This window comes from Xenopus tropicalis, chromosome 4, assembly GCF_000004195.4.
Source record: "Xenopus tropicalis strain Nigerian chromosome 4, UCB_Xtro_10.0, whole genome shotgun sequence".
Classification (NCBI taxonomy): domain Eukaryota; kingdom Metazoa; phylum Chordata; class Amphibia; order Anura; family Pipidae; genus Xenopus; species Xenopus tropicalis.
In genome coordinates, this window is record NC_030680.2 from 91,185,656 (window position 1) to 91,257,744 (window position 72,089).

The window sequence follows — 72,089 nt, forward strand, 5'->3', positions numbered from 1 at the left end:
ATTCCCCTCTATGTACTTGTACAGCGTAATCATGTCCCCTCGCAAGCACCTCTTTTCCAGAGAAAACAACCCCAACCTCGACAGTCTAACCTCATAGCTTAAATCTTCCATCCCCTTTACCAGTTTAGTTGCAGTCTCTGTACTCTCTCCAGCTCATTAATATCCTTCTTAAGGACTGGGGCCCAAAACTGCACTGAATACTCAAGGTGAGGCCTTACCAGGGACCTATAAAAAGGCAAAATTATGTTTTCATCCCTTGAGTCAATGCCTTTTTTATACAAGACAGCACTTTATTTGCTTTAGTAGCCACAGAATGACACTGCCTGGAATTAGACAACTTGTTATCTACAAAAACCCCAGATCCTTCTCATTTAAGGATACCCCAACAAACTACCATTCAGTAGATAGTTTGCGTTTATATTACTTCTACCAAAGTGCATAACTTTACACTTATCAACATTTAACCTAATTTTCCAGTTTGCTGCCCAGTTTTCCAATTTTGTCAAATCGCTCTGCAAAGCGGCAGCATCCTGCATGGAACTTCAGCAAAAATAGAAACAGTACTCTCTATGCCCACCTTCAGGTCATTAATAAACAAGTTAAAAAGCAAAGGACCAAGGATTACATTTTTGCCTAACTAACTATATTAGAAATATTTTTTTATTTTGTGCAGTCTATCCATTTTACAGTTTCATTTTTACAATGAATGAGAGATAGGAATGGATATGGATTTCCAGAATTAAGCTATAGTAATTTTAGCAGCAGGAGAAATAAAAATTTGTATTTTTTTTTTTATTCAATAATTCTGTTTGAACATCTTTTCTCAAGTTTAATTGTTATTTAATTGTTACTGAGTAAATTACATGATATATTCTGGCCCATATGTGCTGTACTTTTAGGCAAGTCCACCAAATATGTAGCATGGTGCCAAATTAACCACATTGCCTGAAGCAATCTTTACTAAGTTGAGGGTTTATTTTATGTAAGTGATACAGGACTATATACCAGCACATAAGAACCTTGTAGGAAGTTTCTTTAAGTGAAATATTTCTGGATCAGTGGGCCATAGATTCCCAAATTTGGGACCAGATTTCATCTATGATATTAAAATTTAGGTCTTTGTTTCATGCCATAGAGCAGGGCAAAGGATTCTTGTTGTTTGCTCAGAGGAACTGTTTGTATAAGTTAAACATCTTATATGATAAACCCAGGAGAAAACGGGGGTTACCCAGAATTGTAGCCGCTGGAAGGGTGGATTAAATGAATTAAGCCGAGTATTTATATTTGTCCCAAATTGATATTGAATGGGCCAGGTAAGGGTCTGTAATGTTCTGAGTGACAGAGATGCTATTGTCGTTTCTTGTGGGTTCTGCTGAAATTTCAGTCTCTAGTATAAATAATATTGGGGACAGGGGGCAGCCTCGTCTAGTGCCTCTTTCAATATTATAAGGGTCTGACACGTATGAGCGCCATTTGGGTATTGTTTAGGAAATCGATAAAGATTTTTTAATGTTATTATAAAAGAAGGTCCAAAGCCCCATTTCTCCAATATATGATATAGATAGTCCCAGGAAATAGAATCAAACACTTTACGTATGTTGGTGGACAAAAACACATACAGTTATATAAAAATAGTAGCAAAACCAAGATGATAATTTCTTACACTTTATTATATATAAAATATATGAAAAACACAACAAAGCTATGGAGGGGAAGGGGATATATTAGTTGTGAGGTGGGAAAGGGTAGTGGAGTCCTCTGGCTATTACCTTTATTTACATATAAACACAGTGAGGAAAGGATAGGGGGAAGGAGAGTGGTTTCAATCTTCTTCTCCATCAAGGCTGTCTCGGATGTTGTAATCCCAAAGAACTCTGTGAACCAGTCTGCAGCCAATGCCGGATTTTCAATTATGGTGCCCAGAGGCCGACGTAATTACCCAACCACCCTCAGGATCACGCACATGCACAATCATTTAGCTCACATACGGAGCACTGGGAACAGGAAGTGCTGATGTTTTCTATGTGTCCTCTCCCTAGTGATCTGCACATGTGCAAAGTTTAAGTGTGGCTGGGCAGCATGCCGTCCCAAAATTTGTGCCACCCTAGGTCCGGGCCATTGTGGCCTAACCACAAAACCAGGCCTGCGTGCAGCAGTCTTTAATTTTCATCCTCTCTCCTTAGAATAAGGTGATTCCTAAAAAAAAACAAAAACCCACAATACACACTAACTTTGTACTGATGAACTTAAAGGAGTGGTTCACATTTAAGTTAACTGTTATTATGTTATAGAATGTCCTATTCCTAGCAACTTTGCAATTGGTCTTCCTTAATTATTTTTTACAGTTTTCAATTTATTTTCCTTAAACTTCTATATCTTTCCAGTTTTCAAATGGGGTCACTGACCCCAACAGCCAAATCCTAGTGCTCTGTGAACCTAAAATATTATTATTGTTACTTTTTATTGCTTGTGTTTCTATTCAGCCCCTTTCCTATTCATATTTCAGTATCCTATTAAAACAACTGCCTGGTTTCTCAGGCAAATAAGACCCTAGCAAACAGATAGCTGCTGAAATTCCAAATTGGAGAGTTGCTGAACAAAAAGCTAAATAACTGAAAAAAAAACCACAAAAAATAAAAAATGAAAATCATTTGCAAATTATCTCAGAATATTGTTAATTTAAAGGCGAATTGTTTCAATTTTTTCACGCAGTTTCACAATTTTTTTGGCAAACCATAACAGCACAGATTTGTTCATTACTACCTTTTATCCCGGGGGCGGCCCTTAATTCCTAAAAAGCCAGTTTGCTATTTAGGAGTACCCAATAGCACATCCTACTAAAAAGTATATTTTTATGAAAATAGTTTATTTAGTTGAAGCAGGGTTTTATATATGAGCTTGTTTATACAATATATTGTTATAGAGACTTTCATTGTTAAGTTTTCCTTAAAATAACAATCGTTTTAAATATTCTCTACAAGTACATCAACCACTTTCATTTTCATCTTTTTTGCACAACAATTCACCTGGGACTATTGTACACAAAGGAAATCTATGTTGAGAATGAGAATAAATGGGTTCTATCAGTGTATTTCCCATACAGATCCATAAACATGGTCAGATTCCTGCGGCAGGTTGAGTACCAGCAGTACAATGTGGATAATAAGTGGGTGACAGACAGGTGCAAGTGCAGATCGGGGTATTGTAAACTATTTTAATGTAAATTTCTAACAGTGGCTTCTCAGAGATTGGGTGAAAGGGAGTGGGGGGGGGGCAGGTGGCAGATCGCAATGCATTCTGAGAACTTAGGAACAAAGTTGGCATCACTGCATATGATTATTTACTAGGGTTTACTGCACAGTTGCAGATTTGCAAGTCAGCTATCGCAGTAGCCTTGTGAAGCAAACCGAGCAGGCTAAATATGATTTCAGCCCTTCACACAGGTTTAGGCAATTCCTGTAGAACTAGTGATGCTTAAAGGAAAACTATACCACCAGAATGAATACTTAACCAACAGATAGTTTATATAATGTTAACTGACCTATTAAAGAATCTCGCCAAACTGGATTGTATATATCAGTAAATATTGCCCTTTTATATCCTTTTCCTTAACCCACCATTTAGTGATGGGCTGGGTGCTCCCTCAGAGATCACATGGCCAGAAATAATGCAGCTCTAACTGTAACAGGAAGTAGTGTGGAAGCAAAAGGCAGAACTCTGTCCATTAATTGGCTGATGGGGCCTAGCATGTATGTGTGCCTTGGCTTGTTTGTGTGCACTGTGAATCCTATGATCCCAGGGGGCGGCCCTTAATTCTTAAAATGGCAGTTTTCTATTTAGGATTACCCAATAGCACATACTACTAAAAAAGTATATTTTTATGAAAATGGTTTATTTAGATGAATCAGGGTTTTACATATGAGCTTGTTTATGCAATATATTTTTATAAGGACCTACATTGTTTGGGGGTATAGTTTTCCTTTTTAGGGGAAACCAGTGGCATTATAAAAATTTGCTAAAAACTCTGTATGCTAAATAATTTTTATTTTTTTGAGATACACTTTGTTTCCTAGTTTTCTAGAACCAAACATTTTTTCCTATTGCAAACAACAAAACCATGCTGCTTGTCATTAGTGTATTGCAAATCTGAAAATGTGAAATTCGTCAGCAACTCACAGCATGAGTTAGGAAAAATGTTAGGATGTGCAATTCACAAATAAGTAGCTAAATATGAAAACAACTGTAAGAAAAAGAAAACAGAAGCTATTTCTTAAATACATTTATTAAACATTAACTAAAGATTAGTCAATATTTTATAATGATGACAGTTCCACTTTAAATATGGGTTACATGAATGCTAAAACGCTAACATTTTGGATACTGCAGATATGGAGCACCATATACAACAAATGGTTAAAACATGTAAAATATTATGTAAAAGTTACAACAGCATTAGTTTATTGACACATTGAGAATATTCTGAATCTTTGTCAATCTGATGAAATGATTAAGTGTTTTAGAAACAGAAAGCTCCACCTTTTGGCCTCACAATTCTGCCCTTCCCCTTTGATTAATGAGCTGGCAACATGTCATTGATAAGGAATTAAGCTTGATTGGACTCTGCCTCTGTCTCCATAGGCCAGGATGATAATGTGGGATTGATTACACTGGATTTGGATGAAAACACACTATAGCCAAATTAGACCAGCCCAGCACTTTCTGTCATTTCTGTGTTTGCCACAGCCTTTACCTAGGCAGCAGTTAAAGAATAAAAAATTCTCTATAGTAAAAATTCACTGTGTTTTTCAGGTGGGTGTTTTTGTTTTAGTTTTGCTGGAGTAATTTGGAGTTCCCAGTTTAAGATTGTACTCTGATCCTTTGCTTCTGAGTACAGATGAGTCTCTTACTGTAAAACACACCTTGCTATGTTTGCATACTGCCGATACCCCAATTCCTCACTACCAAGTCTGGATTTGTGGAGAGGCTGTTTGACATAGTTTTGTTTAAAGTGGAAGGCATTTTTGGTAGCGTTGTGCACAGAAAGTCTTAATGTCTTAATGTTAGCAAATTAATTATGGGTAAGTGCAGAAAACCTCTTGTTTTGGTTAAGGACAAGCAAATTATATCCCTTAAAGGAACAGTAACACCAAAAAATGAAAGAGCTTTAAACTAATAAAAATATAATGCACTGTTGCCCTGCACTGGTAAAACTGGTGTGTTTGCTACAGTAACACTACTATAATTTATATAATAAGCTGCTGTGTAGCCACGGGGGCAGCCATTCAAGCTGGAAAAAAGGAGAAAAGGCACAGGTTACATAGCAGATAACAGATAAGTTCTGTAGAATACAATAGTGTTTTATCTGTTATCTGCTATGTGCCTGTGCCTTTTCTCCTTTGAATGGCTGCCTCCATGGCTACATAGCAGCTAATTTATATAAATTATAGTAGACTTTCTGAAGTAAACACACAACTTTTACCAGTGCAGGGCAGCAGCACATTATATTTTAGTTACTTTTATACACTTTCATTTTTTGGTGTTACTGTTCCTTTAAGGCAGGAGTGTTCCGGACCCTACTGCCACCCTGAGGCGGTCCATGGAATGCACCCCCCACGCTTAGGTTTTTTGTGTCAGAGGTTGGTGAGGGGGGGGTCACAATTCCAATTAAAAAAATCAAAATTTTGTCTCTTGAAGTTACCAGGAGTGGCTTTTGTGCCTGGTAACTTCAGGGGCACTGACACATGAGGCAAATATTTCAACTTGCCTCATGGCAGCAGCACCCCTGCCTAAAAGTAACAACCAGGGAATGGGTATTTAAAGTTCTCATACAAGGGCACAATATAACTAGGGCTAAAGTGTTGTATTCTCTGTTTAGGTCTGTCACAATGAATATTATGGTCAGTTGCACATGATAAAGGTGAATATGGCTGTGGTATGAGTGCTCTATGAAGAAATTAATCTTGATCAGCTTATTACCTCCGGTAACGCCCTTTTTGGTCTTTGATGATCTTTGTTTTTATCATTCAACTGTTCTGTTATATCCTTTCTTAATTTCCTAATGATGAGAAAACTGGGGTGGGGGGCTATGACGCAGGGAATGATTAGTCACTGTGGGTGGGGTTATGAGTTTACTTTGAAGCTTTTTGCTGGATGCTTTGCATTATGAATATATATATATATATCAGAGTATTGGATCATGGGTCAATGCAATGCAATAGCATTGTGAGGGTGGACTAATTCTGCATGAATCATATTCATATTACCTTGCAGCCTGAATATTTTTAGTCAGATCAGAATTTACAAAAAAAAAGAAATACAAAAGTAATACATTTTTAGAGCTCTAAACAGGCAATCCTTGATGCTAAGGTAAGCACCCAAACACCCAATAAGGGCCAGTAAAATGCCTCCCTCCTCTTCATCTGCTCATTAGGAAAAAAAAATGTAATCAGAAATCTTAACAATAATCAACTCCTTTCTGCTTCTTGCTTCTTATTTTTGCTGCAATCTGTGTTTGTTTAATTAAGTGCTTAGCCTGCTGGGACAGTCTTATTTCCATAACAAACTCGGGAGTCTGTCTTAACGCAACTTACCTCATTCATTACTGGTAATTAGATATGGATTCCCCAACAACTTCATCCTTTTTGATGAATTGCCCCCCAGACACTCACTGTCACACTATTAGCATGTTTTCAATGTATTCGATAAATCATTTCCTTCTGGCTTTTTTGTAGGGGTAGAGAGTATATATTTTAAATAAAATATTAGCAGTCCATTTGTGTGATTTATGCCTTATCGATGGCCTGGGATCCCTCATCTCCATCTGAAGTGGTGAATTATTAACTTTTATTTCTGCTATTGAAATGTGATTTCATTTTAATTCTTGCTCCTTAGAGAAAAGGAATAGGAGATATTTCTTAAAGAAAAGGCTAGCTACATATCCTACTATGTAAGTGTTAGTTTATTACAAGTTGTCAATCTTTTCAAGAATGTAAGTTAGTTAGTTAAATGTGTTTTTGCTTTTTTTTTTGTAAACTTTGTTTTTATTGGTTTTTCACATGTTTCATTGGTGCATTTATTTCACATGTTACATGTATATCATTTTGATTGTCATAAAGAAAGGTTGGGGAGAAGAGAGAGAAGGAGGAAAAAGGAAGGGAAAAGGAAAGGATATAAGAAACAAAAAACATTTTAAAAGTTTGCGCTCTAGGTCTCTAAGCTGGTATTTGTCATCCCTTACTAGCATTTCAGTTTTACCTTCACTTATTTTTTACTTTTGTCCATTTTAGTTACAGGGGGTCCTACCCATTGCATTACGTTCGAGAGAGATTGTCCTTATTTAATATCCAGGTGTCCCATATCTTCAGGTATAGATCAGTTTCGTTGTCCAATTGATATTTGAGAGCTTCGTTGGCATGTATATATTCAATTTTGTCCAGGACTTTCTGTATGGATAGTAGGTTTGATTTCCATTGGGCTGCGATATGGATTCTAGTTGCCATGCATATGTGTTCTGTTAGGCGTTGCGCAGAATTGTTGAGGCCTTGTAATTTGTGTCCTAGGAGCATTGTCTTGGGGCATGGTAGGATGTCCGTATGGAACAGTTTAGAAAGGAAAGTGGCTACTTTTGTCCAGAGTTCTTGCACTGTTGGGCAGGTCCACCATATTTGCCACATAGTGCCTCGTGTGGCGCATTTCCTGAAGCAAAGTGGTGACGATGTGGGATAAATTCGGGAAAGTCGTTCAGGGACATAATATGTCCTATGGAATAGTTTGAGTGAGGTTTCCATTATAGTTACGTTGTAGCTACCTTTAAATATATTTTGGTAGTTTTTAAGCCATGTTTCTTGGGGTATTTCTGTTTTTAGGTCTTGTTCCCAGTCTAGCATATGTTGCAGTTTATTTTTTGTATGTATATGATTTAAGTGGTGGTATAGTAGAGATAGGTTGTTTCTCCATATTGGTGTCAGTCTTGAAGGCTTTGATGCTAGCCCATATTTGTACCTAAGTGTATTCCATAGTTGCAACATTTGGCGAGTTATTGGTGATATGTCCTTGAACATTTTAAGATCTTGTGTCGGATTCCAGATTAAGCTTGTTAGAGAGGTTGGGTATATTAGGGCAGATTCGATTTCGACCCAGAGTGGGGCTAGTGTTTCCCCATGCAGTGGGGCAATTTGGGCGCATCTTGCTGCCCTGTAGTATTGTTGTAGATTTGGAACTCCGAGTCCTCCTTTAGATTTGTGTAGGCACATTGTTCTTTTATTGATCCTTGGTCTTTTATTGTTCCAGATGAACATCATAACAGTTCTCTGAAAATTTTGTAGGTCTCTCTGTGAGATTGCTATGGGTAGGACCCTAAAATAGTACAGCAGTTTTGGTAAGGTCATCATTTTAAGAGTTAACCCTCCCCATCCAAGAAATTTGTTTTATATTCCAACCCTGCATTTCTAAACTTCTATATAGTTGGGGATAATTGCGTGTGTACATAGTGTCTAGGGTGGAGGTTAAACTTATGCCTAGGTATGGTAGGTATTTCTCCCTAATCTGGAACTCAAAATTGAGTTTAATAAGTTTTACCGTATTTTTGGGGATATTACATGGCATAAATTCGCTTTTGTCTTGATTCAATTTAAGCCCCGACACTTGGGAGAAGTCCTGTATCAGTTTCAGCAAGTTAGGGAGAGTAGTGAGTGGGTTTGTGATAGTGAGCAATAGGTCATCTGCAAACAAGGAGATTTTATGTTCTGTCCCCGCAATTTTTACACCTTTAATGTTTTGGTGTTGCCTAATCGCTATGGCCAGGGGCTCCATTGCCAGGGCAAAGAGTGCTGGGGACAATGGGCATCCCTGTCTTGTGCCTTTTTGTATTGCTATGTTTTTTTGTGTGGATGTGGGGAGTTTTAATGTGGCGGTGGGTGTAGAGTAGTATGTTTGTAGGATGTTTGTGAATCAGCCTTTTATTCCTATTGATTGTATGACAGTTTCTAGGTATTCCCAATTAAGGGAGTCGAAGGCTTTTTCTATATCTAATGTCAGGATTCCCATTTGCGTGCCTGTTTTTTTGGTTTGGTGAATGATATTTAGTATTTTCCTAATATTGTCTCCTGCTTGCCTAAAGGGTATAAATCCTACCTGGTCTTTGTGTGTGTTTTTGCTTTTAACTTGTGCAGGCCTGGAACAAACTGACACTGGATGGAGAACATCCTTGCTTTCTTCCACTGCCCCATGACATCTCTCCTCTGAGCCTCTGCATTGCTTGGTCTGGAGAAAAAGCAGAAGAATAATATTAGCTATTACACCCAAAGATTTATCAGAGTAAAAGCCACATGGCCCTAGCCCCACTTAAAATTTCAAAATGATGAAAAAAATATCTCTGCTCTTTTGAAAAATGGATGCAGGATTCTGCTGGAGAAACATTATTAGTGGATGCATTTTGTAAAATACATGTTTTTCCAGTGACAGAATCCCTTTAAGCAATAATGCTATGACAGGAGACGAGGAAAAAAAAACTTTGCTTCTCCTAAAGGTATGACAATTTATGAATTTAAAAAAAATCCAAGTGCTATTTGGAAAATCTTAGACGCAGAATTTTGTAGTGCTGTGTGCACAGGATGATCCAAATTCTAAAAAACACTGGATGCTTCTTCTTCTGCTTTGTGTAACCTAGATGACTGCTTGGAGCTAGGATTCCTTTACTTGTTAACCATTTTATAGTTTAAGTACGGTAAGTCCTGAAAAAAATGGGCATGAAAGATATTCATCAGAATGTTGGTCTTGATAATTCTGGGAGCTGGGTCTGCAGCTGTAATAACTCTGGTTACTTTACAACTCATGTGCTAACATTTTTGGTCTGAAACAATAAAAGCAATGGGACATGTGTTTTTCTCTCTGTTTATAACTATGTAAGTAACAAAATAGCAGAGATTGCCCTAACTTGCATTTGAGATGAAGTAAATTACAGGGTTCATGATACACAAAGAGGGAATGGTTATCACAGAGTGCAGAGTTTTCTAATTACTTGCATCCAGGATTTTAAAAGCAATTTTATTATAATATTGACTCTAACTAAATATACCCCATAGTAAACTGTTACTCCTTAGTAAACTGTCCTAAAAACTGTGTTTTCAGGAAATAAAGTTCTATAGAATGGTTTGTTATCCTTTATAAAGGAAACAATTACTGGTGTCTTCTTGCCCCATTGTCTCCTTGAGAAAACCAGAGAGATAAACAACATTTACAAAAGATTACACTAAACAGGAACACCATGGGCTTTGGACCCCAATTCATTCACTTTAAATATGTCTATAACATCAACTTACCTGTTGTGAGCTGTTTAACAATGAACTCCCATCCCTATCTAATAATGATAGACTTTCACTTTTGCCACTGTGATTTATCTAGGACTCAGTTACCTACATAAATGTGGGATTTAATATATGAAATATCACATGAACTTGTTCTCTCTAGCATTTGGTAGTATATAATCAAATATTTGCAAGGCACTACAAATGTGTACAAACAAATGTGCACCACAGAATGATAATTTCAGTGATCTGTAAGCTGCATCTCACTTAAGGAATAAGCGTGTCCAACTTTATTCTAGTTGTATTTACAATGTGTGTATTGAAAAAGGAACTGTTTGGCCTATTTTGAAAAAAATGTCTGAAGCTTCAATGCCATCTATGCCATATAATGCCTTTTCTGTCACTACTGGGTTCCTTTCTCTGAAAACCTGAAATCTAATAGGAATTTTGCCCCCCTTTTCTAATGAGTGCACTGCTCCTTGTGCATCCCTAGCTAACCACTTCCTTGAAGTTCCCTAATGTCCAGGGGACTGCATGCAAAGGCACAGCCAATACCTTACTTTATAGAGGAGTCTATTCTGTTTCTCTCATTTGGCATATGAGGCTTCTTAAAGTGGTACTGACAGAAAAGTTTCCAAATATGAATGTACATATAAAGTTATCTACAAGACATGTTGACCATTTTTCACTGATAGCTTTCCTTCTTAACCAGTTATAGCTTCTAAAACTAATCCTGACAGACAACTGTTGCACAAATATGGCACCTGTCCTCATTTAGGAATATGGGGGATCAAATAGGTGATATAAAAGCATCACAAAGTACGTTTATGGCAAAATTATAAAGCTCATGCAAAAACAATGTCATAATATGTTTAAAAACAGTGTTAATTTAAGGCGTCAGTATCTCTTTAAGCTTACCCTTATGAGGGCTTGAAATTCTCCAAGCACATAGTGAAGCAGGGCTGGTAATGCACACCCAGTACCCATGTTTGTGCATATCGTCATTCTGTTGGCGCATTTTGCGGTTTGCATAATTTATGCGTAATTTGGGTTTTTTACCTATTTAATTCTATAATTGAATTTGCATTGAGCAATTGGGCTTGCATTAAATGGATCTTCATGGAGAGGGCAGTAAGGTTGTGGTTTCAGATTCTGTTAATCTATTTAAGAGGGGTTTGGATTACTTCTTGGACAAGAGTACTATCCAAGGCTATTGTGACCTTAAGATCTACATTTAGTTTAGTATAGGTATTGGTCTAACTATATGTGAGTTTATAGATAGGTCTGTATATGTATATATCTGCACTGGGGTCATTTGGAAGGACAACATGGTGGACTTTTGTCTTTCTACAACCCAAATTTACTGAACATTACAAAAATTCAAAGGATAATCGTTCACTATTACAAACCTAATATAGTATGCTGCCTTGGGGTAATTTTTGAACTGGGGTAGTTTATTTTATTCAGATGACAGGATGGTGCCACAAGTCAACACACCGGAGGGAGGGGAAGTTTATTCCAAGGGTAATGTCCAACAGGAAGATTAGTCACCTGTGGTAGAAGAGATTTATTGTGGCTACGGATGGCTGGAATAATTTTGTGCGGTGAAAAAATTTGCTGCGATGCAGTAAAATCTGCTGCGTGTCGCTTTCCATGAGACGTGCGTCGGCTTTTTTTTCCAAAGGGATGACACACACATTAAAAAAGACTACGCATGCGTCAAAAGCTGATGCCTGAGTCAAAGGAAGCGTTGCGCTGCAAAATTTACTATTGTGTGCGAATCATTTCGCCCAACCCTAATTGTGGACAATTAATCTCCCCGTGGGACATTACACTAAAGGCTTACCCCCATATGTAATAAAATGCACTAAGTTTGCCTGGTAGCAGTAACCTATAGCAACCAATAAGATGTTTGCTTGTAAACAGGTGACCAGTAAATTCTACCTGCTGATTGGTTTCTATGGGATACTGCTCCTGGGCAAACAGTGCCTTTTATTCCATTAGTGTGGGCAAGAAGATCACCCTAATCCCAGATACAGGTCCCTTAGATCCTCACCTTTTTTGCACACCTACAACTATTGCAGTCTCAAAAAAATTTGATTGTTCAGAAAATGTTATATGCTTAAACATACTTTATAGTACCCAATGCACTGTGCAGACAGCTTTAAAATGCATGCACCACAGAATATGTCTCCACAAACAACGGTAAAGAAATAAGAAATAAGAGGCAGAAATGGAGATAGATAATTCCCCAGTATCTTTTAATTAAACACCATTGATGTGACAGGTTTGTTATATATAAAACATCATAGATGGAAATAGTAATTATGTCCAAAAATTGGGGATTAAACTGACAAACGTTCAAAATATATTTTGCTATGTTCACTGTTCAGATGAACTGAAAAGACACATTTATAAATTTGGAAATAAATCTCCATTTTATTTCAGTGTGGGTTCGGAATACAAATATTGCAATGCAACCTTTCAGGTAATTTTTTTTTTTTTTTTAGGTAAAGCTCCAATACTGCCACCCCTACCCTGCCTATATAAATGGTGAGTTCATATGAAAATTAAAAAATAAAACCCACTATATTGTGTGTGCATGTATACATTTATAAACTTATATAAAAATCTATATTGATAAGTAAGCACTGCTGCCAGGACAGAGAATACAGGAACTAGAGACAAGCATGAAATAGGAGGGATGGGCTTTTCCCTATTCCTTTTCTTTCCCCTTGGGCCTCAGTCCTACTAACTGAATCAGCAGCACCTTCCTTGAAACTGGAGATTCCAACATGTAAGTTTCTGTGCCAATTGAGGTGTAAATTACCATTGAAACAGACAGAAAATGTAATGAAGGAACTGTGACGACAAGAGACGGGAAGCACAGCAGCATCGATCAGTCTACAGAAATGTTTGTAAACTAGTAATAATGGCGCCACACTCTACAATCCCAAGGCACCCCAGATCCTGACCTCCAAATGTAATTTCTATAGATCTGCACCTGAGTGGTGTATAACTCAGGTACCATAACACTTAGGCTGAAACTGCTGTGTAACCTAACACCATGGTCTCTGGCCTACTAATGCAAAGTATATAGATCTGTTTGGCCTGCAGATTATGTTTCCTCTTCTCCCTCCCTCTTGCTCTGTCAAGGAAAATTGCAAAATAATGCAGCTTCCCTGACTTCATTACCGCTGGGTTTAACAAAACCAGCACTTCTTTGCACATCACTCCTCCTTCTCCTTTTATTTTCTTTTGCCCTCCAGCTTGACAATAACCTTTAACCTCTCCCAAACCATATTGACAGGGTCAGGGGCCATCACACACATGCCCAAACCAATCAATTGAAATTGGGTTTCCATATCTAGTCTGTGATCAGGGAGCAATTTAACTCTGGCCATGAGCGTGTGTTTGTTTAAAATAATGTTTGCCCATCAGTGATAACAAGAAAATTGATGTGGGTTAAACAGCTTGTTGGCTTTCACTTTACTTTCAACAGCAGCCTCCAGCAAGGTGAACTACTGAAGGCCAAAGCCACAACACTGCATCACAACTGTAGTAACAGAAAAGATTTTCCAAATGCTAACAGGTCATGGCACCCCCTTGTTTGGGTTTGACATTGCTTTGTCTTGATTATCCTTGTATATATGTTTGTATATATTATTTACATAGTGTAACTAGTGCCTGCAGTGATGTATATTAGAACAATACATTAATGGCAAAGTCACACATTGCAAAGTGTCTGCTTCTCTCCGCCTCTGTTTTGTAGGCAGGTGGAGAGAATCAGCATCCACACCTCTGTATAGCTTTACTGACAGGCACAGCTTCGGCCTGAATATAGTTACATGGAGCGTAGTAGAGATTGGGTACAACTGCATGCTAATGTATTTTTCAGGTCATCTCTGCTCTGTGTAGATGTAATCAGGGCGACAACTTTGTGCTGTGTTTGTGTCCCCAGTGGCGATTCATGTTAGCTGGAGGAGAGGAAACATGGGATGTTTTGTCACACACTGTAGTTAAGATAAATTACGTGCAACAAAATGTCTCATCAGTCATTGCACTAAGGGCTCTGGCACACGGGGAGATTAGTCGCCCGCGACAAATCTCCCTTGTCACGGGCGACTAATCTCCCCGAACTACCATCCCACCGGCGAACATGTAAGTCGCCGGTGGGATGGTACACGCTGCGATTTGCCGAAATCGCGCCGCCACGTGTGCCATCCCACCGGCGACTTACATGTTTGCTGGTGGGATGGCAACTGATGGCAACTCGGGGAGATTAGTCGCCTGCCAACAGGGAGATTTGTCGCGGGAGACTAATCTCCCCGTGTGCCAGAGCCCTAAAGGTTTCATTCTATAGTCCTGTAAAAAGTCACAAACTGCATTTGATCCCTGTTTATCTTTCTGTGTAAGAATACAACCCATTGTATTCTACAGAGCTTATCTGTTATCTGATCTGCAAACTTGTGCCTTTTTACCTTATTGAGCTTAAATGGCTGCCACATGGCTACAGTACAGTGTATTCATATAAACTATAGTAGTGTTTCTAAAGCAAACACAAATTACTAAGTTACATCAGGGTCTCAGCATCCTATAGAAACCAACTACCATATATTAATATATGGCTAAAATCCTTAGTTGAGAAATTGGCTTTCCCAAGATCATTTAAGCCCAAGGTTCCCAAACTGTGGCTCCCCTAGAAGTTAATGTTGGGCTCAGGCTAAATGCCAACCAAGGTGAGTGCTTATTGGTTATCCTTGCAGTTGGAACTAGACTGAGGTGACTGACACAACATTCTTGTTTATCGGTAACCCTATGTTATAAGGTAAGAACCAAATGCTGGTCCTCTAACAGGGAACAAAATCTGTAAAGTCTGTAACATGCAGATTTAAGCATTTTGTTTTTGCCAATGGAGGCCTCTATTTCGCAATATAAGGATTTATACCTTCTTTTGAGGGTACTACTTCACTAGCTAGCTAGGTTCTGAAATAGGTGGGAAGGTGAAGAAAGTGATATTTGTTCAGAATGTGTATACTATTGTCTTTATGCTGACATAAAGGAAAAACAGAATGCAATTTCTTATTTACAAACCACATGCTAAATTAATTCCAAATGCAATATATAGTAAATGATACTAAACAGATAACCTGACTTGCATGTTGGCTCCTTAGCGCTATAAGTTGAAGCAGCCAACAGATGGCAGCAAAAGCTTGGCTGAATTTGTTTATCCAATAGCCACTTTATTGCTGCTGCAGCAGCTGAACACCTACTGTGTTGTAGAATCATGAGCAAAGTCTCCTCATACTCCATTTTTCAGTTAAAAGTTAAATCCTGTTTGGAAATTTAATCTCAGCTTTCAAGCATTTTTTGGTGATAAAATAAATTATTTTAAATGCAGTGTTTGGCTAAAACACCTTACTTTATAGTCAGATATAAAAGTAGCTAAATTTCCTCATTTTTGCAGATTGGGATTCTGACCAACTTTAAATTGTTTGCTATATCTACACTTTGTAAGGCCCCAGAGCTAACCAATTTCCAAAGCCCTCCTTACCATCATGTATGTTTTTTTGCCAGCATCAAAGAAACAGTGATAGTGTCTTTGCACCAAAGCTATACATTTACATCATGGTAGAGCATGGCCTCGTATAAACTACAATGAAACCTTCATTTTACATCCCTGCATTTTTTCCCTTCACATTTTACATCATATACAATATACCGATTTACAATGTATCTCAGTGGGTGCTTTTTCCAGATTTTACATCATATTTCCAGCATATTTACACCAATGGTTTTGCCTAGTTTTGTTTTTGTTATTTTTAGTGAAACTAAGCTATTACAATACTAACTATATTGTTCTAGTGTTAATAATGAATTTCCTGGATTTTGTACTAATTTTTGCTGGTCCCCTGAAAAACATAAATTGGGGCAGGGGTCTAGTCTATGCTATGTGTAGTACCAAATATAAGCCCCACCCTCTGATATAATAAGTCTTGCCTACCAACACTTTTTCCATCTACTGAACAATTTAATGCCTAGGTAGAATAGATTTACCAAAGTATGTGGCCTGTAGCAACCCTAAACAAAAATAGAGCATACAAAATTTCTCACTGTGGGGTAGCACACATGCCTCCCCTGCACCTGACTCTGTGACATTACCAAGTCAGGGGCCAGCATACAGGAGTATAGTAAGTACAGAATCACTCTGCATGGATGAAGAGCAGTCCTTCCGTCAGTTACAGAATGCAGTACATAGCTATGTGCACCTACGTAAATTACTCTCAGCCGAGACTGTTCTTTCTTCATCCGCTGTTGTCCTGCAGCTGAAAGGCTGATAGAGGACGGAGTGTATGTGGCTGCTTTCAAACAGCCCCACTAGCTGCTAATGTTTAATAATAAAACGCGGCAGTCCTCCTGCTTTACTTAAACTAAGGGGAATAAACATTTGGGGAAGGATAAACAAAAAAAACTGAAAAAGCTCCAGTATTATAAATGTTTCCAAACCACCTTCTGGTGGATCGAGTAACAATGCTGTCCAACCCAATTTCAACACGGGTCTATGGAATATTACAGCAGCCCCTCTGGCATTTGCCAAAATCCACACCTTGTTAGTCTGGGTCTGATCCTAGGGTCAAAAAATAGCCGGCTTGTACCCAACCCCACCAGCTGCCATTCTTTATATACCTGTCCTGCTTTATCAGGGGTGCTGCTGCCATGAAGCGAGTTGAGAAGCTTGCCTCAGATGGCAGCGCCAGACAAGTTACCAGGGGCAGCAAAAAGCCACCCTTGGTGACATAAAGAGACGAAATTCCAATTTTTAAATTGGAATTTTGGCTCTTCTAGTGCAGAGAACGCTATTGCACTCTCTGAAATAGTGATGCAGCCCCCTCTGATGCGAAAAACCTACGTGGGGGGTGCGAGGGGGTGGCATCAGATGGGGGTGCGAGGGGGTGGCCAGGACCCCTGAGGTGGCGCTGCGCCTTATGTAGCCAAAGTGCACTGATAGAAAATTGCTAATCATTATATCATATGAAACCATAAGAGGTATGGCCCTACTCACTTCCTTTCATCCTCTACCCTCCCATATTTACTGATAAAGTTATGTAGACAGTGTTTAGGGATGCTACCTTTTTTGGAAAAATACAGGCCTTCCTGTATATGGCAACCCTAGGAGTGGTCAGTGAGCAATGACTGAAGTGGTAAAGAACTGAATTAGAAGACTATCTTGCACTAGGTATGCCCAGCTGTACAGTTTATTCATTAAGATGCAAATTCGCATTTGAACAGGAAAGTAGTTTTAGATTCTGTATCAGATATAAAAGATAAAAGACTGGGGACAGCAGACTAAATCACAAGGTTAATTTAAAAAACATTGTGTAAATGTGAAATGCTGCTACTACCCATAGAAACCAACTACTCATTCTACTGAGGTAAAATAATAAAAGCAAACTTCTGACTGCAATGGGTTACTGTAGTCGTGCTAATTTGCCCTGTATTTTATTTAATATGCTTGTCCTTTGTATATATAGTACCGACACTTTTACACAGCTGTTTGCAGATATTGTTCATCATTCACTTCAGTCACAGGCCCTGGGGTGTTTCCAGACTAAAGGTGGCCATACACGGACCGATTTTTTACTTACAAACGACCGATTCCAGAACGATCCGATGGAATCGTTAAGTTATCGTATAGTTGGTGGTGTACGAACGATCGTCGGCCCACTAAACGAGCCGACATTATCGTCCCCAAAATCGATCGGCCAGGTTTAAAAATTTTGGTAGTTTAACGATAAAATCTGCCAGTTGGTGTGAGTGTCAGACATTTGTCTTTCAACGATTGTTCTCTGCGCATGTCACGATTGCCAGCAGCGGAAGTCAACGACATTCGATCGTACGTAGATGTACGATCGTACGTATTTTACGATAATGATGCGACGAAATCTTTCCCGAATTATCGTTGCCCGTGGATGGCATATCGTATGGGAACTCGATCGCCATACGATCGTTTGTCGATATAATCGTTCATCGCACAACGAGCGAAATCGCCTCGTGTATGGCCACCTTAAGGTCCTGTCACATTCATACATAAATGAGCCTCAGAATGAATACACGACTGCTAATTGGATGGTGAGGTGGAGTTGCATGTGCAAAGACACTGTGTGATAAGCAGGAAAAGGTAATGGGGTGGGGAGATTTTGCGTTAAGCAACTGAGAGCTCTTCTTGACTGTGGTCAACAGAGCAAGTAAAAAATGTGTGGCACATCAAAAATCCAGCTATCTGTATGTAACAGAAATGTCCCTCAGCTTTACATGATTTGGTGACCTTAACATGTGCAGGTTATGCAGTAGCTCGGATGTGATCTGTGACAACTTTCATCCACTGAAGTGGCCAGTGAGCCGGACCGACTCCAGTAAATCCACTGTCTGAGATAAAAAAGGAGCAAACCCTCTTAACCTTGTTGGCACTTAAGAACTGCTAACAAGAAGATATTTTATAAAAAGCCCATAGACCATAAATGAAAAAGATAAATAATGCTTAAATAAACAACTTTATCTTCAATGTCAGTAAAAACACCCCTAAGTCAGATTAGATTTGGATCAAAAAAGCTTATTTAAACTTTGCAGAACACCTGCTATATAAGAGATGCTTCTTTTTATAGATATTCTTTTTATTTATTTTAGGTTGGGAAAAAAGACCTCATGAAAAAGTAAATAAGTAAATAGCAACAGGTTATTAAAAAGGAAGTCCAGACAATTTTCGCATAAAAAAAGAAAATGTACTTCTTACATTAGCAAGTGGTGTAATGAATTTTCCCCACTCACCGCTGATGCCAGTTACAAAAGGGGGGTAGGCAGGCAGAAAAGGTATGTGCCTAGTGCCCAAGCCCCTCCTCACCGTTGTGCCCCAGACACATGCCTCCTCTGCCTACCCCTAGTTCTGGCCCTGCATGCAAGGCAGAGAAATCGGGTCTTGGCTGGAGGACAGCTGATTTCTGCTACATTGTCTTCAAGAGTCAGAACCAGCAGTTTAGAAAGGGACAGGCAGTTCCTTTCAATAGCAATTACATTTCTACACACCTTTAAAACCACTGAAATTGTTTATTCATTTATTCTGGAAAGGTGATTTTTTACACTCCCATCACTAATAAAGGTTTACTTACTCTCTGGGAGACCATTTTGTGTACATATGGATACATGACAATAATGTACCGCGTGTTTAAAATTTCAACATGTTTTTCATTAACTACATCCGATTCTCAGCATAAAACTGCTTACGTATGGAATCACGTTTATAGAGGAAAGACACATTGTTGGAAGCCCTTTGCAAAATTATGGTTCTTACACAGGTTGTATCTTGTATGTCATTTGTGTTCTCCCATAGAGAAGAATGGGGTTTGTTAACTCTTGCGTTCTTTTGCGGTAGAATTCAAATATAAATGCTCTGTGGGCATAAGAGCCCTTATTACAATAATATTCAAGTGGAATATATTTTGCCTTTAACAAAACAAATAATGACGAATTGGAGGAGGCCCAAATGCTGCAAATTCTTAAAATTTTGCTGAAGCTGGCAACAAAAACATTCAAATTGCCATTAAAATGTTTATGAATGTGTTGTTCGATTATTTTCTGGCACAAACATTTTATTCTACTTGATGCCCAGTTTAAGGCGCCACTTTTGTGAACACAGAATCTAGCAAAATGTTGTTAATAACACCAAAAAACATACACCAAATTCCTTCTTGAATGACAAATTAACTTAATAATGCTTTTGTAAATGTGATGTTTTTTATGTCCAGATCCACCCTCATATTTCTTACTCCAGTTTCCGTTTACTCCCATAGTTCCATGCATTGTTTAACTGAACTACAGGAATATTTAAAATTAACACTTTTACTGCCAGAAAATTGTTCTAGCTCCAAGCCACACAGCCCAGCAGCATCACAAAATCCATCTATATTGTATTTTTTTAAGCAGAGACAACAGCAGCACGACCCCTAACTCTGACAGATGCTAAGGATGTGGGTCACTAACTCATACAAATTGACAAACTGCAGGTCAACATGTTAACCTACTAATTCATTTCCTGCTGTTTCCAATACATACCTAATAGGATCAATTTCCTATTAACCATTCCCGGTCCAAAGGGAACCACTTGCACATGACCAAGCCTTGATTTGCTGCCCTGATCAGATGGTAAAATGTCAATTTAAATTCCCCTCACACTCCATTTCTCGCTCATGCTTCTTCTAGCCAAGAACCCAGCTGTAGGTCTGTGCAGAAGCAAGTGAATAGGGGATGAGAGGGGATTGTTTACATTTTAAAGAAAGAAATAATTGGTACTCAGCCCAAACATAAGGACCCAGAGACAAACAGATGCTAAAAGAGTGGATAGATGTAGAAGTAAAATAGCTTTGTATTAACCTGAACATTCACTCCAAGGAAAGCTATGAAATACTTTGAATGCTTCCCAGTGATCAGAAGTATCATCTTAACATAAAACTTTATTTTTTTTGTTATCTACAAGGCAAATGTAACATTTTCAGAAATGAAAGTAATTGATCTCCTAGGAGAGTTCAAAAATCACATAAGCAATATATTTTATTTGCAGTCTTTGAGTGGTGGTGGGGGGGGGGGGGGGGGGGGCTGCTGTTCGTGGGGATTCCTCTTTATTTTTTTGTATGGTTATTTACAGGCTACAAAACCCTTTGGATCAAAAATAATCAATTATCAAAATTTGTTTGTGAGTGCTTGCAAGGACCACGACCCCCGCATCAATGTACACAACATGCATGGTTTCATAAGAATGGCACTTAAAAATTTCCACTAGTGAGTATTGGCACAAGATAGCATTAGTGATTAATAAAACACGTGTGGCAGGCTGAAACCCCAGCAACATACAGTATACTAGGCATGTTTAACTCATTCGTGTTGTCTCACTCTAACTGGGATTTTGGAAGGAATACAACTATTGTTGTTTGTGGAATCTGCTGGCACAGAATATGGTGTGTGTCATATAAGTATAGAAATTTAAAGGGGTAATTAAAAGATATATACACAATGTGCATATCCATTCATTTGCATTCATGAGTAAAGATGGCCATATACGCACTAAGTATGGACCGCGTGTGGGTTCCCAATTATCATCCTGACAATTTACGTACCATGGAGATTGGTTGTTTAGTTGATTGGACAGGTTAGAAAATTTCGGTCAGATAAGGATACAATCTGTGCATGTATCTGATGATATCCTTGGGGGACCAACAATGCATTTCCATTTCCTAAAAGTTGGTATAAAATGAAGCATACAGATAGGAACTCCTAATCACTGGGCCTTCCTTATGCAGGCTGCTTGTCACTCCACTGCCCAGCTGTTAACACTGTTCTAGCATCAATTATAAAATTGTGTCTTTAAAAAAGGCAAAGATGTCAGGAGCATTTTCTACATATTAACATTGATTCCTAGTAGGTATGTTTAGCTTCCCTCTGTGCAATATATTCACAGAACCCCCCTCAAGGCATTGCATGTTTACCAGTGCCAACTGAGGTGCCCACATTGCCCTTGCATTAAAGTCTGCAAACTGTCTTGGAATATCAGCATCATACTAAAAGCTAATTTTAAGGTGAGCATTTTGCTTAAAAATATTTTCTACTAGTAATTTTTGAATAGTGATTAGCATTTCCAGTGAATGAATATACTTAGCCCTGAATGTATGCAGCACAACATACACCCATAGAGATTTCATCTGACTTGACTAGCGGTCACTGGATCTTGCAAATAAATCTGTTGTCCGCAAAAGACCTGTGTGTAGCAGGCTAATGTGAACTGCAGGGGGTCTGATTTCCTTATTCACTAATAGCAAGCATGACAAAGCCACCAAGCTGCCCATACATGGGCAAACCTAAGCTTCCAATTCAGCCCCTTTAGACAGAATTGGCAGCTTATCTACTTGTGTTTGGGCCCTCCCCACATGCCTACCCAATAAGATATCAGACAGGTAAAGTAAAAAAAAAAAAAAAGTCTAATTGGGTCACATCAGTGCATTAATGCAATTCTTTCCTGATGGGCCTGCATTGCTGCCTGTTATGAGCGGATCATTGGCCCAGAAAGTAGGTGGAAATATCAGGCAAATATCCACTCGACAGGCAATCTCACCAAAGGAATGGATCCTTGCACATATGGCCAGTGTAACATCTGAACAACAAAATGAAGCTAAACTCTATAAAGATGTTTGATGTAAAACACCTTTTGTATAAAATAACTTCACAGTTTGATTTGTCCATACCTTACTAGGTGTAGTTCAACTTTTGGTTTGATGTAGACAATAATATTTTTGCAACTGACCGTTATTTCTTTTAAGGTTTGCATTATTTAACTTTTCATTCAAGAGCCTCTCAGCTTGGAATTTCAGTAATTATTTGGTTGATGGAGAATAACTTACCCTAACAACCAGGTAAAGGTTTGAATAAGATACTGGAATATGAATAGGAGAGGCCTGAATAGAAAGATAGATAATAAAAAGTAACAACAATAACAAAACTGCGGCCTCACAGAGTAATCATTTTCATCTGCCAGGGTCAATGACCCCCAGGTGAAAGCTAGAAAAAGGCAGAAAGGTGGCGGCAAATAACTAAAAAACGAAGACTGATTAAAAAGTTGCTACGACCATAACCTACTAAAAGTTGACTTTAATGTGAAGTATCCCTTTAAACATTCAGCAACATTTCTGTATACCTTCACTGCATAGAATTCCACTCATGCCGATTTCCTTATAACAGAAGGGCAGAAGTTGTATTTCCTAAATTTCAGAAATTTCCATACACAGAGGACATTTGCTTTCCTAAGAAAACTGCTTTTACTTACATGCACCTGTCATTTCATTGATCTGCTGTTAAATGGACCTTTAATACAGCACCAAGGTCTGAGTCAAAAACAGTATTTTATAAGATGCCCCTTGGCAAAATAAATAAGTGAAGTAATTGATAAAATGACAAAAGTATTACTCCTTGAATTAAGGCTAGGAATAGGCAGGCAGTGAAGGCTGGGGGTAGATGGTGCCCATGGCAGCACATGGAAAGTATTTCTGTCTTGGATCACTGTGGTTCTCAGTTTGATGTTCTCACATTGTGTGAGTTTCCTCCACTAGTCCAGTAACATACAGCTATATTTTATCTTCTGTTCAAAATGACTTGTGTGCATATGTATTAGTGATGCTGATTATACAAGCTGTAGAAATTTACAAGTGCTATTTAATAATTTTGGCTGAATTCCTTGACCAGTGTTTACTGCGCTTTAAAATTTGGCAGTTAAGTACCACCCCACTACAAGGCAACAGTACAATAAATCTGTTTTCCTACAAAATCAGCAGGAATGAATTTGTTGTGAACTTGCATTAGGTGTAAATATGTCAAGTATAAGAAAAGGAATGTCTACAGATGTGAAAGAAGGCTTTAGAGTACTGACTAGCCACAACTGGACAATGACAATTTGTCTATAAAACATATTTCTTATATGAGGAGCCACATGGCAGAAAAAGACTGTGAGAAGGGCCAAAAGGAACATCAGGGTTGTGGATATGAGGAGCCTGTAGGGAGTGTAATCTAATGCTAAAGACATCCAGTACCTTAACACTTGGGTCAATATTCTGACACTGCTCAGTATTATTGGATGTGCAGCACTCTCCAGCATTGAAGGAGTTAACTAATTGCCCCAAAGACCATTGTTCTGTACATTTTGGAAGGGTGATGTCAAAAAAGCCTTTTAGTAACAATAAAAGACAAGATCTGTGCGAGTCCTATGTGTTAACTGCTGTCCTGCTTTCATTTCTTTGTCATGTGATAAAATGAATAAATTAAGACGGTAACATTTTAGAACCATTAGATAAACAGAAACAAAAATTCCCTGAAAAAAAATAACCATTCAGTTCACCCCTCCCACCCACAAAATGAAGATATTACTTAATGGTTTGAGTCTATTCAATTTATACACAACATTGTAAACATATAATTTATAATACATGTGCTTCGCATTTCTTTTAGTTTTCTTCTTTTCCCTGCCTCTCTACACAGTTGAAAAATCACAAAAACAGCACATGAAGAAACAAGGAAGGGAAAAAAAGAATAAAACGCAGCTAGGTATTGTCCGCTCTGTCACTCTATTTCCTGGCCTCCTAGGCCTCAGTGTCCGGCTTCTCACGTGTACCCTGGGCAGCTGAAGTAGTGAAACGAATGGAGCAAGGAAAGGACATGTAAACAAAAGCAGACTGGTATTGAATGTTGGCTCCCCCTTAAACTCATTCATTTAACTCTGATAATCAGAAGATAAAGAAAATGTATACAAGTGTCTGTGTATATCAGTAAGGGAATGATTTAGTTCCCCCCATTAGTACTATCTGGATTTAACAGGACATTCTGAGCATCTGGAAGCCACAGGATGAGTTTAATCTTGCTTCAATTCTCCCTATCTGGGAAGTCAAGTCCAGGGAAGGTCTTTTGCTCCTAGCTTTCAAAGGGTTGGTATCTTTAGCTTCTTCCTTTCTCACAAGGCAGCCCCAATCTCTCAGTCTGTTTCCCAAACAGAGATGTTCTACGGACAGAGAAGGGCCACGAATCACATGTGAGGGAGCTGCCACGACATCAGAGCAATGTTTGTCCCTTTTCACATTTGTTTCACAAGTACACACGTCTCAAGTCGCCAGGTGATGTGATGGTATTACACTGTGGGCAGAGCTTCTTAGCTCCCTGAAATAAAACAAAAACATACAATAAATAAGTTTAATGGCAGTTCAGCAGTGAACAAGAATTGCATAAGAGTAACTGTAACTGTAAGGCTACTACAGAATCCAGAACACACAATGACAGATTTCATGGGATCTCATAAATACAAAGCAGACTAAGGATGCACCCAATACAGGATTCAGTCAAATCCCAACTGAACTCTTAGTGCCAGATTTATTATTAGCAGTACCTGAAGTTAGGGCAATACAGTGTAAAAAAAACAAAAAAACCCCCAGAGAAATCTAGTTCTGCTACACACTTAGGAGTCAGGTAAATTCAAATACCACAAAAAGTGCTAGGATTTGGGATATGGTGCATCCCATTTTATAACACTAACATTGTGAGTTCACAGCTCAACTGGAATGGCAGTTTTGAAAATGCAATTTATACACCCGGAATATTAAATTTCCTGACTAGACTGCTACAGGAAAAGCAGAACATGACCTAATTTGCAAAGTAAGGTGGCCATACACAGGCAGATTTAAACTTCAGACCAAGTGGGTAGCTTATCTGCCCATGTATGGACCTTCCCAGTCTTCTCCCTGGCCTAAATTGCTGCTGGGGTGAGGATCACATGGGCAAGTTGATGCGGTTCTCTCAATATGATTAAAAAAAATATATTCCCCCCCCACAACTGTTAAACAAACCATGGTTTACAAAAAAACATTTTCATGTGAAATATGGTTTAAAAGAAAAAAATTACAAAGGGGAAAATCCTAGTACCTTAAAGGGTGAACAATGAACCTTGCACAGACAGCCATGCTGTACTGTGTGTACTCTGGGTACCCAAGAAAACTGGTTGTGGCTCAGTGCCCCTAATGGCTGCCATTTTGCCGATACAATTGCAACTGCATAAAAGTGGCAGTACTCCCAGTGGTACCCATAGTCTTCTACTGTTTATAGCCTCAGCAAAGATCAGGGATCCCCAACCTCTCTTACCCATGAGGAGTTGGGGAGCAACACAAGCATGAAAAATGTTCATGAGGTTGCCAAATAAGGGCTGTGATTGACTATTTGGTAGCTTCTGTGTGGACTGGTAGCCTAAATGAGGCTCTGTTTGGCAGTACAACTGGTTTTTATGCAACCAACCCAGGAATTCAAAAATAAGAACCTGCTTTGAGGCCACTGGGAGCAACATCCAAGGGGTTGGGAAGCAACATGTTGCTCACGAGCCACTGGTTGTAGTTGATGATGGCAACTACAGTCAGAGAGGTCCTTTGGGAAGAGAAGCTGATCCATTTGACCTGTGATAATACCGGAGACCTCCTTAATCTCATCCATGAGGAAACTTGAGGAAGCGTCTGCTTTGGATGAAAAATAGACTGCCATGCTTTCCCTATAATGGTGACTAAAGATGCCAGAGACCCCTTTTCTAAAAAACAAAAAAAAAAAATCTCTTCCCAGAATCTGAGATACAGGAAGTTTACAACTCAATGTGGCATCAAACACAAAAGGAGGAAAGTGCTTACAAGGCTGCAAATGTGCAGTCTAGGATGACAGGAACCTTGTTTTCTGACTGAATGCACCAATACAACCTAAGTGAAGAAAGCAGATTTCTGCTCAGTCTGGACCAACACCAGCCAGATGCAATGACTCCATGTTTCCCTCATGAATTATAACACTGGTTTACAATAACTCGCACCTGCCTTATTATGTATATTTCTACTCATTTTACTTTTATTTGAGGGGGATTAGGGTGGGGCAAGCCCCTTTTCTTCCTCTTTCATCCACTTCCTTATAAAATACTTTCCTTGTGTGCGCTATTCTGTGCCTCCCCTCAACGCCTATTAAAATCTAAATTGTTTATTGCAGAGCGGAAAAAACCTTCAGAGCCTTCTGTTTTAGCTGATCTCACTATATGCATCCTCCTCACGCAGGAATATGATTCAGTGCAGCTCACACTAACCACACACATTAACTGCTCTATGGTTCTTTCAATAGTAATTGCAGTTATACATTCTTTAACCCTCACTCTACCTATATTATTATTATTATTATTTATTTATAAATATATATCTTTATGAGACACAAATAGTGCTTCAGTAGTACAGAAATCTCAGGAGAAACGGCTATGATAATTAGAAATGGATCCATTACAATCACATGAAGGTGCAGTCAAGCTGTTGTATGCAAATACTGTAAAACAAAACGAGAGGTAAAATTTAAGGGAAAGAATGGGTTGAGGGAGTAGAAGAGTTAGTGGAAGGGGTAAAGGCCAGACTTAACGAGATTACACACATCGACTTTGATCAAGACACAAAAGCACCAAGGCGTTCCAAGTCTTTTATTGCTGTCTTCAGGCTACATTTTAATGGTTACATTAGTAACAAGCTATTTCAGGCAGGGAGGACTTTAAACAGGGAGCGCTGCAAAAAAAGTCCCTTGGTTTAATAAATTGAAGGCTGAGGGGAGGGAGAGGAAGGCTTGTGGAACACATGAGTGGATGCTTATTAATTGTTTCCCAGCACAAGTGCCAAGTCCCTTAATGTGTGTATGTGTTTCTAATCCTTAGCTGGAACTCTCTCATTCCCCTGACCATAATACAGCTTGTTAACCTATAAACTGCCAGTTATTTATGTGGAGGAAAAATATATCACTTTATGGAGCAGAATATTGCATTTTGGAAAATGTATATAAAGTGAACAGAATGTTTGCTGCACACATTTCCGCCTGCACAGACTGGGCCCTAACTGAGTAACAAACCTTGTGCATTTATTCGGTGCTATTAACATAACAGCTGCACCAATAGCAAAAAAAAAAAAAAAAAAACGAAAAACCCTGCCTCGTTCAATTTGTATTGCAGGTAAGAAGTCCAAGAACATATGCTTGGTAGAGCTGTTTACAATGGTATCCAAAAAACCCAAATGCTTATGCCATCATTCATCTGAAAAGCTTTACCACATAAGGGGTATCCTACAGACAATACAATTACAAGCAATACATTTTAAAGCAATACTGACAGTTCATGGTACATTGGCGGATGAGGAAGTAAAGAGGAGCCCCAGCTCACTGCAGGCAGCATCACTTTTCTAGATTGCCATTCTAAAGTCCTCTGTGCTGAACAAAATCAATTTGACTAATTGCAATTGTCTGCACCATAATTTATTCATTTTAAGATGAACAACCCATTTAAATAATACACATTTATTTCTAGGATTATTACAATAATAAATGTTTGTGTGTTACTTCCTGCTCTAACACCCTGTTACCTAGCAAATAGTGCAAACCTTGCATATGTATATATAATGTACATTTCTTGGGTACTTGGCTATGAGAGGCACCTATCGTGGCATAGTGCATCTTTAGGACAACTGCTGATAGACTCTATTCTGTTGATAACCTATCATGCAAAACTAACTTTTATAAAGCATGATGAAGTGAATTGAACAAGTGAAATATTTCCATGGTTACAGTCCTGAAAATGCAAATCCACATCTAACCCCCCACTACCCCAACTTCCATCCCAGTTTCAAGTCAAGTACCAGCCAGCAGCTGAACAGCACAAAGTCTTACCAGAGTGCGTAGCCAGCATTCTTCACAGTGAACATGCCAGCACTGAATAGATGTCAGGGGCATTGTGTAGGAATCCTGGCAAAAAGAGAAGAAAATTAATTGTACAGTTAGCAGGACATGGCATTAACAGCTGGAACAACCTCTGAAAGAAAAGAAAATCATTTTAGCCTGGTGTTTGTTTAAATGCAAGCATATGCAAGACATTCTAAATTAGCTCAGGGTGAATAAACAGAATGCTCTAAGAGTTTTACTGCCTAAAATGCCTGTGTTACTGTCCAACTGACTGAAACATGGCTGTTTACCCTTATACCATGTGAAGCAAAAATTCATAACTAATTTAATGCAGGCATCAATCAGTTCAAAAAGTGAAAAGTACTTTACAAAATGAGCAAATAAAATGACAGTTCTCCAAATACATTCCTCTGAAAAAGTCTGGCACATAAACTAGTCATTCTGCATAAAATCTGGCCAAAAATAGACAAATGTTTACCACTGAATATCGTAAATAACATTTACCATAGGAGGGAGCCAGAACACTGAGGGAATGGTGAATTCAAACATGTGCCTACTGTGGCTCATATATCCACAAAGTTTGAGGCAATTATGTCACTGCCCCCTGGGACAAAATACTGATATCATTCAGCTTTGCTCCTCAATGACATCATATGCAAATCCATACTATTTCTCCAAACTTCAGCTTTTTGGCTCACACCTCTATTTTCCCACACTTAACAAAGGTGAAATTCTAAAACACATAGATGTGATCATGTAAGATAGATATTTTTATTATTTCAAGTTTATGTGCCTACACTTATTGAAAAATATAATAATATATCCACCCTTTCTAAATCACATTTTAGCTAACAGAGGAATTTATACAAAATCTGTAGTAATAAAAAGTGCAGAAAAGAACAAAATCATGAGGGCATCTATGAAAAACACCACAAGGTATAAGGTATTGCAAGTAGATCACACACACTTTGTGAGCTATATAAAAGGGACCCCACAATATGCTCAGGGTATAGTCACTGCTAAATAATTGTACACAGATAAACAAAGGGCTGTTTTAATTATCTTCCTTCTACTTTGCAAGCACAGGGTTACTGAAATGAGAATACTGCAATTCGCTTGCTGCTAGAGGTTGAACTGATTGATAGTGGCCATACATACTTCATACATTCAATACAATACAATACAATACGATTCCAAACTAAGTATACACAGGAAAGTTCCAAGTGTTCAACCTTCTACAGCATGTGCTAAGAGGATTGTTCACAATATTCCCTGCCAAACATAAAACATACAAACTGTATCAGGACACATCTTTATTGATTGCTTGAGTTGTTAACGCCACTCACCATGCAAATGAGGCATTTGTAGCGGTCCCCTCGGGAGAGCTGTCTTTCTAACTCACGGATACGTGCTTTTAGTGCTTCAAACGTTGTGACTGCAGATTCTTCTGTGATCCTAAGAATGAGGAAGCAATCAGCATTAAGGAAAAGGTTTTGAAACTCCAAACAGACAATATTGTTTTTTATTTTAAATACTTTTCTAAAATACACATATTTAAAAATTTTTCTTTTAGCAGAATAAATTCTAAATTCTAAATGTCAATAAGCAAGATCATTTGTGTATCAACTAAAAAGCATGTTCCCATGCTCCAAATAGGCTGATGTTTGGGACACTTTGACCAAGCAATTTATAGACATAAGTACAACACACGTGGACCATATGCGAAATCCCAAATATTACCAAAATGGCACATCTGGCACATAAAACAAAATATGGCTACATATAAAAGAGACTGGCACTTGATGGCAAATGCATACAACAGCACCTGAAATGTTACAAACACCTTTTTAATACATTGGTCTCAAATTTGTTTTTTTTTTTTTTATCCTCAGAGAAAATAAATGGAAACTGCACTTTTAACTGAAGTGAAGCCAACTTTTCAGTAAATGGCTTTTTCTAACCAGATGCCACTGTAGCCCTGTATTTTTTAGAGGGAAATTTAAATAGTTCGAATTTAATTTTACACAAAGTTTTCAGATAACAAAAGAGGTGTTAGTCATACTGATATACGGTTCCATTACACAGCAAGATGAAAAGTGCACAATTCATTTTGGCTTATGTGTGTTTAAGGGCCATGATGTTTTAGGAAGAACAGCAGCAGTCAATATACCTTTTCCCACTGTCACTTCTTCCCACTTAGAAGTAGTAGAAAAGCTCTAACCATGCCAAAGCTGGCAGCAAAAGATGGGCAACATCTGGTACAAATACCATGTGCATACAGCCCGAAAAAAGCAACCTTTTTTTTTTTTAGAATCAAATCACATAGTAGATTAGAGGAACGGAGCTTCCATTTGAAACAGCGTAGGTGGTTTTTCACAGTGAGGGCAGTGAGGTTGGGGAATGCCCTTCCTAGAGATGTGGTAATGGCAGATTCTGTTAATGCCTTTAAGAGGGGCCTGGATGAGTTCTTGAATAATCATAGTATCCAAGGCTATTATGATACGAAAATGTACAGTTAGTATTGATGTTGGTATATATGGTTTATGTATGGGAGTGTATAGATAGGTCAGTATAGGTTTGTGAACCCATTATAGATAATTGATCCAAAAAGAAAAAGCTATTTATATCTTCTCTCTTCACCATCAACCAAAAGGCTAAAGGCACACACAAACTACTCTACCATATTTGAACCCAAATCCACCTGCACTGTCAGGTGGAGGATTTCCAGTATAGTCAATAACAGGAGGCACAATCGGGGGCAGAGTATATGCCACATATGCTATGAGATTAAAATTCTCTTTTTATAACCTTTGTTTTATTCATATTTAGCCACTGATCATCTATTTGCCCGGTTTAATTTTCATCAGGTCTGCACACTAAAAACACAATGCAAAAATGCTGAGAAAAAAAAAAAATAATAAAATGAGCTACAAGAAATAATGTATTACTAATTTTAATTTAATGGTAAATAAGCCTGAAATTTTAAAATTAAACAACCCCCCCCCCTCCCCAGCAAATTATGAGTAAACATTTTAAGATACAAAACTGAATAAAAAGCCAGCAGAATGGAGATAGAAGGGAATAAAGTTTAGAGCCTGTCTGATACAACAGGCAATCAATAACCGGACTGTAGATCAGGGCGCTAGTTAGCTGGAAAATTAACGCACCGCTGACTGCGTCACGCTGCAGGGAGCCTGGACAAATCAATGGCAGAGGTATTGATTTAGTTATTATCACTTCATACGCTCCCAGACATTGTTAAATATACATTTATTAACAAGAGCAGGGAGCTGGGGAGCGGAGGGATGGCTTCTCAGATCAGGGGAGTAAGGTTCTTCTTGTGGCCTTCATCTGCAGCTAATCAAAAGCACAGCCAGGACCCCTAGATGGGAGAAAATGTTTTACATTGTCGCTTACTTTCACCCCCTGCTGCCTGGAAACTAGCCTTAAAATCCCATGCCCAGTGTTTGTCTGATTAGAACATATAGGTACAAATTGGGCGAGAGAGCTCCTGCTGGGAGAGGATCAGTACTAAATGTTACAGATGCAGAATTCCCGTTAACCCTGCATGTCTTGTATCTGAAGGTAATCTACAAATCTTCGGTTTCTGCTCAGTATTAGAAACAAGTGATCTGCAAGTTCATCAGCGGCATTACCACAATATAAGTAGTAGTAATAGACCATATTCTAAAGGTAAACAGTAGATGCGGACCCTAAAGAATTAGTGATACAGTGGAAATCCTTATCTGGAAACAGTTATCCAGAAAGTGATAAATTATGGCAATGCCATTTACCACAGAGCATTTTGTAAGCAGATAATTCTAATTTTTAAAAATGATTTCCATTTTCTCTGTAATAAAACAGTAGCTTGATCCTAACTAAGCTAGCATAAATCCATATTAGTGGCAAAACAATCCTAATGTTTAAATGGTCCTAAGTATTCTGTATAATAGATTCTATACTAGTATCATACATAACGACCTAATACCTTAACTGAGGTTGTAGATTTCTAGTTTAAAAAAATAGAACTTAAAGTGTAGAAATATTCTTTTCTTTTGGCCTTTTTTTATGATGAAGCCCTAGTGTTCCATAGCTCTTTTACGGAGTGTTGTTCGGTTAACCTCATTTTAGTAAGAGACCTATATTCTGTATAAAATCATTACACAAAAGTCCATTGAATGTGGTCTTATATAAATTTAATAGGGGACAAGTTAACCATAATTTAACAAGACCACATTCAATGGACTTTTGTCTAATGATTTTAGACAGATATGCAAGCTTGTACATAATCTGGTACCTCTTGGCAGAAAACAACAAATATATATTGCAGAATAAATTGAAATACAGAAGTGGATATATTATTGCTTTAAATATTTTCAAATTTAGCACACTTTAGGGGAAAATACACATTAATGAATTTTAGTTTAATACAAGAATGGCTTCCTGAAGGCTTTTTTCTTTAGCCTCATTACCTACTCGTTCAACCTGACAAGACAAAAGATATCTTCAACCTCTTTTTCCTTTAAATACATGGTCATTTGTCAAAAGTTTGCACAGACACCTCTTTGTTCCTCAAAATGAATTCAAGCTATTCCAGACCTGCTGTCCCTGTGGACTGTTAGCAATTCTGTTAATTAAATTATCTCTGATTTTGCAGGAACAGAATCTTAATTGACTCTAGATTGTGCTCAACAAAATAGTTTAGAGATTTTAAGTGGGAAAAAAGGTAGCAGTTGCACCGATGCATCTACTTATCACAGACCCCTTATTTCATGAGCTCATTATGTAGTAAAGGTGCATGAAAAGAGTCTGATCTGTCAAAAAATAAAATAAATGTGTACACATTTTTCTTGCTTTTTTCACAAACATCCCTCATTCTACAGACTGAAACAAGGCCATAATACTTGTAATTTCCCTACGCACCTTAGACTCATAGCACCATGCAACCCCACCTCCCACCGTTGTGAAGTGATGGATTCTGGGGCTTGAAGTCACTCTGCTTTCCATAGCGGGTGGTGCACATATTCTCTGGAAAGCAGCATCCCAGAATCCACCCAACAGAACAAGCAAGGAGTTGCATTGTAATGCCACCATTTCCAGTATTTCCAGTATTTCTGTGTAAATAAACAAACGTATTAATTTTTATACGTTCAGATAGAGTTTATACATCTTTCTTACATAAGCTTAGCTGAATAAGCTCGTGTAAAAAAAATAAAAAAAAATAAAAAGGGTATATTTTACATTTAATGCTGGCAAGGTGCTAGAGTGCAAATGGAAAATACTAAGGTCTGCACTAGAAAACAGAATAAGGACCCAGGAAAACCTACTTTTTTTATGCAACTGCAGAGAAGCTAATGCTCTCATTTGCCCTGAGAGAGTCAAACTACTGATCTCTTTTGAAACTTGATGCAATCGGAGCATAAAATTGCACAAATTACTATAAATCTTGGAACCTTTTATAGTGACAAAAATATCTAAAGTAGCGTCAAAGGTAATCGTAATAGGTAACTAATTAATTTACACTGATAATGTCTGTTGGTTCTGAGTTATCTACAGTTTAATCAAAATACTAATATAGAGTCTGCTTAGGTTACAGAAAACTCTTCTAAATACTAAATAGTAATGTCTCCACACATGCACACTAACAAAACTGGATCCCATCAACATAAGCAAGAGCTTAGACCTACCAAGCCTCAAGTATGAAGATACAATGTTGGCAGAGGGACAAATAGTGAAATAAGAGAAAGTAGTAGGCATAAACTAGAAGAGGAAGACAATGCGCAATATGGCAGCAAAAAAAATAAAATTTAACGAAGGTAGGTAGCATTCAAAGAACAATCAACAGCCAATGGAGAGCAGAAGAGAGAGGGCACCAACAGTTCAGAAGGGAAAGAGGGGTAAAGAATAAATACAAGCCTAGTGTGTAATGAAAATGCAATGTACAATGTTCCATTAAGAGGAATTTAAAGTACTTTTTGACATAAAACCTTTTTGGAAGGATCTAAGTTACAATATGAGGCAAAAAACAAATGTTTATTAGCTTTTGGTAGAGTATGTTAAAGTTTAACAGACAATGATAAATTACATCAGTCCCTGCCTCAGTGGAACTTAGAAGTCTACATTCCCTAACACACACACGCCAGAGAAAATGTAATCTGAAGTCAGTTAATGAGTATGTTTTTGGAACATTTAGCTTTGCCTTGTTACCTATTTGAAGATATACAGCTAGCTCAAACAATTATCTACACAAAATACATTTAACAGGTGTAAGTTGTGTTGACAGCTTTGGCGGGTAATGGTGGAAAATTAAGTGACAGACCAACAAGGTTAAATAAAGTTGCAATTACAGTTGAAGTAAAACCAATGGAAAGATGTTTTTTCCACAGTCAGCCCTTACATTACTGTTTGGAAAAAGATGTATAAAGTGTGCCATGTTCATGGTCTAGTCAGTTTTTTGGATGTTAATCACCAAGATTTTCAGTCATAATTGTACAACATACGCATTTTCATTTGGATAGCTCTTAAGAACATATGCCAAGAGATATATTTACAGGATTCCTACAAAGACTTTAAAATTTATAGCCAAGTGGGATGAAAATTACCAATGCAATTTATTTTGAAATAAATCATAATAAGTCCACTATATTTTAAAGGCAGGGGTTTTCTTATTTTTAGACATTTAGGAAATATACAAGGCTTTATTTAATGCATTCTAGAAACCTACAGGATGCTCTCAGTGTATTCCATTATCCAATTAATATCTAACTTTGCTGTCAAATTGTCAATATAGCTGTAATGTATTATTTTCTGTGCATCTGTTTTAGCTTATGACACCATTGTGTAATTTTCCATGTATTTCCTATAGCCTTAGGTACTAGTTTTAAATGCCAATTAGGACCAGATATTGGTATGAATTACTTATTCTCTTTTTAAGATGCTCCTTGATCTATTCAGGGTGTCTTAAAAAATGTTGAATCTTAAGCTACTACCTAAACAGCTACAGTTTCTTCTATGAATAGGCTAACAATTAGTCAGTTGGACTAATTTTTTTTTTTTTGGATCTCAAAGACGAAAAGCCACAATTGGGATGAAAAAAAATTAATTGGTAACCTGAAAGAACATTTTGCTACTTTTGAACTTTTCCCTCCTTAATTACCTTCAAACCCCTGTACATTTTGGGTGTCTAGAAAACAAATGATTTAGTTCCCCTGTGTCAACAGGCGGGCAGTGCACAATTTGGAATGGAAGGCAGGAAAGACTGTGGCACAGAGTGAAACTACACACAAGTGCCTTTAATAAAAGGGACTCTGCACACACACTTTTTTTTTTTATATTGATATTATGAGATTTTATATATATATATATATATATATATATATATATATATATATATATATTATATTTATTGTTAAACACACCTGTCACATACTTTTTTTTTCTAGGATGTTTGGTGTAGAGAACAGAATGTTTTATGGCAAAACACAAACTGCAGCTATAATCCATGAAGGATTCTTTTCTCAGCATCTATTCGCCCTGATTAATGATCTTGTCGTTCTGATTGATGACCCACCTCAGCAGATTAGAGTCTTTCGTTCCACCCACAGTTCTTTGCACCCTCCCTTCCCGCTTCGGGAGGTCCAACCCCACTGGGGCTGGAAATATTAGAGAATTATTAAATAAACATTCATACGTCATGTCTCTTCCTATCCCACTCCACACTCCAACAGCCGGTGTCCTGTTTGCTTTCATGCTGACACCAAACAGCTGGAGTGATTCATGGAGAGGCTGGCAAAGATGTTTTGTGTCATATATCATGCTGGGCAGAGAGCTCCCTGCCCTGACGGAGATAAAGTGATCAACCACAACTAGCTGGAATGAATTTATGACAACACAAAATTGAGGAAAACAAATGGTAAGTGACCTAGTAGGCCAGTCACCCCACACACTTTCCTTGGCCTGCAATCTTATACAGTTGAAGAAGCAAAATTGAACAGTGGAATTTAGAATCAAGATGCATGCTCCATAACACCATAAGACGTAAATGTAGGGGAAGCATTCAAGAGGTGCAGGTTAGAGAAAGCTCAGTACAGTACTAACAGAAATCTAAAAATAGCGAATGTAACCTTTAATTAGTTACCTTGCTGCTTAGTATTGAGAATACATGCTAAAAGATATCCAACAATTCACAGCTATCACTCTTTGTGAGGAACAATGGTTTAAAGGTATTGGCATGCATCTAAAACTAAAAAAAATGTATTTATTAGATATAATATCGTACATGATCACAGTGACGATTAAATAAAATAGACTGAGGAGCATACCAAAGCCTCTGGCTATTCACTAACGTTCATATTTAAGGGGGCCATTTACTAACATTTTTTTGCCCGCGAATTGGGTGTTTTTGTTTTTTATTGCGCTAAAATTTTGTTTGTTTGTGTGCCATTTATCATGCATTAAAACCATTAACAAGCGCAACTGTAAAAATATGCCATGTAAAAAGACAAAGGGACTTTTCTAAGCAAATTGTAACAATCTTAATTTCATTCATGGTTTTAGAGGTTTTTGTAGATTCCTGCAAAAAAATGTCTTCATTTTAATTTGTTTGTGTTTTTACAATAAAGATCTTTAATAAATTGCTAGATGTTCGTAGAGCTTTTATGTGTGGTTTCAAAAATTTTTAAAACCAAAATGTTGATAAATCTGCCCTATGCAAAGACCAGATGTGCTTCATACCTAATAGAGTCCTATACTACACTGACTGAGTCTCCTACAGTCTGGTCCATAAGCTGTAGACTGTCAAGCTGCAGTTAGTGAGGAGGAGCTGAAAAATTACATTGCTCTAATTATTCCTATACCAGTCAAGGAAATTCCACATGTCACAGGTGATAACCAACTGTACACATCTGCTTAAGTAAATACTTTGAATAACTTATGTAGGTAGACAACGAGCAATAAGCAACAGCAGAAATGTAACCAATGGAAAATTACAGTTCTGAAAAATGGAGATGTGCAGGGACCAGCCCACAAACTCTCTTCTTCTGCCAAGATCACAAGAGAAGAAGAAAAATGAAACCAATTTAGCTGCAGATTAAGAAACAGAAACTCAAGATGAATCAATTTAGTCTGCCGGGCTGGGTTACCATATATCAAAGCTTAGTGCTGAAGTGGTTAGGAGGCAGATATAGCACTCCTCCTTCCTCATACCATTTTCTTTTAAATACACATAAGGTGCAAGTGAAGTTATTAATTTGCCTAACAGATACACTCACACAAACTCACACCTGGGGCAAAATATCAAGGCAAGCATTAAACATTGAGGGAACAACTAATCATTACTTAAAAATCCAGTCTTCCAGGGAAAGCTTGGATAGTAAGTATCCCCTTTGAGATTGAGGGCTTAGTTGTTGTAAAATGAAATGGTCAGGACAAAAAAAAAAAAAAAAAAAAATTGGCAACAAGGGCAAAAGGAGTGCACATCTGAATAGAAATACACAGGCACTCATATGAGAAGGAAACAGAATTTGCACTGGCAATAATGTGTAAATGTTTCTTATATGTATATACAAAAGATATTATTTTTTTGGATCTAGTTACAGTTATTCTTTAATACTTTTGTATTACACAGCAGAATGCATATGACATTATACCACTACCAAACTGGATGATTGGTCCAGTTCATGTTTCAGTAAGTAATACATTCAGTGACGAATACTCTTGGAACACTAAAACAAAGTGGTGTTTTTAACAATTTTCACCAGCTACATATCAGGCAGGCAGGCTAGAAAATCCTGTTAAGCAAGGACCAAATTGAGCCATGGCCTTGACCTAGCCTCATTAGGATTACATAATCTACATTGGCCTGGTGCAAAATGCCTGGATCAGACTTATTGGTACCATCACCTAACTGGGCAAATAAGGCAAACATGCTTGTCTGGTAACCAGGATAAACAAGAGGATCTAAACGATTATGGACAGCGTTACTGCTTTATTGTGTACTGCAGGCAATTGTTGTTTATTATTATTATTATAATACTGTCTCTTTGCAAATAAATATAAAAATTAATACAATTTCTGTTTCATCTTGTCTATGTCATATCTATTCTGAGCATTCCTTATCCACTTCTGCCACCCCTTCCACCCTATGAAAGAGGCTGATGTTATGAACTTGACCTTGATGCAATGTACCCCTTCTCACAAACACGATCTGTTTACCAAATGGAAATCATCTTAAGAAGAGAGAGCTTACTCACTGCATTCTTTCTCAGACTACTTCCTTATTTTCAGACTTGAACTGTCACCATTCTCCATTAACTGTATTGTCTGTCTAGCCATTTGCTGTTTAACTACAAATCCCAGAGAGACTTACAAGCAGAGGCTATTGTTAGATGGCAACTTAATTACAATTTGTTTCAAATTATCTTCTTCAAAGTTATGCAAATGGAGGTCTAGGAGCCTGTAACCCATAACAGATTTTTATAGCCCCACCCCATCAGATTTTTTGTTTTTTTAAATAGCCCCCAGTTGGCCAGTGTATTCCTAAAACTTGTGTTTGTCACCATTCCAAAATGGTATGGCGAATGACTGACCCATTACATAAAAAATAGCTGGAAACTGCTGATAGAAGTATTTCTTTAAAGAACAATGGTATGGGATCCCTCATTCAAAAATCTGTTAACCAGAAAGCTCTGAATTATGGAAAGGCTGTCTCTCTCCGAGAATCCATTTTAAAGGGGTTGTTCACCTTTGAGTTAACTTTTAGTATAATGTAAAGAGTAATATTCTGAGACAATTTGCAATTGGTCTTCATTTTTTATTTGTAGTTTTTTTAATTATTTAACTTTTTGTTCAGCAGCTCTCCAATTTGGAGCTTTAGCAGCTGGTTGCTATGGTACAAATTATCTTAGTAACCAGGATTTAGTTTGAAAGAGACTGGTTTTAATGGTTTATTATAGGAGAGGACCAGGATAGAAAAATAAGCTTTGAAAACTGAGTAAAAAAAAAAAAAGTCAAATCATTTGTAAACTATAAGACATAAGTAATAAAGACCAATTGAAAAGTTGCTTTGAACTGCCCATTCTATAACATACTAAAAGTTAACTTAAAAGTGAACCACTCCTTTCAGAAAACAAAAATCTAAATAATTAATCCTAATGGGTTTTTTATGCTTAAATAATTTTTATCAGATTTAAGATACTGTTGTCCAAATTACGTAAATTAAGCATTCCAAATAATAGGTCCTATACGTGTACATTGCGGCACAGTTTACTACATGCAAACTTCATATGATGGAAAAAGACACACAGAAAATCAGTACTTACTTTTCGATGTCACTGTTTTTGCATGTTTTCTGCATTGTTTCTTGTTTACTGCTCTCTCCATTACTTGTTGATGGCATTTCTAAAATCAAAAGGTCAAGAATTTAAGTATATTTTACGTGCAATAATTTGCTGCTACCTCTGCACAAGATTTAAACTAGACTTAAGCAACATACATTTAGCACCTTGCAAAAATATTCACACCCCCAATTTTTTTTTAAATTTATTAAACAAATTTGATACTGACAGTTTGTTCTTTGAATACATATTTTTAAAAGAACTAAAATGTAGGTTTTTATTGTTATATTTTTATTAAAGAAGATCTAAACCCTAAAAATTAATATGGCTAGAAATGCCATATTTTATATTATAAACTGACTGCACTGGCTTAAAGTTTCAGTATCTCTATAGTTGTAATGATATAGGTTGTTACAGTGGTCACAGGAGCTCCCCATCTTGGATTCTGTCCCCACTTCCCCCTGGAACAGTGCACATGCTCAGTGTGCTCTGAGCAGCTGTTGAGAAGCGGAGCTTAGGGTCGTTGCAAGTTATCAAGTAGAAAATGAGGGTTGTCTGTCATATAAACTGATGCTACAGGGCTGATAATTCAATTCTGATGCAAATGCCCTGGTTTTAGATCTGTCATGTAATTTGAATGAATCAGATTTTTACTGTTACATTTATACTCTATTTATGCAGTATATTTTGAGTCAGTCCCTAAGCTCATGTAATTCACAGCGGCACAGAGCATGTGCAGGGAAGCAGCAGAAAAGAAGATGGGGAGCTACTGGGGCATCTTTGGAGGCACAGATCTTCCCTGCTAAAGGGCTGTAGCTGCCTTGGGCTGGTACATAAACCCAAAACATAATGTACAACATTTCTGCCCAACTTCGTTAGGCTTTAGTTCTCCTTTAATATAAAGCACTGCCTATACCAAAGACTTACATAATGTTTGGGACCTACTTTTTCACCCATACTTGAAGGAAGATTTGTTTGGGGTAAGTCAGATGATAATTTTACAACTCTGTGTTCCACTCAGAGCCCTGATATCAGTGTAAAACTGTTAGATACTCAACTTTTTCTCATCATTCCAGTGTTAAAAGATTAACTAACAACCAAGGTTCGTTTTTTTTAAGCAAATTAATTAGGTTCTTTTGCTTTATTGCAACCTGCAGTTTGCACCATCCAAGAAGATGAAATTAAAAAAAAAAAATCCAAACCTTTTCAGTTAATAAACATCTAATAACTCTAGAGGTTGCAGGGAATACAGGTTGCGGTTAACACTTAAGGGCAGTTGCACACAGGGAGATTAGTCGGCCTGTGACAAATCTTCGGAGTCGTGGACGACTAGTCTCCCGTAATGCCATCGCCTAGAATGTAAAACGCCGGTGGGATGGCATACGCGTTGCTGTGATGTCCCAAAGTCGCACAAAGTTGTCTTGAGAGGAAACTTCGGTCGATTTCTGGACATCACAGCGACGCCCCAATATGTAAGCTGTGGTTATTACTAGCGAATATCACTAGTGTTTATTAAAATGTTGTGGCTGTTGCTTTGTTACACCCGGTTAAGCACCTACCATCACTGGCCCATTTAGAGAATTCTGTTGTTATCCGGGTGCTTGGTGTTCCGCCACTAAGAAACATAAAAAGAAAAAAATATATATATATTTTTAAGAATATTTATGTATTTAAACAAAATGTAAATTACACAAAGCACTAATATTTAAGAACAAATGACTGCAGAAATCAGATGTAAAATTACATTCAAAATCTGGGATATACAACTCTACTACAGGTCAGGCCCTCATTTAGTCAGAAACTTTAACTTCTCTTACTTTAAAACTGCTCCCCGAAGAGCTTCTCTTTCTTTGGCTTCTCCAGGCTCCTCTCCTGTGCATGGAATAATGTCTGCTTCTGTATACCTAAAAATTACACTATTAAGGAAAATATTAAAAAGCTTTGTATCTGGGCCAGAGTCCTCATAGTCTTTTCCCTCTGTATATTAACATTACAATTACACCGTAAATCTGGGGCTACACATGATAATTCCTGTTAATTCCCATTAATTTATTCTGCAAATATTTTTGTTTCTCACACAGAGGCAAAATATTATTAAGTTTACAATGAAAATAAAAACTACATGAAATGGCATACCATTGGAGAGATCATAGATACTCAGAACTCAGATAAAAGGATACTGTGCCTTTCCGTATTCCAGAGTGTCATCCCCATCAACATCTAGATCAGCATCACTATCATGATTTTCTTTGCTGCCACACATTACAAACCCAGAACCTGTGTAAACACAATTAGGTTATGGGTCAAATCTGAATATAGCATATATTCTTTGAAAAGCCCTTCTAAGAAAGAATATCAGCTTATTAACTAAAAATCAGTGCATTCTTGCAAAAATGAGACCACTGGTCCCTATGACCAAATGCCTGTGCCAGAAGCCAAGATGAAATAGGTGACATTCAGTGTTCTGCCAGTGTTCTATATTTGGTGACAGTTTTACACTGTGTCCCTGTGGAGGATGACCCAATACAGTTGCCCTGATTTCCTGCTGCTGCCTCTGTTTCAGAGCCAGTGAAAACGTGGAGCAGCTGTTTAAATATTTGACATCTGAAAATGGTCAGCTCTGAATATGTCGCCAACTTATGTTTTTTCCCCAGAGAACAGCTATCAATTATAACAGATTTGGAGCCTTTTTCTGAATATATGGTAGTACTGCTAGGGTCACATCTGCTAGCTTACTTGCAATGAGTACAAGCAACCATTCCTATATCAATGTACATACAATTGAAAAAAATGCACAGAAACTGCCCTATGAAAACAGCAATTTTCTGATAAAAACAAACTAGTAGCCACAGATGTTTAAAAAAAAATTAAAAGCATTGAACATTTTTTGTCCCCAATTCAACAACCCTTATGCTGTAAGTAGCTTGCAGTGGTGATAAACACTCCACCAAATCATATGGAACATTGTGCTTAGCACACAACTAGAGTGTCAACTCACTTACATGCACAGTGCCCCAACACACCATGATCTTCAGCAGATGAGCGAGGACAAACTGCTCATCCTTGTCTTACAGGATGTGTATGTGTCAGAACTTAGACCTTTCCTTGTTCAACCGATTTGATTCTAGTGTAAAATTATGGGCAAATGGAGTAAAATTATGGGCAAATGGAGCAAGTATTGAAAAGCCAAGCAAGTAATCAAACACTGGCAGGCACAAATTCATTAAAGTAACAATATGCCCTTACACAATGTTGGTTTTCCATAAAAAAAATATATGGCATAAAACGGCTTATATGTAAAGCCCTGCTTTATCTTAATAAACTATTTTCATAAAATTACATTTTTAGTAGTATGTGCCATTGGGTAATCCTTAAAAGAAAAACTGTTAGAGATTCATTATTTCCTGTCAGGTGATCTCTCTGGGAGCACACAGCCCATTCACAAATCGGTGGCTCAATGGTGGCATGTAAAAGGTTCGGTAAAAGTTCGGTATGGTTTTTTTGAGATTTTAATATATATTTATATTATGTTAAGTGGTCTATCTGTTGCTCAAGTGTTCATTCTGGGAGTCAAGTTTTCCCTTAAAGGAGAAGGAAAGGCTAAGTCACTTGGGGGTGCCTAACATTTTGGCACCCCCAAGTGACTTAAATCGCTTACCTTGTACCCCGGGCTGGTGCCTGTTAGGAGAAAACAGCACCAGCAGCGAGCCTTCCTCCTTCCGTCTTCACGCTGCCGGCGAAATCCGTCGGCCGGCGCATGCGGCGTAGAGTGAAAGGCTGACTTCTATGTTTAAGTTCGGCTTTTTCACTCTACTGCGCATGCGCGAGCAGCGAATACGGAAGAGGAAGCGCTCACTGCTACCCCGGGCTGGTGCTGTTCGCTCCGTACAGGGGCACCAGCCCGGGGTAAAAAGTATGTGATTTAAGTCACTTGGGGGTGCCTAACATTTTGGCACCCCCAAGTGACTTAACCTTTCCTTCTCCTTTAAAGCTCATAGTGGTTGTGTTTATATTACTGCAAAAGAGGATTAAGATGTCTGCTCCACAAACAGATAAGACAGGTACAAATGATGGGGCAGCAAAACCAGAGTACAGAAGTTCTGTTTAAACATTTGCAGGAATGGAATGTATCACACAAATATATATATATATATTTCTGGTTAATTAATGCTGATACATCCTTAATAATACACTGGAAGTAAACACCCATCACATAAAATCGCTTTTAGACAGTCACAGCCATATAGTAGAAGATTTTTTTCCTCATGGCACACTATTTTCTAAAGAACTGGCTTCTTACTTAACAGAATTAATTCTAAGGTGTACATGGCAGAATACAGAAGGAGAGCAATAGGGAAAAAGATTAAGCAAAGAAAAAGAAAAAAAAACAACCAAAAAAACAGTTACAATCTCTCGTCCATTCTCATCACTCTCAGTCAAGTGCTCTGATAAGCAATTCCAGCACCAGTAGTGAATGGCACCTCAATAAACCTTCTGACAGTTTAGGAGACAAACTCTCCCATCAATCAAAGCACACCTTTCAAGATCACTTAGAGATCTGCTTCTCCACCTGCACTTTCGACTTGGTGGGACTGCTGCTTACCTTTGCAAATAAAGGCAAAACTATATGTTACCCTGAGATGTAGTGTTATCAGCACTGCAATGGAATAACCACGACATGTCTATGCTAAGTATTTACTAATATGCCCTGTTATATTAAGATGTCAGAGAAAATACTGCTGAATATAAAAGAAATCCATGTTCTTGTTTGTTTTATTGTGCCAACTCCTTTTTCATGTTTGTACAACAAATAAATGCAAAAAATGGCTGTCAGTTTGGCCACAAGATAAAATCTCACAACACATTATAAAACTAAAAAAACAAACAAAAAAAAAACCACACACAAACGTGCAGGTATAAATTTAATGTATTTTTTAAAATTAAATTAATTCAGAGCCCAAATAAATACTTTTTGCTGCCACTTGACCTCTGAAGGCAGGGGGAAATTAATTTATTTCTTTCCACTTCTCCACAGATTACCATACTTTAATATTGCAGAGAAAGCCGAGGAAAGGAAATATATGTCGTCTTCTGTAAATTATTTATTAGAAGCTGTCATGGATGAATTCCATGACACATAAAAAGCACAGGGTTGAAGGACAGGTGCCTTTACACATCACAGTGATTCCTAATATGCCTACTAAGTTTCATTTGGAGACACTAAGCCCTGCCTTACATGCTAGTACTAGTACAAAGCCATTACAGTTGCACTCACTTTAAAAAGAAACAAAAATGTATCAAAAGAAATGTTGAATCTCAAGTTACCCTTTTCACAGGGGATAGTAATGTAAAAAAAAAAAAAAAAAAAAAAAAAAAAAGCACTTTCAACCTCGTTGTGTACTCAGGTGTATTGAGTCTGTTATAGTACTACAAAAAATAAAAATAGCATTAGTAACTACTTTTAAACATTATCATACTTTGCTAATACAACATATCTGGACATAAGGAACATTATTTGTCATGTGCATGCAATATGATGGTAATGGTGGGTTTGTCTACTAAATTATGAGAGATATAAAAGCTGTTCCTTGTTCCAGGCTGTTTACTACTGAGAAAAGACTTAAAGAAACAGGCCTGTATATTGGCTTCACTTGACAAGCACTTCACATATCTGGGCCAATAACTAGTGCTGACAGGATGGGGATCAGAGGAATTTAGCAACTTAGGTAATCAAAACCAGTGCTACAGCAAAAAGAAAATATTCTAGCACCTGAAGCCGAAGCAGAACAGCTTGTGAACAGCTGGAAGCCATACTAAGGATCCCAAACACCACAAGCACACAGCAGGCCCCCTGGCTGCCTTCTTTAAATAATTAATGGCATGCCGAGGGCTTTCTGGTTTTAAGGGTAGAAGTGAAAATATGCAAGTGTTGAAATGTTAAATTTCATTAAGGGTGGAAAAGGCAGCTCTTTAACCCCAAACTAGATTTTTTATGACCCTGTCAGTAGAATGAAATTCACTGTTAATTTAATCAATTAATCAGCATATTGATTCAAAAACCAGAGCTGGCAGTTTGCCATATGTAGTGGTAGTGGCTGTCCTGCACCTGCAGTCAGCTTTATGACTTTGACAGAGTAAAGATATAGAACAGAATAAAGGAACATGGAGCATGATTTGGACTTGAATTTAATTTGCAGCTGCTGTCTAAAAAGACACTTACTAGAGTGAATTTCCAACAAACATTACTATTCTTCAGTGTTTAGGTTGATGGTACATAAAACACTTTTCCACTGGCTGAAATGTGCCCAAAATTGCCCCCAGCCAAATTCCAACTACTATGGTCAGCTTTAGTTTTTCAAAGACTGCTAAAAGTGATTAAAATGCTGATACAGTAATGATTAGCACTTATTCAGAGAAACCTGAATATCCTAGAACTAAGAATCAGTGGTGTTAAATTGATATGGTCTCATATTTATTTGAATAGGTGTATCTAAAAGCCCATCAGTCCAATAACTGCACTACTGCCATGGATGAGTAAAAATATTTTGTGCAATAGTGGCCAATGTGATGGCCAGTTTGCTTAAAGAAATAAGATCCTCCCTAAAAATGGATAAGTATTTAGAACCACACATTTTTGATACATAGAATAAAACTGATTAACATTAGTAATTTACCATGCATAGAGAAGGGGAAAATTATAATTACAAATTAAAATCAACCAGCTTTGTGTTTACAAAAAAAAAAATCTATTTTGATTTTTAAATCTAAAGGTTGCATAATGTTCTTATGAATATGGTTTGGAGGGAGGGGGGCCTAAAAAACAGATTAGCTAAAGTTAGATTTTTATATTTGAATCACTTAAGTGATAAATATCTGTCCTACAAGGAAAAAGGGATCAGGGTTTCCTTTTTAATACAAAAATGCTCAAGGAAAACCAAAAAATGTCTTTGTTGCAAAACATTTTTTAAAAAATCTTCTTATAAAATGGTCTGCCTGGTTAATTTGAAAGCAGGTCTGGTAACAGGGTTTACTTAGTCATTCGCTTCTGTGATTCGCAGTGCTGGAGAGATACTTTCGATTACACTGGGCAGTCCTTGGGGAAATTCGTTCCCTTGCAGCTCATGTACCGGGCCCGTCACTGCTGGCAGGTTTTATACAGATTTCCAGCGCTTTAATTAAAAGTCACATAGCTGCACGGCCAATCAGCTCAAAGAGGGTGGATAACAACCTGCCACACTTATTTGGAAGGCAAAAAACCAAGAAAAGAAAGCATTTAACAGCAAGCCATTGTACTAAAAAATTAAAATAACTGATTCCAGTTAACCAGTTAAAAACAAATATCCTTTCGCTTTCCAAGAGTCTGGATTCAATAAAAATGGGGGGGGAGGGTTGCCAAAATTTTAACCATATATATTCCACATGACGTAAAAACTATGATGGCAGCATTAGTCCATTTGCCATAAATTACATGATTCCTGGTTTCTCATTTTTCTATGCCACACAGCCTTTGCTAGCAATGCACATCGAGCAATGACCTGCAGCACAAAAAGAAAAAAAAAATTAGGACCCATTACAGGGAACCCAGGGCAAATCACCTTGTTACTGCCTCAGACAACAGTGGTTTAGGACATCAGTAAAAGTCAACCTTATAGTCCAATGTCTGGTCAGGGTTCCCTTAGGTTATATATAAAAAAAAAAAAAAAAAAAAAAAAAAAAGTTATAAACATGGACACATTGTCTCAAGTCACCCTGCTAAAAGACTAATTGGACTTCATGCTTGAAATCCACAAACTCAGTGACATATAATTAATATTTTACCACCCATTGATTTGAGCCCTCAAACTTTTTCTAGAGTTTTGAGAATGCTATTTGAAGGCAAACACTTCTTCTCCAGAATGTACTGCACCACACAGCATCTACACATGGGAGAAAATATCTTGTTTGCACATTGAATTTGTCTATTCATAAAAGCTTTAAAATTGATTAAAATGAAATGGTCACATAATATTAAGGTGCCACTGTGATCTTAAAAAATGGGCTACCTAAACACAAAAACAGTTTCATTGTATGTAAGTCCCTCCCTATTAAATACTTTAAAAAATCATTCATCCTCCTATAAGTTGGTAAAACACTAAAACGCTGAAAAATGATGGCCTGAAGAATGCCGTGTGCACCAATTGTCAAAATAGGGATGCAATTAAATAAAGTGTCTTAAAGTATATTGTAAGTGTCTGACAAGACCCTTGAAGTAGCCTGTACCAGGATGTATGTAGTGCATTCTTCTTTGCGCATAATTATTTGCTATGTTTCACAAAGTCTCTATATATGAATGAGAAACATTATTATTAACATTTATTTGGGAGAAAGTCTTGACAGTTTGTGGGAGCAGGTCAGTAGAGGAGCGTAACAAGCAGGTTGGATGGTACCTAGAAATTAGTTCAGAGATGTAGGGTGGGGCAGAGTTATGAACTGCTTAGAATGTGAGCATCATTAGTTTTAGTTTTATCCTGGATGGTAGGGGAAGCCAGTGCAGGGATTGGCAGAGCGGCACGGCAGAGGAGGAGCGGTAAGAGAGGTGTATGAGCCGGGCAGCAGTATTCATTATGGACTGGAGAGGGGACAGACTTTGGAGGGGAAGGCCAATTAATACGGAGTTACAGTAGTCCAGGCGAGATATTATAAGAAAGCGAATAAGGATTTTGGCAGCATCCTGGGTGATAAATGATCGTATTTTGGAAATATTTCTTAGGTGAAAGTGACATGATTTGATAAGTTACTGAATATGAGGAGTGAAGGACAGGGCAGAGTCAAGGATAACCCCAAGGCACCGGGCCTGGGAAGATGTGGTTTAACTTGATTCTTGCTTCTGAACTGCACTAAGCAGTGAAGCAAATCAGTGACCAGAATAAAGGGCATACACCAAATTTAATTTGGCCAGTGTAGCTACAACAGATAATTTAATCCAGTTTTACTCCACTACTTGTTGCTTATGACTTCCATGACATAATCTGGCCTTAAGTTTGTAGAATAGGAATAAAAACTGGAAACTTAGCATCTAAAGGCTCAATAACATTGATGAAAATGAAAATATGCAAATATTTGACAGAATTGTTTCCAAGGCTCCTTTCAAATCTGTACACTGCATTTTGTCTAAGAAATCAGACATGGTTTAAATTTCCTCTGTGGAGTAGTAATTGAGATGCTACATCAGCGTAAGCCAGAATAGCTGCAGAAATGCATCCATCAATAGGCTCTGACTGTTGGTAAATACTGAATGTGAAGGGACGAATTCTAGTGCTACTCCCGTATAGTGGTATACACACATTTTGTTATAGTGGAGCTGCAAATGTGCCAAATCACCTGTCAAATGGTATGCGACAAATTCACTTAGTACCATAAAATGGACAAGCACAACTTTTAATGGCGGACATTTAAAAAATTTTTTTTTTATATTAGACAACCTTTTTAAAATTAGTTCTTATCTCAGTAAAGAGGTTACCATTTTCTAAGTACATGCTGCTAGCGAAGACTGCTGGTCCCTTGTAGAATCTGACTGGACAGCTTCCTCAAGCTGGCGTTATCACTCCTTCTAACCACTCTTGGCAGGCAATCTAATTCCCCCTGAAAAGGTCACCGCCATTTTAACTGCCTTTCAATCACATTAAGCACACGGCTGCTCGTGCTCAGAGCCATGAGCCTGGAGCTTTCCTGGCTGAGGTGCAATCAATAGACTGACATACTGCTCTGTGTGTACTCATGCTGCATTCACCCTGAGCTGCTTCCGACAACTCTAATACTGAACTTGTAACTATTTACTGCATAATGTCATATTAAGAGAGGTTGCACCTCCTTATTCTATAGTTAAAAATCCACTAATCATGAGCATGCCGCATTACAATTAAAGCAGGTGATATGTTTGACACAAAACTACTACATCCAGGGCAAATTGATAGAATTGCTAAAATGTTTAGAATGAAAAACAAAAAAAAAAAGTAAAAATGTACTGAGAACATATCACAACTTGTCAGAAAGTAAACAATTAATGTAGGCTGCAAAACCATAGCAGCCAAATTTCTTATTTGTATTATGACAGCTACTTTTTTAGGAGTAGATCTTCTTGAAGAACTACAGCAAGACCTTCTCAACTGTATACTGTACACTGATCTGTGCTGTGTGTCTAGATCATTCAACAGTCTTAAAAGGAGAAGGAAAGTCATTTTGGCATTTTACTGCCAATAGATTCGCCACATTAGTGCCACCTAGAACACTATATTTATTCTGCAGAAAGTTTTACTATACCCGAGTAAAGAGCCCTAGAATCTACCTCTAATAGCAGCTGCCATTTTAGCTTGGTCTTGGTAGCTTCTTGCTGCAGTTATAGCTGTTGGAAGCTCAGATCACACATTCCTAAGGGTGGGGAAAGTGAGTTCTTATGCATTCTTATGGGAGGGGGGGGGGAGCAGGAGAAGGGAGGGGGAGAGGGAGAGAACTGAGCAGACTCAAGCACTAAACCTGAAGGAGCCCTAATACAGAAGAACATGTTCCCAAAATAGGAGACAAGAAATCCTGTTTCTTTAGATGGAGGACTCCATGAGTGCTTATGGCTGTATTTACATAGACCTTTCTGATAAAGCTTACTTAGTTTTTACTTTTTCTTCTCCTTTATGCTTGTAATACAACTGGCTTCAGATCAACATATCTTTTTTATCTTTTTATTCCTCAGTGTTTTAGAAGATGTAGACATAAGATGGCCTTTTTATAGTTTATTTTTGTACAATATAATGTGCAATTCATCACAACCTTAAAATTCTGTCAAGATTTTTATGGTGTTCTTTTTATTTCTAAATTACACTGTTTACATAGCAAATAATTCACTCTACCATTTAAAATGTTATTCTTGAACCAACAAATGTATTTTTTTTAGTTGTAATATTGGTGTGTAGGCAGCCATCTCAGTGCCTTGTGCCCGAGTCTGAGCTTTCAGAAGGAGCCAGCGCTACACATTGAAACTGCTTTCAGAGGAGTTCCAAGCTGGACTTGGATTTCTTACTATTGAGAGCTATTTTGATATCAACCTCTTTTAGCACTACAGGTGTCATGGGGCTGCTATCTTGCTGCCTTCCCATTGTTCTGCTGTTCAGCTGCTGGGGGGGAAAGGGAGGGAGTGATATTACTCCAACTTGCAGTACAGCAGTAAAGAGCGAGTGAAGCTTATCAGGGCACAAGTCACATGGCTGTGGCACACTTTGAGATTAAGAATATGGCTAGCCCAAACTATCTGTTTGCACTTTTGAAAAGCGGATTTCAATGTAGGATTCTGCTGGAGAAGCTCTATTAACTGATGTCCTTTAAGACCTATTTTATACTTTTAGTACTGAAACACCATAAAAACATCAATTATCTATATTGTTATTGTACCTGGCTTTAGTCCTCACATGTCTATTTCTTATAGAGAGACAGATTCAGTTATTTAGACTGACAACACAAAGCAAGCATTATATTATGTCCTAGAGACATTACCTTATGTCCCTTGCATTGCAGACATTAATAAGATAGTATTCTAAATTTTTTGTAACAATGCTGACCTCTTAAAGAACATAATTACAGGAGTATGAACCAGTTAACCTGACCCAGAGTGTGTTAAATTTATAGAATCCCAATCAAGGTAATATGCTAGGGTACATATGACTGAGGATTTAATAGAAGTAATGAACCTTTTAAAAATCAGTTAAATAAGGAGCCTTACAGACTTCCCAACAAAAAAATACTCTTTACAGTGCATGTATAAAGGCCCCCTTTAAATCTTATACAGGTTCTGAGATGATTTAGCAATCTGGGTGCCTTCCATGTTAAAAACAACTTGTGCAAATCTGAAATATTTATCTTTGGCATTAAAGGAACAGTAACACCAAAAGATTCAAGTGCATTTCCCATGCATTTAAATATAATTTGCCTTAACTGTCGACTAGTAAAAGATTTCTGTTTTCACAAACAGTACTGTAGTTTATATAAACTGCTATACAGTAAGTGGAGCAGCTATTTTTGCCCTTATAGTGGGCACACACAGACCAATAATATGTAAGTCACTCCACAAATATGACCAAATATTAGCACAAGCTGGTCCTACATCCATATGGACTGTACTGAAGTATCAGACTAGTGTCCTGAGCATTTCAGGGTTACCTGACACTATGTTGATTTAGGTTATTATCCAGTTTAGCTTGGCCAAATAAACTGCTTAAGTGTGGGCCACACACACAAACATCCGTTCAGTTTCATCTGGATCCAATTTAACTGGATTAAAAATCTGAGGCTGTGTACAACTTTTGCCTGTCATCAGCTTGACATTGATGTAGTCAGCCAACATGGGTTTTACAATTAACAAGTGTATTTTCTAAAGTTGTATTTTAAAGGTTGATGGTCATGCTCAGTTAAATGCTTTAGTTATCTGGATTATGTTTCTCTAAAACAAAATATATTATACAAGATTTACCATATGGACGCTATTAAGAAAAATTGGCTATTTCTGGAGGACATATGTTTTTTACTACAAAGTACATACCACGAAACCCCCCTTCCAAAAGTGTTGTGGCTCGTATCCTTTTCTGTCCACACCATTCATATTCCTCAAATCGGTTTCCATTCTCATTTTCAATATCTACAGAATCATCCTCATTCATGCAAGTTTCTCTCTGCAAAAGATAATAGCAACAATTTGAACAGTTTTCTTTAAAATTTGCAAAAAAAATGCATTAGGTGTCCCAAACTGTTTCTGATGCCCCTAACCAAAATTTTACAATAACTTACTCTTATTAAAAAAGTATGTAAATAAACTCTGTACTCTGTAACTGAATTAAATTAAAAAGGTCAGGTCAGTAAAAACGTAGGTGGTGGGTTGTGTGTACATGCACCCAAGACAAGTGCATGCCATTTAGTAAAAAAATGTCTTTGCAGTAAAATACTCTGGCCTACCCAGTGATGTCAGCAATGATATTCCTTCAGTGGGTAAGCAGCTTGATGAGTGCTGATACAGCTAAACTAGACTGGACATAGAGAAAAGCCAAGTGCAACCCATGCAACACTAAGCTGAACCCATCACAGTTGAAAGCAAACACAATAAATCCAACATTTCTGGATAAAAAAAAGCTGAAATACAGGATAGAAATAGCTAGAATATCAGCTCAAATTAATAACTTTAACAAAATATGGAATTTGATAATGTTCCTTAGAAAGGTAATTAGGTTCTGACAGATTTGAAAATATTTGGGTTAGTAAAAATTTAAGCATAACCTATGTGAAAAGCTTTGCTTTAAAGAAATAGTACAACATACTGCAGAAATGCCCCGTGAAAATCTACCCTTAAAATTGTTAAAGAGTTGAGGTGATAGACAGGGAAGTGACAGAAGTGCAGGGAGGCAAGAAGAGTCTCCCTCCTCCTATACCTTTGCAAGGCACAGTTCCACATGTCTACTCATCTCCTCCTCCGATCCAGAGAGCGGTTGACTGCAGAGTGGACATACCTGCCCGTCATCTTGCTTCCTTCGTTTCATTTTTCCAATCCGAGCTGCATGTAAAGTTAACAAACAAATGCAATAAATTAACCATTAATATATTTTTGAGTACTCTCAGAACCCAAGTAAACTTGTACTAAGAACAGGACAAGAACCATACATACTAAAACACACACAAAGGAAAAGTTATTCAAGTGCATAAGAATTGAAACAAGGGAAATTGGTGAACCATTTTAACATAAGGACTATTACACAAACACTAATATAGATAATGTTAATACTGAGATAATTGCGTCTTGTCCACAGATACAGCAACTTTTTTTTAATTCATTTTCATAGTCTCATGAGCGCTGTCCATTTATACAAATTCTTACTAAAGCGAATGGCACAAGGGTCAGTTTCTCCACTAGTATATATACACCAGGGAAAAAAAATGACTGGTTGCCTTCTGCTATGTGCATGCTGACAGGCACTGGATCAGCACATCGGAGCAAACACAGAGCAGATTCTGATGTGAAAATGTATACTTTTGCAACAAAAAGCCATTCGTGTGCACTGACAAACTAAACCCTGCGTGTTATGCCTAATGACATCAACACACCTATACCACGATATCAGACACAAAGACATTTCTATACATGTAAAAGTAGGGTCTGTAATATATATTTATTTGCAATTAATATGACAAGGAATTATATTAGGACCATTTTATTACAAAAATATAAAGAAATGTCATATTGCTTTTAATGGCAAAATTAACTTGCGCTGTAAATAAATCTACACTCTAGGGACTTTACTGCGCTGCCTTCAAGGAAGTCCACAAAAAAAAAAGAGCCTTTGGGTATCATAAATTAACCCTATCCAACTAGAGCAGCCAGATGAGTCTTATCTCTCTTGATTTGTTCTGAGGGGTATGGATGGACCACCTTACAGCCATGCTTTTTAAACTTCAGTAAGTATTTTCATAAACTGCAACAGTTTTACCATTTCTTATTTATGCTACAGAAGTGTATTTTGGAACTGGTTTACTTGGAAACCAAGAACTTAATCAGCTTCAATTTCCTCAAATAAAAATCTCAGAATCACTGGAAATAACATCCAATTTAAAATGTAATGTAGGATAAGTCTGCTGTTTACTGGCATGTCAAGAAAATATAGACAAATACATTTCATCCATCAGCTCAAGAAATATAGCAATGGGCTTAAAAGAAATACAAATAACAATCTACACAAAACAGCATTTGTGGGCTTTTCCTATCACAGCAAATATAAATAGTAGAGATGAACAAACCCCAAAGGCGCATCAGAATTAGGAAGCTGTCCTTTAGAAAAAGAGTTCAAGGAACAAGCAAGGCAAACTACAATATAGTTAATTAACAGTGATAGCTGCAATCATTTCTAATTAGCTCACTAATCTCTCTGTACTCCAACCATGTCATCAGATCAAACACTCCGCTTGAAAGGGAACAAGCTGAAATTGCAACAATCCCACCAGAAAGGTACCACTTGACTTAGCTGCCACAGTGTATAGGTCCATTTTATATTAAACTATGTCTATGATTTTATAAAAACCCTGATGCACAAAGGTTTAGGTGAGCAGTCATACTGTGAATTCTGAAGTATGACAAAAACATGCTCAAAACTCTAGCTCCTGTTACCTGTCTAAAGTTAGTAACTATAATGCTGACAAAAAGGTCAGGATTTGGGGTGCTTACATGAACAGATGAATAAATAAAAAAGATAAACGTAAACAAAAAAATCTTTTAAAGATATTTTATGTGGCTATGCTTGCGAGTGCAAATCAGCCAAAAATCTGCCTTTGGACAAAGACTGTATTTCTTAAAGGAAAAGTGAGAGATGAAATGTATTCAGTATACCAGGCACTTGTAAATTAATATGTATCTTTTTACAATGCTTCTATCTTGCATACTTTGGCAGCAGCTGTAACTTAAAGATTTTAATACAGGTTGGAGGATGTCACTTTGTCCGATTCCAACTTTCATATGCGATTTACACATTGCTATTTTCTGGCCAGCACATGCACAGATTTTACAATAAAGTTTTCTCCAGAAAAGCTGCATATGGTGATGTATGAGAGTGTAAGCATGCGCAAAAGATAGGAGGATCTTAAGAGCAGTGATGAACAAGAACGCAGGCAGCCAGCCATGCTCTCAGCAAGGAGAGGAAATTTAAAATGCCTACAGAAAACTGGATGAAGTGAAAAACTTATGTTTTGGAAGGGTCATCTTAAGATACCTGGGTGCTGTGTTGTAGTGATACACAATAATTAAAAAAAAAAAAAAAGTAAACAACACTCACAGGATTTTAAAAAGTAAAATTTATTGTCACATGATCACTTAGATGCTTCTCAACCCAGTGGACACCAATTAAATACCCCATAATCAAGCGCTACTTTGGCGCAAAAAAAAAAATTATTATTATTAACAGGTGTTTATAAAGTGCCACCATTTATTGGGAACAAAAAAAGTCAAGATTTTAGTCGTACTGTTCAAAACCTGGGATGATCTTATATGTCAGGGGTGCTCCTGCCATAAGGCAAGATTAGAAACTCAGGTCCTGGTAAACATAAGAGATGAAATTCCATTATTTTTTTCTTTTATAAGTAGAACATTGGAGGGGGCAACTGCAACTGATGTGGCCCCTCCTCACCACTATAAGATAGGATGAGGGAGGGGGGGGGGCAACATCTGGTAGGCCACCTTGGGCAGCAGCCAGGGCAGACTCAGCCCTTAATGCACAGTATGTCACATGACACCTACAAATTTTAAAAATGAATGGGTCACTTCTCACTGAGAGAACTGCAACTTATTCTTGGGAAAGGCACTGGGTGTGTTTTTGGTGAAAAACGCCACTGGTGTGCTACCTATGGTATTTAAAATAAATGTTGATAGCTGTTAATGATCAGAACCTTATATATTACAACCTCTAGTGGAACGGGAACTACTACTTGGTATAATCATGTAAAGAGAATATGCAATGCATGAACAGATTAATGTTTAAACCATTTGGCAGGAAAGCATAAACATGCAATCTGTTTTGCAGCAAAGAGGGTACTAACAAAAAAAATAAAAGTTAGTTGTGCATTTGATTTAGTCAGAAACCTCTCGCCCTGTGAAAACAGACTCCTGACAAAACTGACCATAGTGCTTGGACGAAATGGTAACAGGGACCTAAGACTGTAAATTCCACTGGGGCTGGGACTGATGTAAATGACAACTAATTTCTGCAGAATACATCTGCTATATAACGAATAGTAACAATACTAATTTTATGTTCCAGGCAACAGACCAACTAAAAAAATATATATAAAAAAATCCAGACTGAGAGTTTATACTTACCATTAAGTCTGGTTTGCCTATTGGCTCTCACTCTCAGAAAGGTCTGAAAGAAAGACACGATGCATTACTAAAGAGTAATAAAAGCTGTCGTTAATAAAGCAGTTGCAAGCAGAGAAATTAGGACCAGTCAATCATTGGCATGTTGCATTTGCAGGCAGGATTGCAGTGGATTTGTACTGTACAAATTTCCCCCCATCGAGCATCGAGATGTAAACAAACCTACTTCCTCTCTGCCAGTAGACCTGCTTTCGCTTTGCATGGTAACTAAGAAACGCCGTGGATGTCAGTATTTCTAACCCTGCAACATTAACCACCGCGGACCCGCTTTAAGCGTCATCCCAGAAAAAAAGGCGAGTCTAATATAAAATGCGCCGATGGCGGCAGATTCCCAAAACCGTCTAACATCTAGCCTCAGCTTTCAGCCAGCGCCATGTTGGCCATGATCACGTGATGATTTACGTAGAATCCAGCGAATGAAACTGCACGCATGAATCCTTCCGCTTCAGTTGCTGCTATAGCAACGGAATTGTTTCTTTATTCAGTACAATGAATGGTAGCAGGGTTGGCGGGTAGTAGTTCTAACACTGAGCTATAATAAATATGAATCTACCGTTAATTCTTCGCCTCCCAAACCGGGAGGTACAACACTTTGCTGATTAAACGTCTAAACATTTAAAATACCCTTTTTAACCCCTTTTTAAAGTACTAAACTATTATACAGCTAGGTCATTTTGGAATGTATTTGGCTCAGTGTTATGCCTCAGGATCTTGCAAACTATACATGAATTAATTAAAATCCTGACTGCAACCACAATGCCTAATGGGTATGTGTGGCCAGTCAGGGGCCAATCGGATCCATGATCTTACAGTTATTGTTGCCAACATTATGGGGCCCATTCATCAAAGTACGAATGAGTACAAATGAGAAAAATTAGTATTTTTTCTAATTTTTAGAACTGCATAATTTTCACGATTTTTCGTGTTTTGCGCCAATTTCCGCGACAAAATCGCATTTGGCGCAACGAGTACGAACATTTTGGAATTCATTCAAGCTTTGGTATTGTGACTTTCTTTTGGCCAGGTTGGAGCTGCAGAGTGCTACTGAGTCCTATGGAAGGCTTCCATAATCATGCATTTAAGTTTCAAAGTCAGAAAGGTTTTGCCCCATTTACGATAGTCCAGATACGAAAATGTTGTAACTTTCGGATCGCAACCACTACATTATCGTACAACAACCATACTAATTTTTGCGCAATTTACTCACATCAGAAATTATTGTGGTTGCTCCGAATTTTTTCCAATCGTACTAACAATCTGAAAATCGTACTTTGATAAATCTGTCCCTAAGTGTACTGAAGCCACTCTGATCATTTCAGAAGTTAATCTAAAAAAAATAATAAAATAATGTAGATGTGGCCATACATACGCATGGCTTCATAAAGTATCAATCCATAGTCCAATCAGCCTATGAGCCAATCAGTCTGATACTGCACCTGCTTGGTCTGTTTATAGTCACCCTAAGGCAGTACTGTCCAACTTTTTCCAGCCTTTCCAATGCCATGATTCTATTTGTACAATAAACAGCAGCAAACTGGTCTTGCTATGTTTACATCCACAAAAGTCTTGGTACATGAAAATCACAGTGTTCCAATTATGCAATCAGAAGTTACTCGGATTCACATCAAAATCACAAATATCTTTTTTCCCTAACATACTGAATAATACTGGGCACTCTACAACCATGAGAATAGTCATATACATCACCAGGACATCATCTATATCTCAAGAAAAAAATATATACATCTCCTAGTAGGTTATAACTAGATATGACAGTTGCAGTTATTTGGAATTTTTCCCAAAACATCAGATATGCAACATAAAAATATAGTATTCCATATATGCTTTGCCCAAGGGAATTTGATAGAATTGAGTTGAGTTGCATGTCAAGTTCAATGTATGATGCTTTCGTCTGTTGTTTTTCTCCTTTATTTACATTTAAGAGGTGGATATTTATCTGTTACTGTATTACAAATTATGTTTTATAATTTTTTTTGCAAATCGTTAGGGAAATATCAACAGAAAACTATATATACCTGTATATATAGTCTAAGTTCATTCCAGTCTCAGATAGTTCAATATAAACATTTGTGCTCATTCTGTAATTAAAAAATGCCTCTGCTCTTCCTTGCAACCCTGGGAACAGGAGGAGATAACAAGCTGTAAATTAGTTCTTCCCATGACTGCTACATCTATCCTAGGCCTATGCCACTCAAGGTGATTTGATGGAGAACCACAGTGGTAAAATATGCCTGTTTGCCTGTAGTCACTTCCCATTCAAATGACAAAAAGCATACTGCCTATGGCAGAATGTGCTATCTGATGTGGATTTCTCGGGAACACTTGCCTTGTTCTTCCTAAGTGACTTTTGCTGGCCATCACCAGATTCATCTGAAAGAAGTAACTAATGCAGTGAAGGGCATTTTAACTGCCACTGTTCTCCCAGAAAGCACAGAGGAGGTCAAAACATGCAGTGCTTCACAACCCTCAGGCTTATAGATAAGGAGGAGTTTACTGATCATTTACTTAACTGTCTTCTCCTCTTCCCACAATTGCTCTAATAACCCAAGGAGGCGAGAGCAAGAATAAAATGAAGGTCATTTCAATTTCCCTTTTCAAAACAGGGAAAGTCTCAGATAGTTCAATAAGCACAAATGTTTATATTGAACTATCTGAGACTGGAATGAACGTAGGCTAATACTCTAACATTTCTCCCACATTATTTCAAGAAATATAATTTTCTGTTGATAATTCATTAACGATTTGCAAAAAAACGATAAAACATCATTTGTTTAACTAATACAGTTGTCAAAATGCTAAATCAATTATTTTACAATAAATGAATAAACATAAATATAGAAATCCAAAGCATCTTGTATGAATCGCAAGTAGAAAAAGTATTCTATGCCATGTCTGTGTCCATTCTATTTTTAGTGGATTGTAATTCCACAGTTGTCAGCTCTAGAGAAGTTAACATCCCATAGGTTGTCTTTACTAATGGCTTTCAGACAAAAACATGTCAGTCCAGCTGTAATGACAGACTCTTTCTGGGATGCGGCATAGTTACTAGTACTCTGTAGGCTGGATGAGTTCCATCTGCCAAGTGCCAACACTTAAGCTTGAGCTGTTGTAGGTACACCGTCATTCACATGCTTGACAGCTTGACTGAGACGCTGTGGAAATGAAAAGCTCTAACTGTTCTGATGAGACGTGCAAAGAATGTGCAGAGGATTCACATATGTACTGATGTCTACGCTGTTATACTGCTATGGCAACAGATTATTTCTTGTGAATCAGGCCAGCATGCATGTTCATAGTTTTAGAAATAAATTATATTAGTGTCAAAAAAAAGAAAATAAACTATTTGCAGCATTATAACAAACTGTGGCTCTTCATTTCCATTAACTGCTTCTATTAAGAAAAACAACCCAAGCTTCATTAAAATTACAACGTTGTACAATAAGCTTCTCATTTCGGTGCAGAAGGCACATGGCATAACACATATATTTCTTATTTTACTTTCTTTAACATGGACACATTTACTTACAGGTTTTCAGGAAAATAAAATATTTCTTACCATAAATCTTTTAACTCTCCCCTCTTGTATTTCCAGTTATTGCCAGGTTATATCAGTGCTTAGAAATTAAAATGTGATGCCCTGGAATGAACTGGCTGTCTGACCAATCTAGCCATATTCCAAATGAAGCAACTAGTTTTTAAATATTCACTTCTCACCAGCAATGTTTCTAGTATAAATTAAAAAGGATAATTGGTTTGCACTGTAAGTTTTAAGGTGCAATTACTGGTATTGGTCCTCCTATCCGTGCCGTGGTGCAAAACATGTGGGCTATATACACAGTCACTTAATATATCATATATATGTTAAAAATAAAATTTCCAGTCAGAGCAAATGTTGAGTCAACGCCTAAGTCCTACCCGAAGGTATGGGCTCTGATGCTCATGTGTCCAAGCCTTTCGCCAATGAACAGCATGTGCGGGCAGATCCACCTTCGCCGAAGCCCGAAAACCACCAAGTCTTGGCCTAGGGTCAAGCCCAGAGGACTATGACACCTATCCAGGGTGCACAAATCAAACACAAAAAGGGTGCAGAAGTGTACGGGTGCAATGCCATTAATTGCCTTGGTAAGGCTCCAGCTGGCAGCTGGAAGAATTAAAAGAAAATACCTCCCGCCCGCCTAATGGCTGTGGCAAGGAAGTGAAGCATGATTAGGCATAATGAGCATGTGCGAAGCCCCCGACAAAAAATAAGTCAGCAGCTCTTCCCTAATGGGAACACAGCCCCTCCGCTTTGATCAAGCTTCAGCTTCATCACAATTAGCAATAATCACGCCTCGGTTTGACCTCATTGGCTATGATACTGCCACTGCGCAAAGATGTGTCAGAGCAAATACTGTACAATTTCCCATACAAATTGTCCACTTACTTAGTTACACAAGGACAAGAATTTTTACGTCAGGGCAGCTCACCTCTTCTTGAATTGGTGCAAATAATATCTGTGAGTGGGTGGAGAATAGTCAGAAATGGGGAGTGGCTAAGGCAAATTAGGGGCATGGCTATAATTTTGTATATTGGGGGGCCATAACCCAAGAGATCCTGGTGACGAGTGGGATTATAACAGGGTCGCCTTTATAGGAGCTTCCTTTTAAATTAATAGTATGGAGCAATATGATTAATTAACTGACCAATAGGAGAACTGTAACTTAATTATCAGGGGCCAGTCTGACTGTTAATGGTTCCATGTTCAAGCTGCTTATTTTGGCAGTATAATCAATATAATTTGGAACCAGGTTCAAATGTTGCTCCAGCTCTAGTAACCCACAAAAATACCCAATGAACAGGAAGCACTTATTTGGCAGCTATTTAAAAGCAATATTTCATTCAGTTAATAGACCAGGAGCAAACTGCCACCCCACTGACTATCCTCCATCCATATGTGCGTGGTGCATGCTTGGCAGCTGATATACAGGAAAATAGTGCTGTATAGCAGACCCACATGCCTGGTTCCAGGGCCCCTGGTGGTCATGGGGTCATAACAAAAATCTTAATGTTCTTCTGGTCTATATAGAAGGAAAATGTCTATCTAGTGCCCTGTTCAACATGGCAGCATGTGTGACAGCAAAGGTCAAATCACCCACATGCCCTAGAGGTATAATTGGTCCCCTTCTATATTTCTATACTATTTACTACAGTTTTAAAAACTAAAGTATTTTAAGCAAATAAAAGTTTTGTTTTACTTTTTGTGATTTCAGCCTCACCTTATAAAACTGGTGTTATCAAACTAACCCTACTTTTCCATGCGTGTTTTACTACAAAATATCATATGAATTTTCTTATGTACATCTGTGCTTAAAATGTACTAGTCTCTTAAACTTAATTTTGTGGATCTTGTTATTTAAAAAAAATCCTGCCAACTGATTTATATTGAGCTACATCTGCAAATGATCACTACCATGTTGTGACCTTTCATTAGCAACCAAGCTGTTACTGGAACTTTTTTATTCTATCATTGGTTCAGTTTGTCTGTTGCTGCACACCTGATATCTGTCCGAGTGGTGAATATCCTCTGTGGAGTGAGGTGACGCTGTTGGAGATTCCCCTTCTCGCTTGATTGAAGCTGATAGCAAAATGGACTGCAAAGAGAAGAAAGTGGGTTAGATGAAAAGGTCACACAAAATTGTGAGAAATCAGAAGTTTCCAGGCCTTTTATTTTTTTCTATATTTTTTCTATATTTGTGTGTGCCTATCTTTTCATTATGCCATGCCTTCCATACACAAACTTCATTTGATCATTTGTTAAAGAGAATATCTTTGTTATGTGAATAACTTGTCCTGGCTCAATGGGGCATCAGCCAGAGATGAAATCTTTAATGTAGGAGACCCATAAAACTAATTGATCTTTGGTTAAATGCTATTAACAACACAGATACATGTAATTGCCGGTCCTGCACAGATTAAACACTCCTCTCAGTTTTTTCTTTTACCTTTATCTCTTTTCCCAACTACTGTTTTATAATAACATATGGCATGAAAAGTACAAAAAGGGCAAAAAAACTGAAAACAGAGTCTTTGTCTGTGCAGCTGTAATCCAATAGTGTTATGTGAAAAATGTTCATCCTAGCTACCACGACAGTAAATTAAATGTTATGTATTCGTTTTTTGAGCGCAGTCTCAGGAAGAGCAGTGGGCCCATTTATTCAGCATTGCTCCTCAACACCATGGAGATGACCTTCAGAAAAAAGCAGGGCTAAACTAATCCAAGAGATGTCAATCTTGAGGCCTCTTCTACATGTGCTTGCAGTTTAGATTAATAAACTGTCTATTTTTAAATTGTGTGGAAACCACTTCAATTCTAAATACCCAGCTAGCATGTTAAGTATAGAACAGTTCATGCCAAGTCACAATTTCCTTGTTCTGGGTAGGAAACCTGACTTTGTTTATTTGTGTTTTTTTCATTGTTTGAGATGATCCAGTTCTATATAATGTTAAATGTTGGGTAGGCCTGTTAAAAACTGATGTTTCTAGGAGTCATATCATAACAAAATAATTATGAAGACTTAAAAGTAATGAATGTACTTATTAACTTGCGTAAAGAAACAAGGATGTCCAAATCCAGCTAGTGGCATTGCAGTTATGGCTAAATTACAATTCTCACCATCCAGCTACTCCTGTCAGGAGATTTGTGGATTTGTAGATCAATGGGGGAAGCCATTTCAGCAGAGGCAATTCTCAGTATTGTCTCTGGCAGGGTATTTTCTGGCGTTTAGCAGCCGTGACAAGTAGCTGATACTAAGTAGTTCTGTGTGTCTTGCCCAATAGTAGGGCTGCAGCATCCCCTCCTTCTCCTCCTCTAAACCACTTAGCCCTCTCTCTCAGGAATTTACTTTGGCTGTTGGCTACTGAACATGTTTAGTTCCTGAGTTCCAAGCGCAAGCTCCAGTCTAGCAGCCAATGCAAAGATGGCATTGTTGGTTTCCCTAGAAACTCTGCTCTAGCTGTGCACTCTGCTGGAGAAACATGTTTATGTGTCAGAAGGAGAATGGCTGGCAGGTGAAAGCTGCTTTTTGTTGGAAAACAGTGTGGATATATGTGCTGGAAAACAGTGTGGATATATGGAGTACAAATTATGCAGTTTGGGTGAGGGAGATGTTCACAACCTTTATTCATGGTAGGGAAACGTAAGATTACATGTTTTTTTAAAACCCCATGTCCCATTGTGGATATTAGAGCCATTATTTTAGACACTTGCCTCTTAAATTTAGATTACCAGACTGGCTTTAAAAATTGTGACTAGAGAACCACAGAAATGGTTGAATATTCGAATGAAATAATGCTTCCAAAATTCAACGGTGACATCATTAGAAGCATTTGTGCGTGTGCATGATGTCACTTCCAGAAGTACACGCCATTACATGATGTCACTTCCAGGTGCCGGCTAGGCCAGCTTAAAAGTTGACAGATCTGCATGTTATGGAATAATGGTTCAGAGTTCTGTTTGTTACTCTGGTAATATGCAAATATTTAAGATTTAATTCTGTTTAAAATGATAATAGTAGACTGCAGTTTGGAATACTTTCCAAAAAGGCATCTTTTATGTCTTTGACACTGATTAATACAATATATTCATTGGTTTTGTATTATAAAGACAGATATGTGAGCATGACAGGACCCTTATCCAATTGAGGCAATTTCTTTTTACCTATATAAGGAATATTTTACCAATGGAATTGAGTCTTTTTTAACATTGTTAGATCAGAGTGAAACATAAAAGAGATGAATGACTTGAGTAAATACAGAAAGGTAAGCTGAAAAAAACAGAAAAAAAAGCCGGATAGTTCTTTTTCAATTATTTTGGAAACCAGCTCTCCACGACAGTGATAAAGACATTTAAATATTGCACCTGATGGCAACTGCCTACAAAAAAAGTCATTTGGCTTTTTAAAACAGACTAAGTCATAAAAGCACAGTTAAATGTCTTAAAAAAAGAAAATTAAAGAGGAAAAAAGCCAGCATTAAATCATGACTCCTTCCTTAGTTCGCTCATTAAATGTGGCCTTTTGTAAGGTAAAATTATCATTGTAAGCAATAAGATCTTTAAGAAAATAATTCATGGCTTTCTCACCCTTTAATATGATAGCCGCCATTGGCTAATTTTTCCATTAATGGCAACAAAGCTATAAATTTTTCTTAAGTCTTGCACTACTGTCACCTTCGTATTCTATTCTGGCAGTGATAGTGTCCTATCTTTGTCAGCTTAAATCTGTAACTTGATAATTGTTAATCCAATGCTACAGTTTAGAAAAAGAGAAATATGCCAAATATAACAATTTGGAAGTAGTAAAGGGAAAATACAATCTACCTTTTATGTAACCTTTCATTTATTAATAAATCATTTATAACCAATCCCAGACTTTAAGAATTTTTCTTTAAGACTGTAAACACTATGTTTTAGATTGCAAATTCTATTGAGAAGGGCTCTCTTGTATTGGTAATCAGTTGTATTTTTCTATGTAACCTATATGTTCAATGTATACACCCTTCTATTGTAAGGCTGATGCCACATGCGGCGTAGGGCTAATTTTTTCGGCAAGCGGAAAAACGCTTGCCGAAAATTCAGCCCTACGCCTGCTACTTGTGCCTGCACCCGAATGAATGGGATACGCTCGGGTGCAGGCACATGTAGCCGATATATGCATGAAAACGCGAGAGAATGCAAAGTCTCGCGTTTTCATGCGTATATCGGCTATATGTGCCTGCACCCGAGCGTATCCCATTCATTCGGGTGCAGGCACAAGTAGCAGGCGTAGGGCTGAATTTTCGACAAGCGTTTTTCCGCTGTTTTTTTAAATAGATATGTGTTAATAGAACAAATGATTACAATAGCAATTCAAGCCTGGACAGACTTGTATTTATCTAACACTTGCCTTAGGGGTGCTATGTGAACTAGCGTTACAGACTTACGGCACCTATCACCCCTATATTGTTTCCTTCACCAGAGGTGGGACCTTATAGAGCCTGCACTCCAGTTGGGGGAAACAATAGTTTTTTTAAAGGGTGGAAACTCCTGGTGTGGGCAGCCTTGTTAGTTGGCGCGCATGCGCCTCACGTAGAAGTGGTGGATGTCACGTGTGTGCCCCAACATGGCTGCCCGCACTGGGGGCTCCCTCCCAGTGCAAGTAGCCCAGCGCTGGCGGGGGCAGTTTTTAAATAAAAAAAACAGGAAGTGCCATGGGAGGTTTTGGAAGTAAGAAACCACCCTGCGCATGAATAGCCTTGAAGCATTAAGATATACTAAACACAGTTATGAACTTCTACTTAATGTGTACTCCCTATTCTGAATCAGTTCCCCTGTGTCTGTGTGTGGTGTCATATTTATCCTTGTACAGTTTCCAGGTATTCACTGGAGGCATGGCCTGATTAACATCAGGCAGTAAGTAGTGGGGAGGGGGAGCATTGAGATGTAGCAGAAAGACAGCAAGCAGGATTTTGATGTTGTGTGACAACTTGGGTACCCAGTGGGCCCTTGAACATATATGGATTTCCTTATCTAAATTGGCTGTTTGAGACCCACCCATCATTTCTGACACAGGTGTCACTATATTATAAAATTACATTCTTGACACCAATTGCAACATCAGTAATGGCTCTAATTAGGTTTCTTTCTTAGTCTCTAAAAGTCATCTGCCTTGCAACCAAAACACAACTGCACCATCTTCAGCTTCCCATTGTCCTACTCACTGAATCCCTCACTCACCCCTGCCACCTGACTGATCCAAAATACTTTAAATCTCGGATCCCCAGTTATGCCAATTTATAAGACAAAATGCAGATTTACGAAGAAACTAATCAATCTATAACTATTCTGCAATGGAATAAAAAAATTAATCTGATCAACAATTCAGAACAAACGTTTCTTCTAGGAAGAATCATCATTGTTTTAACTTCAATACTGATCAAACCAAATGGAAAAAATACAAGCCTTTAGCATTTTATTGGGTTTGACATCTCCACTTGGGGTCTGATATAACTTATACCTAAAGGTTCAGAAAATGATAAATAATGTTAGTACTAGGCATGGATTTGTGGCGAATTTCCATGTTTCAGCACTGGCAGGTTGTTTTGAGCGCAAAATTTCGCTGAGGAAAAATTCCTCTGAAAAAAAATCATAATTTTTTTGACGCGCCTCATCGTACCAATCGAATTGGCCTAGTGAATAGGTTGAGCTTGTAGGCCAGAGATCGATCTTTGAAGATTGTGACTTGATCGAAACCTGTAGGATTCCCACTGTGATGTTTACTAAATTTCCCCTCCCCACCAGTGTTTTACTTAAAGGACAATGAAAGGTTAATATAAATTAAAAGTAAGTCTAAAGGCATTCTTTTTAAGTACTTACTGCATATCTAAATTCCCAGATCCCTGCTTGCTTCTCTGAGATATGGTGCTGGCAGCCTACAGCAGTGTGAAGACTACAGTGACATCACTGAAATCTCTCTTCCCTTCCTGTAGGCTGCCAGCGGCTGCCTTCCTATTCTCTGAGCATGTGTGTAACTTGATCCTGTCTCCTGTTCTGAGCTACACATGCCCACCAGCCAATCAGAAGCTGATCTGCCAGGGGGGGGAGGGAATGAAACACATGTGCAGTATGAAGCAAGGAAGGGAGAATACCTTTTTAAAGATGGCTGCCTGTTCAAGAAAATGTGAAGTAAGTGTGACTGAGTAAATATTTGATTAGGTGAGCCAAAAGTGTGGCGTTTTTACTAAACAATAGGAGGACTATTGGGCAGTATGCTTTTTAAATTTTGACTTGCATTCTCCTTTAAACACAATTTAGCACTGTATTACTCAGAACCTGCCCAGAAGGGGATTTCTTTGGTATCAATCAACATCAGTCAGAGGGACTTTTGGGAGTCCTAAATGCAACTTCAAAATTATTTTTTTGGACCACACAGTTAGTCAGTCTTACCTTAAGCTAGCCTTGTTTCGTACGATATTCGGTGCGTGTATGGCAACTCGGCGAGGCAGAAGGCTGCAGATATCAGACGACTCGCCGATTAGACGGGTTAAAAGATTTTGATCGGGCTCTATTAAAGGTGGCCAAGCAAAATCTATGTTCAGGGCTGAATCGGCAGAAAGAGGTAGAAATCCTATTTTTTCTACCTACATATCTGATGATTCAGCCTTGAAGGTCAGTGGATGGTCGCACGAAAGATCGAAGATCGCCACATGTGTGGCCAGCTTTACTCTGACCATTCATTTCTGTGGTATTGCACAAATATTTCAGGTACACATGACTTGTCAGACTCACATATCATGTTTTACCTGCATAAATGGTGAACAGTTTAGCAAATACAATAAAAGAGGAGCAAATAAGACAGCTTTTTTAACCTTAGCTCTTATTGTACCGATGTTACAGAAGACTTGCCACATAAACTATCGCAGAGTACATGCTGTGCTGAAATGTAACATTTAAAAGGCAGTCATTTCAGGCTATTAAGCCAGCAGCTTTGGTTCCTGATAGCTACTAAAAAACAAATGCAAACACTTTTTTCAAACCATCCATCACAGCTCCTGTCAACAGAACAAATAACCGTTTTTATACATCTCTCTGGCCTCTTTTTATTCCAGCGCAAAGTGTTTCCTGTTTGAAGGTTTTGGCTTTAACTTTGCTATATAAATAGGTGCTTATCACTTTACACAGAGGTAGTGTAGTGACATGTTTTTCTCCAGCCTGCCCTCCCCTACACCGCTGGAAGCATTTTCAGTGATACTAATAGCTGTTATCATTTAAGCGCTGTAACCTGCAAGCAATAAATGATCGCAGATCCCCAGCTGTGTAATTTTATTTTCTTTATGTATTTATTTTGCTGTCCATATGTATCTTTGCAGTCATCTGACACATTACCAGCATGGGAATCCAAACTAGGGCTCTATCTAAAGAGCTGAAAGAAGAATGGCAGTCTGCTTTCATTCTGAGCTTGAATTTATTTCCAAAGCGATCCTGCAGGATCAGATGGATGACTGTTATACACTAATGAAGCAGAGACCTTTGAGGCACGGAGCTAGTGTAACATATAGAAAACAGAATTTGGTTTTGTAGCAAAACAGATTATATAAAGACAAAGAATTTGTGATAATTGAAATAAAAGAAAAACCAGAGAATTAATAAAAAGACAAAAATGCTGGTCCAGATTGCCTGCAAGTCCCGTACATAACAGAAATCAAATGTATAATGTATTTTATTTTATAATCTATGCATATATCTCCACCATGCATCAGTCTCCAGCAATGTGGGTTAACATTTCCTTTTAGGTTGTACAACTCTGAAGCAGCAGATGGAATTTGCATGCTTTTACTTATGTATATTTACCAAAACCAGAATAGAGACCACCATTTCATTAAGGACCCAGACCCCAGCCCACTACTGTCTCGCCATCTTAACCTGTCCCACTGTCCCTCATCCCTCGCTTGCCTAACATGTCCCTGCAGCTCCACATCTGTACTACTCAATGTCTTTTGACAAATGCTATAATGCTATTGTAAAAACTCATGAACTGGAAAGGACTCCCCTCCAATCACCATGCTGTCAGAAATAGCCTTATACAACACGGCAATACCAATGACCTTTCATACATATTTTCACTTGTGGTCAGTCACACTGCATTTCTTTGTAAACTTATGGATGGCAGAATTATACAATAGACTGGACTACCTGAACCATTAGACTAATGACACACACATCACAGGTTAAGGCAGTAATGCCCTATTGTTTTGGGCACAGTAGGGTAAATACTATAACAGATGTTCCGAAGATTGTATTAAAGAATATTAGCCTATTGGTTTCAAGCCTCAAGTTGTACAGCACTGTCTGGCTTCCTAAATTGCTCTTTCGTGAACTGGGCTGTCAATTTTCATCTGCTGTAGCACTGAAAAGTTGATATTAAAAAAAGGAAAAAAACTGGTACCCCAGGGATCAAGTCATGGGGATTACATAGCACCAATTCAGCGTTAAAAAGTCTTAAATGCATGCTAGTCACAAAAACAAATGTAAAAAGGAGAAAAACATGCAAACACAAATGCAGCAATCATATAAATTATTTTATATGTGGCTGCTTAATGCTGAAGATTGTTTCTTAACAAGGATACTTTAAAAACATACAGAAAATACCATCATTCCCTAAACTGCTCTATATAGCACAGAGCTGAATATCAGTGCAGCTGGATTGTGCTGCAACAGGCATCCATTATCCTCATAATTAAGCATAATGGAAGCTACAACCAGAAGATATCAAAATAAAACAGCTTGAAGTCACTATAAAGAAAACCTTAAACTGAGACGAAAAGGAGATTTCATCGGAATAATGTAACATTGAAAACAATGAATACTCAAAGCTAACATACTTTAAAGCTTTACATAATGGCCAGATGAAAGCTTTTTCAGCTGTATCACTAGGTTTTGCTTTTTCCTGAAGAACTCTTGAAGTTAATGCTCTGAGGACTTTAACGAACAGAGAAGAGCAAAGAAGAATAAACCTGCAAGACTCAGCTGATCCCTTTTTATTTGCAATGGCTCTACAGCCCCATCTAATCCCTAGTCATGAAACAGATGTGACTGTTTGCCTACTAAAATGGCTCCCTGTGGGGAACTAGGACTATGCTCTCTTTTTGGAGAAGTCTGACCAGTTCTCCTTTCTTAGAATTTTGTTCCTTATTACTGAGATCAACAGGCATGAAAAAACATGCAGCCCTGGGGCATTACAAATAAGCCCTGATAAAGTAGCTTTATGATGGCATCATGTCAAAGAATGCAATATTCCCTCTGTGGTATCAAGTCAAAGGTTGCCTGACGACAGTTCAATCAAAAAGCTGGACTTGGTGGTTGTTACTTCAGGGATGAATGTAAACCCTCAACAGCAGACATCCTTACTGCAGTGATGGAGTTCAATATGTGTGTTTGATGTGTTATGTTCTGTAGATAATGTAAAATTCCACACTCTGTCTGTGAGGAAAAACATTGTTGGCAAAAAAATAGATATAAAACCAGTAACATTAGGTTCAATTTAATCATCTATCAGCTACTGGGAATGAACTTAAACCAAGTCCTTCTTTTGATGATTTAGATGACATCCTGCTTCTCTCCCAGACCAGTCAGAAGAAGCAATTTTCTGTGAAATTGCACTAAATGCAAATTAGGCAAACAATTTCTTAATCCCTTCTGCCTGTTCTTGTCACTGGATCTGCTTAGTGATATGAATCTAATGTATCACTGTAATGGGAAGTGAACTGCATGAGTGACAAATTGCCATAGAGGAATAATGTTTTGCTTAACCTCAAAGGTACTGAATGGGCAAGAAATTAAAGCTTTTATTTGTCCATGCAGGCAGCAGAGTGCCTAATAGGAACCTTACCCTAAAAAAAAAATAAGCAACATCAATTTTATTAAACTATATTATTCATAAATGATAGGAGCTTGGCAAGTTTTTCTCAAAAAGGAAAGCACGATAGAGCACTCGGCTCCCAAAACCAACCACTTGTCATGGCACAACCAAAGCTGTACCTTTCAGAGTGTCTGTTTCTGAAGCTATCCTGAAACCCAAGTTAAAACTATTCTGTTTTCGCCTGATTACCACTTTGTAAAAATTATCTTTATTTTTGTAAAAAATTTTTAATAATGTTATATTATTTTTTACAATACAGGTTCACATTTTATATATTAATGTCACATGCAGCATTTTGATTGCATCAACTACGCACTTCATATTACATATTATTTTCAGGCATGAGTAAACACTTTCGCTAATGATAGAATCCTGGGTTCTATATTGAGTTATACGATATTTAATATAAATCTGCTCTTTACTATGGTACCTGCACAACTATAGTTGTACTTCTTATTTTGTATGAAAGACAGTACAAACCTGTATATTTCACTAGCTAAAAATTTGGTTTGCTGGCATTCTTTATGTTTTTCATCATGTTTTACTATAGCATTTAAGAAGGATTTTCCCAAGTACAGGTATAGGACCTGTTATCCAGAATGCTTGGAACCTGGGGGGGATCTCCATAACTTAGGTCAGCTAAAAATCATTTAAATATTGAATAAACCCAATAGGCTTGTTTTGCCTCCAATAAGGATTAATTATATCTTAGTTGGGTCAAGTACAATGTACTGTTTTATAATTACGGAGAAATAATTTTTAAAAATTA

General features: G+C 37.7%; 1 protein-coding gene and 1 pseudogene across 1 annotated transcript; both read right to left on the minus strand.

The window, feature by feature from the left end:
- Positions 1 to 22,979: 22,979 nt before the first annotated feature.
- rnf220.1 (ring finger protein 220, gene 1) lies at positions 22,980 to 57,181 on the minus strand. The gene is given in 11 exon segments (NM_001016196.2): positions 22,980 to 25,046; positions 28,596 to 28,670; positions 29,954 to 30,062; positions 39,926 to 40,004; positions 41,500 to 41,555; positions 41,758 to 41,844; positions 42,121 to 42,217; positions 52,503 to 52,632; positions 53,383 to 53,504; positions 56,811 to 56,853; positions 57,034 to 57,181. Coding segments are annotated over 11 exon segments (906 nt in total). The 5' UTR covers positions 57,070 to 57,181; the 3' UTR covers positions 22,980 to 24,974.
- A 3,924-nt stretch (positions 57,182 to 61,105) lies between these two features.
- Positions 61,106 to 61,263, minus strand: LOC116410640 (annotated as a pseudogene).
- Positions 61,264 to 72,089: the final 10,826 nt, after the last annotated feature.